Source organism: Uranotaenia lowii, chromosome 1 (genome assembly GCF_029784155.1).
Source record: "Uranotaenia lowii strain MFRU-FL chromosome 1, ASM2978415v1, whole genome shotgun sequence".
NCBI lineage: Eukaryota > Metazoa > Arthropoda > Insecta > Diptera > Culicidae > Uranotaenia > Uranotaenia lowii.
Genome location: NC_073691.1, coordinates 49,112,145 through 49,184,233, shown reverse-complemented (window position 1 = coordinate 49,184,233; position 72,089 = coordinate 49,112,145). Strand labels below are relative to the sequence as shown.

General features: G+C 33.0%; 1 protein-coding gene across 1 annotated transcript; it reads left to right on the top strand.

The window, feature by feature from the left end:
- Window positions 1–40,952: 40,952 nt before the first annotated feature.
- LOC129756775 (forkhead box protein O-like) lies at window positions 40,953–50,435 on the top strand. The gene is made up of 2 exons (XM_055753786.1): window positions 40,953–42,058; window positions 50,111–50,435. Exons 1-2 carry the CDS (start codon window positions 41,614–41,616, stop codon window positions 50,182–50,184), a joined length of 519 nt encoding a protein of 172 aa, XP_055609761.1. The 5' UTR covers window positions 40,953–41,613; the 3' UTR covers window positions 50,185–50,435.
- Window positions 50,436–72,089: the final 21,654 nt, after the last annotated feature.

Sequence of the window (72,089 nt, the reverse complement as noted above, 5' to 3'; positions counted from 1 at the left end):
AGATTATCAAAAAGAAAAAAGTATGATAAAAACATAATTTTGTTGTTATTCTTGTGAAAAACTAAAATATCTAGAAAACACACCGCGGGGTAGAACACCAAAACAAGTGTACAGAACGCACCATATTAAAAGTATGGGTGGCGAGAAATGAACAATGATTATACGAAATGAAATAATTGAAACATTCAATTTATAATTACATGTTCGTCGTATTTTTGAAAACCAATTTTATTTTGGCAAAATATCATTTATAATTGCTAAACTCATCGAAAATTTCGCTTTTCAAATTACAGTTTTCTATATCCTTATAGGTAAAACGCCTTCAGGTAGGCAACAAAAATTAATTTCTTGACTGATATTGCGGCATATATGGCGGTGGATATCTTTTTCGAATTGAATATTGGTGCACCTTTTTGTTAGAATTATGCATTGTAATCGTAATTTGAGAGTCAACAAATAAAAAGAATGGCATTTTATTTTGATATTCGGGTTTTCTCAGAAGTTAAAATCATTTCAAATTTGAACTTAAAACACGTGGTCTTGGGGGCATTCTACCCCAATTTTGATATCATTGTTTTGAGGTAAAATTTGTGAGAAGTAAGTGGAATTCTGTACAGATTTCCCCTACGTAAAATGATTCTTTCAATATGATTCCAATGAAAAGAAATACAATCATTTCAAATGGGAACACATTTGACATTTTTTTCAATTTTTTTGGCATTCTTATTAGGGTTTTTCAGGACATGTACATTAGACTGCCCCAAATTTGTAGGGGAAATTTAACCCTTGTGAAATGTTATGTGCCGCAAGCTAAAATTGATTCTAGACCTTTCACAAAATCTTATGCCAAATTTGGACCAGATCGGATCACGGGAAGCGGTCGCTCAACGAGCCTAAAGTTTGTATGGGATTTTGAGACATTTTGTTCGGGAGGATCATGAAAAGCCAGTTCTTCATCACTAGTTCTGGTCCCCTTAGGCCGATTTCTTTCTATCCAATAATCTTTCGTTTGCTAACTGACTCAGATGGTGCAATGGGTAAGATATCAGACTGGCAAGCCGAACTGAGATGTTGCAATGAGTTCGATTCTCGCTGTATATTTAATTTTTGGGATGAACTACCCAATAGGATGGAAATCGCATAAAATATTTTCCTTGTTTCGCTTGAATGCAGTGATCATGCAAGATTTTGCTTGGGAGCTCGAGTTTTTCTGCCAGTAGTGGTTTAACAATTATGTCATCTTTGGTACAGAGCACTTTTCAGTGCATTTTCGGCACAGAGATGTGCTACATAGGCATTGGAGTTTTCAACCTCTTCTATGGGTGTACTAATATATTTGAATGAAATTTACACATGTGAAAAAAATATATGGAAAATAGCTTAACACAACAAGTTAAAAGCGTGTTTTCTTGAAATTCACCTTTATGCTCTTACACCTCTTTGTTTTAGTTTTGGTTTGCAAATTGTACAGAGTTAATCGTATGCAAAACAACAACGGAACAAACAAAGTTGGAAAATATTTCAAGAATAATATTATATTCGGATCGTTCTATCTGTTTTTAATAAATAAACTACATTGTCGTCGATTTCTGGAATGAAACAGTATTTTCATTTCATTTGATAAATGACGCCTTCTATATTTCAACCAGGGGAATTTCGGATTACTGAACCTATCCCGGACCATCCAGATCAGAACCAGCAAAAAGCTGCAAAAAGGCCAGCAGGCTACCGAATTGGAAGAAGCTCGTTTGCAGTCAGCCGGACAGGCAAGAAAAAAGATGAATTTATGATTCGTGCTGCTCCAACAGTCGTTAATTTGACCACATCGCTCCCGATTTGGAGGGAGAACATAAATGAACACACTCCCAAGAGACCTGATATGATGAAAGATCGTTAGAAAAATTTAAAAATTCCTAAAAAATTAAAAAAAAAAATTTACAGAAATTTTTTTTTATTATATGATTCTATATAGTTTTGAATCACAAGTTAGGTTTTCAAACTAAAAAAATAAAAACCAAAGTTCTCAAGAGGAGAATGAACAGACATTTAAAGCTTCTAGCAATAAATCAAACAAACAAAGTTTTTGAATTTTCAATATTTCAAAAGAAATAAAATTTCTAAATAAAAACGTCTACAACTCAAAAACAATAAATCTTGATCAAAGAAAAAGCGTAAGAAAAGATAAGTTTTTGAAACCGTCTTCGAATGATTAGACCCGGAAAAGCGAGAGACATTTTAATTCTCAACCCTTGGAGAAAGAGGCTCTGCTGCAAATCCAATTACTTGCTTGGCTTAGAATCCGTTTTCCATTCGCCCGAGCTGCTGACCCGGGGGCTCATTCATTTCGAAGACAGCAAAAATCAGTCAACGGAGCACTAGCACTTCATTAATAAAGATTAATTCTAGTCTAACATTTTAACCTCCCGGCATTTTCCGAACCGAAGAGCTGGGTCACCCCAAACTGAACATGATGTTTATAGATTTCGTCTTTCTTCGGTCCGAGCAGCACAACGGCTCTAAGTCGTTCCGGCAACCTGCCCTCGACAGGCTTTTTCTCGGTAGTGACATTTATTTACTTGACATCGTTTGCCACTTCCCCCCTAATCTTCGGTGGTTAATTTTTCCCTTTCATGTTTCATGTGTTCCGTTGCCTCAGTGGGCCTTTTTCCGAAAACCGGGCCCGGGAAAAAGGTAATTGAAATGATTTATTCGGCGAACTCGAAATATAAATGTTTGTGTTAAATCAATTACGGTTAGTCGGATAGTCGAGGAAGGAGCGATTTCGTTCCTTTTCTCTGGGACCGGTAAAAACGGAACGAACGCTTTTTTTTCCCGGACAGAAGTCCTCCTTGGTGGTATGACTTATTGCAGTTCACCTTTTGGCTTTCCCGCCATCAACATCATCGGGATGTGGCAAAAACGCACTTGGAAGCACACCGTATCGTCTCGTAAGAGGGCAAAGGGAAAAACAAATGATGATCCAGTCTGGGAGGTTAATGGCGTTTTCAGGATTTTCGGCTTGTTTTCGAATTTGTGCGTCGCTGTCGCCGGGACACTTTTGATTAATTGATTTCCAGTATAGTTTGGTACAAGTTAATCCCTAAGTCTTAGTAAGGGCGCGGACTTATTATGCTAATGTTTGCTTCCAATTCTTTAAGGAGAAACGAGGATTTGAATTTTAAGTTGCATTATTCTACACTTCTTAAAAAGACAAAATATTAACATACATTAGATTGCACCTAAATTTACATTCTGTTAGTATTTACATCAAAAGTAAATATTTTTTCTTCCCTTGCCCTTAAAAAAAGTTGAGGAGATAAAATGAATTAAACTATAGATACAGGAGTTTTTCACGATTTTATTCCAAAGTGTTTTACAGTGAACGAAACAATAATATTACCACTATGTGTTTTGATTGTTGAAATAGAAATGATTGAAAAAAAAATATTTTCAATTTGTTTTAAATTGCGCATAAGGATATTGACTTTACTTTTTAGCCCTCATTCGTCCCTGAAATTTGTACCCGTGACACTTCCTGGAGTATCAATTTGACACTCCTGAATAAAACCACTATATCTCTTTTATTTCTCTATCGATTTTTACTCAAAGTATAGTTTTGGAATCCTTGTTATGAAATATGTTTCTCAGACATTATTCAGCACTTCAGTTTTCCGTTATTTAATGTAAAAAAAAAACGAAAAATCCTGATTCAGAAAAAATACTGTGAAACAGCTACTTAATGCTTAAGAACAATTTCAATTGGTCTCCAAAAAACTGAACTTAAAAGCTATACGTAGCACATATGGATTTTTTTTTTTTTTTGAAATTTTTGAAAATCACCACCACAAAAATGTTAAAAAGTGGTGTTAAAACTTACTGCTAAATCAACTGATCTTCAATATTTTTAAAGTCACATCAGATGAATCAAGAAAAGAAGATTTAAAAGTTGTAGTAAAAGTAATATTGCACAATTTATCATTTTTTAGATTATCAAAATATGAAACACAGAATTTTCGACGCATTTTCAACGTTGGCTCTTTTTTGAACCTTTTTCTTAATTTGCCATCTTTTATTTTGAGTATATATTAAGATTTCCGTAATAAATTTATATTCACCAGAAAGGTAGTTTCATACCGATTCTAGTGGTGTAATTACCTAAGCGCTGCAATACTTCATGAAATATGATACGAAAAAATGATTTTTTTTTGTTAAACATCGCTACATAGAAGAAAGGTTCGTTTTTTTATTTTTTTTTTTTTTTGACTTAATACGTTTCTGGTGATTTTTGAAAAAAAAAATAGTTTTCTCATTCAAATTCCTGTAAAGAATTTATTTTGGTTGCCCTAGATCAGGACTGAATAAAGCGCATTAATATTTACAGTTTTCCACAAAACATTTTGTATAAGCACGCAAGATCGTGCAAAAGGAGTGTCGTATGATGGGACATTGAACGTTAGAAGAGGTTGCAAAAATCCAATGCCTATTCAGCAAATCTCTGTGCCAAAAATGCACTGAAAAGTTTAATGAACCAAAGATGGAATGATTGGAAACGCACTAAAGGGCGAACACGAAATTATTGCGACACATTCAACATTTTTACCGTTGGGTTAAAATCGACCAAATTTTACACACTTTTTCATTGTTGTGTATTGTTTACATGCTGTCAAACTCGAAGTCGTGTTTTTTGATTCAACGAAAATGGAGGTAAAACAACGCGAGTCGAGAGTACAAATTCTTTCCAAACACCTGACCAGTCGCACTGACAGTTGGAAAAAATATTTAAAATTTATTATTCAACCGTCTCCAGAGGGTTAAAGCGGTTGCAGGAGCAGTTGAAGTTGAACCACGACAAAGGAGCTGAAAGCAAACCGGGATAGGAGAACAAAAAGACGGAGGGAACCGGATGATTAAAGCAAATCCCAACGTTTCAACCCGTGATTTGGCTAAAAAGAACGGCATGTCGCCGGGCTACGTCCAAAGAAGAGAGCTGAACTACATACATACAAGGTACAAAACTTCCCAAACCGCAATGAGTGGCAACATCGACGGCTAAAACTCGGGCACGGAAGCTCTACGTGAAGATGCTTTCAAAATATGACTGCTGTGTGATGGACGACGAAACGTATATAAAAGCCGATTTTTACCAAATCCAGAGTTGGAGTTTTCCACCGGCAAGAGCAAGTTCGATGTGGACGACAAATTAAGAAAGAAGAAAATGTCGAAGAAGACGAAAATCCTTTCGGGACAAAGGGCACAGGAAATGGCGAGATCTACAAATCTGAGTGCCTTGAGGAGCGCCTTTTGCCATTCATGCAGCAACACGGCAAAGCTCCGCTATTTTGGCCAGATTTGACATCATGCCACTATTCCGGAAGTGTCCTGGAGTGGTATGAGGCCAATTCTGTCCATTTTATTCCAAAGGACATGAACCCGCCAAAATGACAGGAAAAGTACTGCCAGGTGGAGCAGTACTGGACAATAATAAAGCGGGAACTTCGGAAGAGCAAGAAGACAGCCAAAGACGAGAAGAACTATTAAGAAAATAGGAAAAAAATGAATAACTACATAGTACCGGATGACACTGTGAACACTTTGATAGAGAGCATCAAGAGAAAATGCGTTCAATTTTGCACTCAAGGCTACATCGATTAACTTTTCTTTTGTTTTTGTTTTTTTAAGTTAAACTACCCTTAAATTTTGGTTTGTTTCTAAACATTATTACAAAATTGGCGTGACCTTTTAGCTGTCGCAATAATTTCGTGTTCGCCCTATAAATAATGGCATAAAGACTGGAGCTTCCAAGCAATATATTTCATGACCGCTACATTCAAGCAAAACAAGAAAAATGTTTTAAAGGATTTTCATCCTATTGGATAATTAATCCCCAAAAATATATAGTGAGAATCGAACTCACTGCAACATCTCATCTCGGCTTGCCACTCCGATATCTTACCCAGTGCACCATCTGAGTCGGTAAGCAAACAAAAGTTTACTGTCATAGTCTTTCTGGCACCGCCGATTATAAGAGAAAACGGATTGCATTGAAGATTTTTAACCTTTTTTGTCTTTGATGGGAAAGGGATGAGAATAGGAGGGGAATGAAGTGGGAAAGGGAAACAGCAATCATTTTTGTAGCTATATTCTTAAACTGATTTGAAAAAAGTTCCATATGCATTATAGAATGATCGTATGAAAGTTGAAAAAACCTCATTCACCTACTTAAGTAAAGGCAATATTCATACGTAAATTTCGTTTCTTTCTAAAGCGACGAAAACTACACCTATTGGGCGCTATCCAACACCTAATTCGTACCAATCGGAAAAATTCCAGAGAGTGCAAGATTTTGCTCACATAGCCTTGAAATTGTTGCCAGCGACAATATTTTACAGTTCCTCATTGGTCAATGTTACAACATTCTCATCTGAGTTTTTGCCATCTGGAAGCAATGCTGGTTGCAGAGAGAACATGACAATGATTTTTTCACTTGCAGTCTAAGCGGGAGCAAAATCATTTCGAAATTTACAAATATGGCGGACTTTCTATCATATCCAATTCAAACTGAACTCAGACGACATTTCATACGATCTTTTCACTATGCAGTTGAAATTGCGATTCGCAACACCATTGTAAACGACTTGATAGTTTATGCCGTCGCTCGATTGGAAACAAAGATTATTTTTCTAATGCCATTTTACATACACACACAGTGCTCGCTACATTATTCGACAATATTCTTGCTGGCTAATTGTTTCAATTCTGCTTTGACTTGTGATAGGATATGCCTAACCTATCCCATGGGATATGTTTTTATTGATTTCCTACAGACATATGCAATCCAGTAGCGCCGGAGGAACAATGCCAGTTTTTAGAAAGTTTGTAAATGCCGATCTGGTATAGAATCTTATACCGATAATTCCACTGCCAAGGAAGTTCATTATTCGAGTAGGGTCTGATTTGTTGGTGTAGGGACCATTTTCGGCGATACCGTTTTCGGCTTGGAGGTACTATCCAAACCCCATCGCAGAATCTTTCAAAAGATCCACGGTGATCATCATAGTTGTACGGGGATAAATAAGGACAAAATCCTACCGATGATGGTAAGCCGGCAAAAGAGTTGCGTGAACCCTACCCCCCAATTTTTCTTCGTTTCATTTGCACCCTCGCATGAAACACTGAATAAAACTCTTTGGAGATGCTTTCAAATTCATCCGCGCGATACCCAAGATTTGTGTTGTCGATCATAAAGCCGAATAAAATTAGCCTTAAATATTGATCGTTACTGGACCCCATTTACCTACAAATACCCCTTTTCAAGAGCTACGACTTCGCGAGAGCAAGTAGGAAAAAGGGCTTTTGGTCACGTGAACCTTTCGGAAAACATTGTGTATGATCAAATTGAGGTTTGTTCCATTTTTTTTTTCGATTCACTGAAAATAAAAAGACAGAGAAAAAGACTCAACGAGGAGACACAGGAGCAACAGTAGATGGAGGAGTAACGAAAAAAAAAAATCCGTCAGAGACCTCAACTTATGGGATGAAGATAACGACTCCGAAAAACGACGAAGATATAAATTACGATTTTTTGTTGCCTATATTCTGTTGGAGTTTCATTTTCTTGGCTCAGGTGTGCTTACTTTTGAGTGTGCTTGTTTCTGTTCTTTTCAGCTTCACTTCTCCCGGTTGTTTTGTTGGGTTTTTTTCTGTTGTTAAGTTTTGCTTATTTTACCCGAGAGTTATATGGCAGGAAGATTGCGTCTGGAAGTTTACTCGGTTGATTTTGTTTTATGTTTTGCTCGGATTTTTTTCCTCTCGGATTCAGGTTCGGAAACGACGAACCTTCCGATTACGGGTCGAACGTAGGATGGATATGAACTGAGGAATAGGGAAGAGGTCGCTGACGAAGAGGAGTCGAAACGGTTAGTTGATTATCTGGTCAGATATGTTTGGTCGTGCTTTGGGCTACTGGTCTTGAGACCGTCTGTGATTTTCGTTCGTTTTTTATTTTTGCTTCTCGAGTTTGGCCGATCAAGGATCAGGTTTCTATTTGAGCGTTTCTGTTTTTTTATGCATTTAGTTTTGAGCTGATTGCTGCGGCAGTATCATCATGAATATTGATTTATGGTCCTGAATACGGTAGCTGAAAATGATAACCGACTGTATATTTTTTATCGATATTCAAATGTTAGTTTTATGATAATCCTGTTTCCAAAAATTTTATTTTATTTATGTTTTCTTCGGTGCTGATCTGATTCGGGATGCAAATCAGCTCATCAATTTCATTTATTCAGATAAAATATTTTAAAAAAACTTGGATCAACTGATACCATCGAAAGAAGTTAACTTTCTTCATGTTCGAAAAAAAATAAAAAATGTGTGCAATCAGACCTAGATGAACATTACAAAGAACTGTTGTTTGAACAATTCCAAACATTACTCCCCTACGTGACACTTCCCCTCTAATGACCGTGTTGATCATCGCCCAGTGAAATGCAACTCGTGACATTTTTCACACTTACCAAATTTGTCTAAAAGTAACCTCACAATAACATTCCCAGATGTTCGGGAGCATCTTTTGGCAAATGTTGACTTCATCTCAACTTTTAAAAAAATAAACTTCCCTCCTGTCATGCAGAAGCTGCGAAGATTTATCAACATCGAGATAGCACCAAATAAGAGCAACAAAAAACGGTTGATCTCAAGAAATTTTAAAAAAATATCAACAATAAACCATCAGAAGTAAGGCGCACTTGTGCCATAATTTCTGTTTTTTTGTTCGTTTTTTTCCTAATTTCATTTGACTTTCAATTTGAAACAGTCCCCGGCTGTAGGTTTGGTGGTTGTTCAGTAAATGGAAATGAGTGAAATAAAAAAAAACGATCCCTATTATCCAAACCAAGATGAGATGCATAATCATGCCCGGGGACACTTGGAACTAAGACAGGGATTTTCCGAAGGCTGACGTTTCGGAGACGAGGAAAATCTGACAACAAAATAAACAGCAGCAGCCAGCATCTTTGAGTAAAACAGTATTTAGATATATGCGTACGCGCGTCGGATCACCAAAACAAGTGACCGATGCTCCGGCAAAGATTGGGATCAACTCGAAATGGGGACGGTGTTTCAATTGTTAGATTTTTTTAAAGGCAAAGGAACTAGCAAAGAAACTATCGCAGGAATGGAAAAATCATAGCAATTAAAACTCGTGAAATCTTGAAACGTTTGCCAAAAATAAGACCATTTGTTTCATTTTCAAACATTTTTAGCAGTCAACATGTTTCTTGAAGTTTTGGAACGACACGTATTTGTCGAAAGTCAAACCGCCGACCTTGGCCTAGAGGATAGCGTTCAAGTCTTCTAAGCCAGAGGTAATGAGATCAAGTCTTGGTCACGGCAAACATAGTAATCTTTCTGTGGATTGGTGGTGTGAGCATTAGTAAAATGCTAGCCATTATATCCTTGAAAGATGTACGCTTTGTCTTAAGAAGAATTTAGATCTCTTCAAAGAAACATGAAGTTTCACTGAGATCCTATATGTGTGTGTTCGTTTTTAAATTAGGGGGTTGGCACGATACTTGTATTATTATTCATAATTTAAAGTAAGAAATGGAATCTCAGAAAATTTAGAAAAGATTTATGCGTCCACTAGGCATGCTTTCCAACTAAAAAAATCCATCGGGAAGTCTAAACCTTTTTTTTAAACTGTTCTATTTAGAGTAAGGTTGTCAGAGTTTTTAAACACATATCCAAGACGGATATATCCGACAATTTTAAATAAAAACTTGGCAAAATTTTGGCAAATTCCGGAAATATCTAAACTAAAAGGAAGAAGGAAAGAAAGGAAAAAATTGCAAAAAAAAACATTTTCATCAAAATTCATCGACAGCATTTTTATCGCATTTAAGGATTTTAAAAATCCTTCTATGGTTAATTCTGCAGAACATGCTCAAAATATTTAAAATTGGAAGCATCAATAAAAAATTGCGCAGTGTAGAGTAAGGTGGGGCAAAAGTACGAGTCGGGTAAAAGTACGTTCTGGGATTATCACAAACCGAGAATAGTAAAATTCAAAACTCTGGCGTGGATTGATAGTGATTTGAGCTGCCAACAACCAGCCATAATTTTTTTTCGTAGAAGTTGAAAATACCCCGAAAAATGAGGTAATGTAGCTATTTTGCTTGAATGATGTAATATTTCAAAAAACGGCAAACATGTTTATGTAATCAAAAGTCTGGCTTTCAATGAAAGTTTTAATGTGTCTTTTTAGTTGTTTTTAATCACTATCAAATGCCGAAGAAAGAATTTAATTACTATTTCTCTATTCGTCACAATAAACTGTGAATCATAAAAAACCTTGAAGGGGCAAAAGTACGAACTGCAAATGGGGCAAAAGTACGAAGGGTCTTCTGAAGTAAATCTGAACGGGAAATTTTAACTTCTTTTTTAAATGCTCTGGAAACATCAGCGCATATTTTTGTTTCTTCAAGACTTGCTCGCGAGAAAAATTGCTCAAATACGATGAGAACTGGATTTCGAAAATCTGCTGAATGTGGACAGTTTGTGAAGAACTTCAAATTCGCACAGGTTATTTTCCCATGTATAGGATTTGTATCAGAAGCGAACAAAGATGCTGCTGCTGTAAGCAGTGACTAATACAAAATAATTTTCCTGATGACTTCATGCGGAATTGTGGAATTTTGAATGGTCGTACTTTTACCCCACATCCATGCGCGGTCCTATGGGGGGGGGGGGTGATCGGGGTGATCACCCCCCCCCAAGCGGCAAAAAACCGTTATAAAATACCCGAAAAAGCTCGAATGTTTATAAAAAGTTGGAACTTTTCTTAGTTGATGTGTTTTTAAATTTTCAAAATTTTCCACTCCGTGGGGTGTTTATTCAACAAAAAAGTTAATTTATCACTTGAAAGGCTGAATATTGGGAAAAGTCGGTCCACCAAACTCAAGTAGCTGTAACTTGTGATTCCCTGTACTGAATTATACCAAATAACTTTTGTTGATAAGTAACTCAACAAAAGTATGTTGTTGAGAGTTTATTTTGAATGTGCTTTTAATGAAATGTAGGGACAACTTTTTTAAAATTGTCACCAATTTCCTTCATATGCCTAAATTAACACGAGCAAATCGTAATAAATTTTATATTTGCTTCGAATTCGGAGCTTCTAAATTCTTGATTTTGTTTTGAATTTTAATGAAATAACAAATTTGAAAAAGTCATATAGGGGGGTGAATATGGTTATGACACTGAAATAATGGAAATATTTGTTCTGTTGTCATCATACATTTATTGCCTTCAATATACAATTTCTTTTTTATTTGCTCAGATTTAAAGAAAACAATAGAAAAAAATCATTAAACTATAAACGTACGGATTCATGTGATTGTCAATTTTCTTTATTTTTAGAAATTTCTACCATGTTTAATGGATTTACAGATCTTGGTCGTTCTAAGAAGTAAAAAAAAAAACCTTTGGTCTTCAAGTGTTAAATTACCTTCATTGTAAGAAATTTGAATTTAAGTCAAATTATCCATCGGAGTGATCAGTTTTCCAGTAGGGGTTTAAGAAACGACCATCTAACTATCTAATCTTTCTTTTTGTCTTTTAGTCACCAATATTTAAAATTCAATCGTAATAAACAACAAGTATTGATGCCACATTAAATTCATTTTTGATGAAGTTTTGAGCAGCGAAAGGCTTACCATTTGTTTTGTTTTTAATTATCAATTCAGAATCAGGAAAAATCATTCTAATAAAACTTTTTTTTGAAGAATAAAAAGCTAATACATATCTGAAATTAAAATACAAATTTGAATTTAAAATTTAGTTTTTTTCTTTTGTTTACAGCTGATTTATTGAGAATTTTCAAACTTTATAAGGTCATATCAGATGTCTAATGTTAACCTCTAGACCTTCTAGACTTATTGCAAAATAAGAATTCAGATTCTGAATCACAGTAAAGATTCTCTTTGGCGATTTTTTCCACCCTCAATTTTCCACCATTGAAGTATGAATTATAAAATAAAAATGATTAACCTACATTATGAAATTAAAAAACAAAAATTTAAATTTCAGATCTGATTTTATTTAATCCTGTTTGAAATGTTTCACATCAAACATTCATATTATGGATGACCATGAAAAAAATTCAAGTACTGAAAAAAAAATTGGATATAAAATATTCGTAATAAAAGTTTAAATTTTAAAAAATTTTCTCAAGAGATTTCAGCAACAATAAATCGAAAAAAAAGAACACGTGTTATCACTCACGTGCGTTCCCAATGAGTTTTTAGAGGCAAAAAAAACAAAAATGTATTTATAAAATCTGTTTCAATATGAAGGAATTGGTTTTGGCGATAGAGATTCAAATTCATCTCCAGAACCCAAAATCTGCATTCAAAACTATAACGCAAGGAAACAAATCCCATATTTTCCGAAGTGCAAAGAACTTGAAAACTGATTTTGACATATTTAGGAGCACAAAATGCAAATTTGTATTTTAAATCAGCTCTTGATTCTGGTATAAATTTTGAAAATACAAGGTTCATTGAAAAAAATTTTGCACTTTTTAGCAAAAGTGTAAAATATCAAAAAGATTTAGAAAAAAAGATTTTAACTTAATGATTAATTTTAATGAAGACTGTGAGTAATTTACCATGAGAAAAAATAAAAGATGTATGTAAGTATCTGTTCCCATTTTGTAAAATAAGATAATTATCTAGACGAAATATGTATTATTTTTTTCGGTTATTTGTTACTTTTTGGCATTCATCCCTCTAATCTGTATTGTTGAATGAATAATGGATAATGAAAAGATTTTAAATATTTTTTGTTGTTCATGTAGGTCTACTGCTATGTTTTAAAATTAATGAATGCCAGAGAGTAAGAAGGGAGAAAAAAAATCTGACAAAAAAATCGAGTTTGAGACGAAAAAATCTTCCAAATTCAGTTTGCATGCGCTTAATTTTTCCCTTGTCAATTAAAACTATCCCCTTATCATTTCACTATTTTTTCGGCAACAAGGCAATTCATCATGCTAAACAGTCAGAAGATCTTTTAGTGCTTTCAGCTTATCTACACAATAATATTGAAATTTTAAATTAAAATTTAGCTTAAGGTTTGATATTCTGAATTCGAAAGCTTGGCCATTTCAATTGCAAATAATTGAGACTCTTCACTAAAAAAAAAGTATAACATTCGGAATAAACCCTTCGTTTCATCATTTTTTTATAGCAGAAAATTATTATCAAATGAAGAATTATGTGAAGGTATGTACCTACATGAACAATTAAAAAGATTAATCACTTTTTTTTATAATGTGTTTTCATAATCGGTTTATTCTACTAAATTTATATTGAAAGTGTTTATTTTATATATTTTGTTTCCAAATATGAAAATAATAATACTATATTTCCAAATCACGATTCAGTAAAATACCCCAATTAAAAATTTAATGCCCGTTAGTCATGCTTGTTAATTAGTTTTTCGGCCTTATTGGCGAAAAATAAAATACTTCCAAAAAATTATAAAATATGAAAGCGCCAATATTTAGAAGCTCAGGAAAAAAAATGAAGATAGCTTGAATGTTTTTTTCTACATTTTCATCTCTCAACAACGTGTGTATTATTTTCATTGAAAAAATTACATTCATAACGAGAAAATGTTCACAGAGCTCTTGAAGTGACAATTTTCAAACACCAGATATACTTACAAATTAAAAAAAAAATAGCAACATATTTTCGCGGTGGATATTTTAGATTCGCTGGTTGTTAAATAAAAGGATGTGTAAGTTGTACAGACGAATATTGAAATGAGTAAATTGATAAAGTTTTCATTATTCATTTCTTGTTTCATACTTTTTAAATACATGTTGTTCAGTGAAATTCATGAGGGAAAAAGGAGCATTGCGCCGCTTAGACTGTAGACTCATTTGCAACCATAACTCCCCCCCCCCCCCCAATCCCTCCCCGCTCCTTCCGCTCACTCAAATAATTGTTTTTTCACTAGATATTAACGTTCCTTTATATTGACTGATTTTTGAAAATAGGAAAATCACCCCCCCCAAGAGCCAGCGCTAGGACCGCGCCTGCCCACATCATTGGAACTTTTGCCCCAGAGGTGAAGTAAGAGTACGTTTCGATAGCCGTTAGACATTTTCACTACTGCTATCAAATGCGTCGATCGATTATCTTCGTATTTTTGTAGAAGAGAGATAAAAGTCTAAAGAATCAAATACTGTTCTTGTTTTTTTGGAAAACAACCGGCAAAGTTTTCTAAAAAATAGGATAGCACTAAGGTCGTACTTTTACCCCACCATACTCTAGTGAATAAATTTTGGCAAAATCCAGGCAACCAGGCTGGGCCGGACTGTTCCAAAATTTTATAATCAATATCTGGGCAAACCGGAATAAAACCGAGAAATCTGGCAACCTTAAATTTAGGGAATAGGGGGAATGCTAGCCACACGGGTAAGTTGGACACTTTAAGTTTTGGCAAAACTTAGTGTTTTTGAGACTTTTTTTTCGAAACACACAAGCTTTAGAGTAAGGTTGCCGGATTTTTTTTCCGCATTGGGGCTGAGGAAAATCCAGGCAATTGGTTCAAAACTTTGTGTTGAATACAAAATCCGGAAAAAAAATCCGGGAAAATTTGGTCAAAGCTCAAAACTTTTGTATAACAAAAATCAAGAAGAAAAACACTTGACACATTTTTTTTCTCATCGAAATACATCACAAGATTTTGAATCATAGGTATTTCTCGTATATAAGGCTTTCAAAAATCATGAATGATTATTTTGATAAATCTCGATCAAATAATTTTATTTTTTGATGCAAAAAAAACTTAATCAATTCTTTATAATTATCTAATTGTTTAATTTTCCGAATAAAGTGAAGAAATCTGGGCAAAATTCAGCCAACCGGGCCGGACTGAACCTTTCCTAAATTCTTTAAGACATGTTTCGGGAAAGTTTGGGTAAAATCGGGCAAACAGCCAGCTTATTTAGGGGGCTCAATCTTTTTTTTCCGTATAAAACAGCTTTCCAAATTCTACCTAGCCAAATTTGGGCATAAGATTCAAAAATATGCAACTCGAAAACGGGGCAATATCCGGGATAATCAAAGTAAATTTCATAAAAACTAAAAAGAAAAGTTGAAAGAAAAAATTATGAAAAATTATTCTATATCGCGAAACATCTATCGCGTTCAAATCTAGTTTAACAATTTAAAAAAAAGGTGTGTGAGTCTATTTCGATGAAACAAGTTAAAATAACTGTAATTTGAAACAAAAATTATAATTACAAAAGTTAACTTAGTTCGAGTTTTTGGGTTGGACTGTGTTATCAGTACGGATGAATGCGGGTAAAATCTGGGCAACCAGTCCGAATTTTTTCTTAGTCAATAAACTTGGGGTTTTATTTGGAAATGCATAGTCAAAAAATGCATTTTCATATATCATTTACTTAAATTTCGATTGAATCGTTTGATTTCAATGTTATTCCAAATAAGCACTCTCAAAAATATAAACGAATTCCTTTTTTTTATTCTACCACTACTTCTTAACATTTCTAGTACTCACACCTTGTACTACAGTATAACCCATAAAAAATGCAAAAATCTAAAAACACTTTTCTTGATATTATCTTGATTTAAAAACTTTTTTATTCATTTAGGCATGTAGATAACATATTTATAAACAATAACTCGATGTGTCCACTTTCGTTCTCAACTACTCTGTTCGGGCAAGAACAGATGCCTCAGAGATGAAAACTTTCAGAGAATCGACACTTAAGGGAGAAGACCCACAGGCCTCCGCTTTAACATACGCTCATATAAAAAAGTAAATATTTTCCTCCAGCCAGGTTTGAGTCCGTTTCGAGGTATGACATGGCCTCCAACTTGTTGTAGAACATAATTCTCGGGTTCACCAAAGTTTGTCCAAACCCAAGGAAGCACCTGGTTCTTCAAAGTATCCATGTAGACTTCAGAATTATCAAGTACTCAAGCTTTTATGAACACAGGAGAAATCTTCAATCCGTTCGAAGCCACCCAGCAAACATTTTTGTAGGTATATTTCTCAACAACTTTATTACACGTCTCATATACATTATGGAATGATCGTATGAAACTCGAAAAAACAGCATTTACCCACCAAAGTGGAGGCAATATACATACATATTTTCAATTTCTGGCTAAAGCGATAAGAGTATACGATTTGGTCGATATCCGACACCATATTCATACATACTGAAAGAATGCAAGAGATCACAAGTTTTTTTTTCTCTCAACGCATGCGAACCGTTGCCAGCAACAATATTTGCTGCCTCTGTCATAGGGCAATTCTTGCAAATACACCATCTGATTTTTAGTCATCCGGTTGCAATGCTGGTCGCAGAGAGAACAACAAACCTGTTCTCTCACTTAATCCACGCGGGAGAAAGCAAAGGAACGAAATCGTCTTCAGAATCTGCAAACATGGCGGACTTTTTATCATATCCGATTTAAGCCATATAATCCGACTTCGAGTAACGATTTTTACGACCTTTTACTTGCGTTAGTTGGAATAACGATTCGCAGTAACGTTTTTAATGACTTGAGTTATCATTTTTAATGCGATTTCATGTTTGCTGGGCAAAGCTCTAAATACCATGACTCCTGACAACTTGAATTTCACATTCCCTGAAACATCCTTAGCCTTCAGGGGAACTGGACACCGGATCAGTCGAAAAAGTTTCTCGTCTGAGAATACGACTATCACTGTTCACTACGACTGCTTCTTCTTCAACTTAGATTGAAATCGCTTCGAGCGCTCAAGTCACAGTCCTTGTTCTTTCCCTCAATGATGCCTTTAAATAATCTTTGACCAGAAGATGTATGGTAGATTTCGAGATTCTTCCTCAACCGGCCTCTGGATTGATCATACTGGATTCCGCTTTACTGTCGTCTTGACCTGGTTTTACTCCTTTTACAGTGCGTGCAGACCGTGGTCTTCCATACCCGGCTTCCGTGGACATTGTCTATCAAGGAGAGAACGTTTCACGTGCTAAAGAGTCGTTAGATGGCTTTGTGTACATCTTGCCGTTATAGAGTGTACACGCTCCTTTTCTCAAACTCAAAATTAAGTTTGATCGAGGTTCAAAACATAGTTCAAGTATATGAACTTAATGTTAAGTTTCCTTTTTCCTCCTTGCAATGGTTCAAAACAGAGTTCGTTCTGCTATTAGTTGCACACACTTCAACTCATATGCTGATCACTTCTTTGGTTTGAAGCGTTGTATAAGATTTTTCAATACACATCTTATTATTTTTCCTCCGTGCGATCATGATCCTCCAATAACAACAGAAAAAAAACAGCTAAAAATGGAGGAAACACGCGCGCGTAACTCAGAAGCCAGCACATGTACTCGAAACAAAATCATCCCAGGGCAGAGCACAAATGGCAATATCCCCATATGTACCGTAAACTGGGGGAACTTTGATCACTTTTTTCATTCATTTTTGAATATTTCGGAAGGGGTTGCTTTTTCGTAATACCTAAAAGCATTAAAACACTTACTGAGGTGAGGAGTATTAAACATGATTATTGATTGCAGTTAATTGAAACGACATTGGTGGTGATAATTAAATGTTTGTTACAATACCCGACTTCGTGTTTCGGGGTAACTTTGATCACTATGGTTTTTACGTATCTCAACATCTTCAAATTTATTGTTTTGATACCATTTAGCAAAGAAGGCTCAAAACATCGATAACCGTAATTTTTTGTTGGGACTCAATTGAATTTTTCAACCTTTTTTTTCAAAAATAAATATACTCAAAAGATGGGCAATGTTGCTGCATACATTAAGGGGCAAAAATTATAAACATTTTTCAATATTTTTTGGCCTAAAAAACAAATCAAATTTTACCTTCATGCAATTCCCTAAGTCCTCGAATTGTTCTCATGTTCTTGTTTCCTTCAAACTTAACCATTTGATAGGGTTTATAGCCATTTTTCTATACGGGCTTTTTCATGGAAAATGACTGTTTTTTTTTCATCATCCAAAAATTATCATCAAATGACCATAAAAATAACACTTAAATTAAACTTAAACTGAGAAAAAAGTTGAAATTTCACATTAAACAACCCATTTGCTCCTAAATGCTTAAATTTGATCAGGAAAGATGATTGTTTGTGAGCCTTCAAAGAACCAGATATTTAAAGACTTTAAAATTACATTTTAAGTAACATTAAAAATCTTCTAATAAAAACCAAATTTAGCGTATTTGTAACTCAATTTATAGGCTTTCAAACGTAGTAAACAGTTTTCAGATATTTTAACTTTATAGTTAGTTTATGATGATTATCTGCAAAAATTTCATGTTGATCAAAGTTACCCCGCTGATCAAAGTTCCCCCAGTTTACGGTACGTACATTCAAATGCCGCGGTAGTAGGAGCACCAAACCAAGAATCTACGCTGAGAGAAGCGTGATCTCTGGTATGTTTTTTGATCGTTTTGGACAAACTGTGTGCTTACTACGTACATTTGTTCAAGAGAAATGTCAAGAACCAAAAAACGAAACAAAAAAAAATATTAACAAAATTACCCAGGCACTATTGGTGACCGAGTGCGGTAAAACCGATCTTTCTCGCTGTGTATTCCCCACCCTCGTCCCGTATCTGAGGGATCAGAAACCTGAAGAGGATGGCCAAACGGCGAGGAATGGAAGAGTAGGTAACCAGCCTGGGCCATTACTTCCACACAGACTGGGGTGCTGCTTCCTCGGATGTGCAGCATTTGCATGCATGATCTTCAAGTTGTTATTTTGTTTCGTGTTTTTTTTTCTGTTGTTTTTTCGTTTTCATGAAGCTGCTGCTCGTTTTAGAATCTCTGCAGGAGGTCAACAAAAATGAGTTTCTCCTGTTGCTTTCACGGGTTCTTGGTAGGGATCGAGAATTGTGTTGTTATTATTTGGTTTTATTACTAAACCTACATACGGGGATACTTTACGTAACGCTGAGCAAATCCATCTGGAAGCGCCCGATTGGCCGGTGTCGATGAAGGTTAGTTCAAGTCGAAGCGATTTCTTAATAGTTTGAAAGTGATTTCAATGGGAAATTTATTTTGATAGTTCGATAAATTAAAACCATTTTTTCTATTCATTATAGTCATTTTACCACGGCTGTGGCTTTTGTGTCTCCTTAACACCCATTACTGCATGAACTAAGAATCTGTTGAGATAACTTTTTTTGTTTGTTTTTTGTCAGTGGTAATAACTTAATTTACCTCTAAGAAATTTATGAGAAAATAACTGCTTTTTTTCAACAGGTTTAATCTTTGAAATAGTGTTAGGAGTGGGATAAAAACTAATTCATTTTTTTTAAGTTTATATGATTGAAATCTTATTGAACTTTTAAGACATCAAACTTGTTTGAAATCATTTACAGTACAGCTAAAAGATGCGAGAAATTTTTTTTTCAAAGATACAGTGGGCGAAATAAGAATAGTTTATTATGGTGCGCTGAATGATTTTGATCAAGATTTCGCACTCTTTTTTTCATATTTTTCAACGCCAATTGCTTCATCCAAAAAAAGTAAACTTATGCTTGATTTATCCGTTGAACAGTTTAAAACAAACTGTAGATGAAAATTTAGATGATTTTGAATCATTCATTTATTTTTATAAGAAAAACTCATAGTGTTGAGTTTATCTTAAAAAAAAAATTAATGATTCAAAATCATCTAAATTTTCTTCTACAGTTTGTTTTAAACTGTTCAACGGATAAATCAAGCATAAGTTTAGTTTTTTTGGATGAAGCAATTGGCGTTGAGGACCAAAAATATGAAAATAAGAGTGCGAAATCTTGATCAAAATCATCCAGCACACCATAATAAATCCCGAATTCCGATTAACAGTAAGATAGAGCTGCCATCTACGACTTAAAACTGGAAATATAGTGTTTGACTGATAAAAATATTAATTATTTTTGAATGAGAAGCCTTTTTTTTGGATCCAAATTCAACCTAGAATCTTTGTTTTATCATTTCACGAAGAAATTAAGCAGTTTGATAAAGTAACATAACTCAAATGTCGAATGCATTAGCGCTGGAGGAGAATTTCTTAAAACGTTCTATTATTTTTTTTTCCTTTTATACAGGAATTTAACTCATTAAAGTCACTCTTTCTCGAAAATTCCTTCATATAAAATTTGGCATGTGAAGCAATCTTGAAGAAAAATTTGCTTTAACCATTACAATTCATTTCAATTCGCTGTTACAAAAACAAGAAAAATATACCAATAGAATAAGACATTCAATGCTGTAAATTATTATCACAAACAAAATTGACTATCTTGCTTCAAAATTGTTTAAGTTTGGTTATATATAAATATGAAAATTTTTTAAGAGCAAGTTCACTCGTATTGGGAAAAAGTGGTAGGAATTTTGACACTTGTAGCACGTTTCGAAAATTTTACAATGCAAAAATGATTTTAAGATCTTTGGGCGTTGAATTTATATACCATTTTCTATTTAAAGAAGGATTGAATATATTCTTTTAGAGAAGATGGGGGTATCAATGCCGTGAATTAAAGTGGAGCACCCTTAATATCTCAGATGTGTGTTGATAAAAAAAATCTTAATTTAACTTTCGTCGTCGTGTGAGCATATATTTTCATATGTGTATTACTTATGTACGCATCATATACTTCTTTTATTGAAGAAGTAAAAAAAGATCTTATATAATTAAAAAGCACTCGCAAATTACATAAGTGGGCAACCTAAACTTCAAAATAAAAACAAGACCATACGCTGATGTTCTTTGTTAAATATTGCGCTTTCACATGAGAAAAACATTTTTCATGAAATATTTATACTGTAGAGATGAGATGAAGGATGTGCAGTAGATTAATCAAATAAAAAAAAAAGTAATGGTTGTACTCGGCATCACTGAAGATTTATAAAATAAAATTAATTTCTTTGGCAACATTTGTTGTTTTGGCAACACTAGGCAAAACAAACAAAACAAAGCCCTTCATTGATCTATTCTTGTGAGCAACAGACGTGTCTAAGTGAATCTCTGAATTGAGATCCGTGAAATCACGACAGTGGCGTGGTTGGTAGAACAGGCCCAAATAGCGCAGATATTGAAGGCTGCTGCTGCTAATTGTTTCTGTTTGGCCATCCGATGGAAAAAAGATGAAACTGGCTTCAGAAGCGCAGATTTTTAAGGCTACTGCAGCTGATTGTTTTGATTTGGCGTTCCGGTGAAACAAGACGGAATTGGCTTAGGGAGCGCAGATTTTTAAGGCTGCTGCTGTTGCTGATTATTTGTTTGAACTTGGGCTTACGGTGGAATCATACGGATTGGCTGGAGAAGCGCAGATTTTCAAAACTGCTGCTGCTGATTGTTTTGGTTTGGCCTTCCGGTGGAAAAAGACGTAGTTGGCTTTAGAAGCGCAGATTTTTAAGGTTGCTGTTGCTGATTGTTTCGATTTGGCCTTCCGATGGAAAAAGACGGATTTGCTTTAGAAGCGCTGATTTTTAAGGCTGCTGATTGTTCTGGTTTGGCCTTCCAGTGGAAAAAGACGGAATTTGCTTATTAAGCGTAGAGTTTTAAGGCTGCTGTTGCTGATTGTTTTGAGTTGGCCTTCCGGTGGAAAAAGACGGATTGGCTTTAGAAGCGCAAATTTTTAAGGCTGTTTATGATTGTTTCGACTTCGCCTTCCAGTGGAAAAAGACGGATAGGCTTTAGAAGCGCAGATTCTTAAGGCTGCTGCTGTTAGTGTTTTTTTTTTGGCTTTCCGGAGGAAAAAAATTGGCTTTGGAAGCGCAGATTTCGAAGAGATGAGATGAAGGATATGCAGAAAATAAAAAAAAATCTTATAGATTTGAAAAGCCTGTCTAAAAATGGATTGTAGAATTTAGGGGAAGGATAATTGGAAAATTAAACATCAGGTTTTGCTTAGAATGGAGTATTGAATAAAGATGATGGATAACTGGCAAACAAAATCTTGTTGAAATAAACAAAAGCCGTTTAGTACAAAATTTTAATTGAGAATAGAGGTGAGAAGGAATGTAGAGATGAGATGAAGGATATGCAGAAATGCAAGATATATTCATTTCTTGCATTTCTGCATATCCTTCATCTCATCTTATCATTGAAGATATATAAAATAAAAACAATTTCTATGGCAACATTTATTATTTTGGCAACCCTAGGCAAAACAAACAGAACCAAGTTAGTCATTGATCTATTCTTGTGAGCGACAGACGTGTCTAAGTGAATCTCGGAATTGAGATTCGTAAAATTCCGACAAATAAGTCACGAAACCCCAATAAATTTGTGAGGAACCATGGGCCACATAATGTGCGTTATCTTGGGCCACCTTTGTGTTTTTGTTTTTAAACACGTTCAGCACTTAAAAATATATTTTTCCTATCTTTAAAGTTTGGTATTGCAGAACGAAGAGTTATGAAAAATATCTTGTCATTTGTATTGAATGCGATATTTGAACATAATTTATATATAAGGAATATTGCCGTTTGCAGGCCTGGTTTTTTAAACAATTCGATCATATACAACTCTCTTTTCTATTTCCTCGCCTAAAGTTGCTTTGAAATAACTTAATGAATTATGAAAAAAAAGTTTTTGGTCAGTTTGTAAATTTTGCATATTATTTGGTCATTTAGAGTTGGCTGGCCCACCGTTTTTTTCCAAAATAAACCGCTTAATTACCCTCAACCGCAGACACCAGATACCCAGACTGATCAGTGGCGGTTGAGCCCATACAACTACAAATCGCCCAGAATCATACGCCATCTGGCGGGGCATCGTGAAACCATTGTGCCTCATCAAGAAAAGAAAATACACTTGATAATTTACAAGCCAAATGAGAACTGTTTTGATTGAATCACCTATTAGTATTTGGAATTCTATCTAAAATATTTTCTTTTTGGTTTTTGTCTTCAATGTTAAATTGTTTACTCTTTTTTCTGTATCATAATAAGAGATGAATATTGTTCAAACAATGATTGTTGATTGATTTAGATGAAAAAATACAAACGCTAGTGTTCATTCCATATTCATTCATGGAATATTTAATTTAATTTTTTTTTCGTAAATATTATATTAATCCATTATTCATTACAGCTAGGTTATACCGGTCCTTAGTTGAGAGGCAATTTTTAGTATTAAGTTTTTATTTCGAAATTTATCCGGCAGAGTGACAGTATGAAAATTATAATGTACATAATAAATAACTAATCGAATTCTGAATTGTTCGTCTTAATCTGAATGGTTGATTTATAATTTACTATGACAAAAAAAATCAACTACATATAACTTCTTAAAAACTTGAATTCCAATTTATCTTAACTGTTTTTAGCTCATACCTGTAGATAGATTTGAGGAGTGAAATAACTTATTGACATTATCATTGGATTGATTAGAACTTGTTTAGACAATTTCAGAAAAAAAAAAAGACAGAATAATAAATGTGAAAAATGTATTGATAAGCTATCTAATTATATTTGCCGCTGGAAGTGCTCGTGATAGAGTACTGATTGTTTCACTAAAAAATATAAATTTACGGAAAAATAATCTTAGAAACGACCGTGTTTGTCGCCCGGTTATTTTTTCCTGCTCATTTGTACACACCCAACAAGTGTGCGTGAGAAATGTCAAAAACAACAGTAATGGCCTTTTTGGCATTATTCTGGACTTGGAGAAAATTAACTTAAAAGCGAACTTTTTTTTTTTGACTATTTTTCCATCTAAATCCGCACACGAGAGCAAGTGTGCGTGAGAAACGTCAACTTGAATATCTTTAATTCTGAAAAAAAAATTGTTGTAAAACAAGGGCAAATATCCATTGAATTTGGAACATTTATTTGATTCAAAGTTTTGTTAATACCACAGACTGAAATTAATTAGTTTACAAAATGAATCCATTCTTCAAAATACTATAATTTTGAATAAGGTTTCTTAACCGCTACCCAGCAAATAGCAATAATTTCGCTGTAACTAAACTTATTTATCGAATTCAATGCTTTTCCACATCACCAAAACGAATTTTGAATGGTAAAAGAACATTACTATCTTGATGCAAACGAAGGTCATTTTTATTTTCTTGTCGTTGCATGGAATGTCAAATATCGTATGGCTGTGTGAGTGAATTCATTTAATGTTTTGATTCTAATGTGACGAATTCACGATCATTTTTTTATACCCATTGATAAAACCAATTACACATGCGATATTCAAAAATGAAAATGGTTCGAAATTTAACTAAAAAGAAAAATAACTGAACAACAGATCAGGAAAAGCTAAGCTGTTCTCATTAAACAGACTCGGATGGTTGAGATTGTTTGTCAATATTCATCATATTTCAACCAACGCACTTTGTTAAAAATTGTACTAAATTTGCGGGAAAATGTTCACAAGATGCATCATCTCGGAGTCCAAATATTGTTTCAAAAACGCCTCGTCCAGAGGGCGGTAAAAGGGCTCATTTGATATCCAAAATTAGTTCGATATTTTGAAAAGCAGACATTTCTCGAATGTGACTAAGTTTTTCATCGAAAGGAAAGTTTCAGGATTTATTCGAGAAAAAATTGAATAAAAATCTGACAGCGATTTTTCGTTGTAGATGGTGACTGGATAACATATTTCGTAGTTGCGTTTTTCATTAGTTTTTTTCTGTAAACTACACATTGCTTTTCAAATTTTGTAAACATCACCTTTACTTTTGTTTTATTTATTTGCAATATACAATCAGTGGATTTTTTTTGTGTCGTTACAATATTTATTGGGATACTTGAATTTACTCTTGACGGAGGTTCCGAGGGTTAACGAAATCTTGCAGATGAAAGTGATCTTCACCAATTAAGCAATTGTTAGGCAGCTTTTTATTTCCGCAGTTCTTCTCGTGAATCGAGAATGTGTGATTTTCCACCACATCGGAGATTTCAGAAAATGATTATTTTTCAACCACAACGAAATAAGGAAGTGTAGCGGACAATCATCAATACTCATCCAACTTAAATCGTTGAAAAAGCATCATTTTAGTCGTAAATGAAGGCAACTCCTAGAAGTTTACTGATGAACTCAAACATCAAAAAAAGCGTCGAACAATATATTGCAAGTGTTAATTGAATTTATATTAATTGAGCGATATTGAGTTATGAATTTCTTTACACGTCGTTTCAAGTGAGCTTCCTAATATCAAACCACCAATTCATCATATATTTCGGAAGAAATTCAAACGTTTCGTTAAGATGTAAGAACGTCTATGGTTGAATTCTAACCACATTTGGTTATGCGCTCTAATTCATAAATGGTTCTTTTTTCTATCAAAAGTAGGTAACCAAAAACGACCGTGTTCATCGCTAGATGTAAAGAAAACAAACAGCACAATGCAAATGTGTGTGTGATATATCAAGGGCGTTTCAATATGCACACAAAATAAGTTATGTTTGTGTAAGATTTTTCCGTTTGTGTATGTGGCCGATAGTTTCACGATAACCCGTAGATAGCGCTGCGGAACAAGCGCCAAAATCAGCCTTCAGTGGTCAGTCTGGGTATCTGGTGTCTGCGCCTCAACCCATCGAAATTTTTTTTTTTTCGAAAAATAAATGTTATTTTCTACATAAGAAATGTAGAAACCATACCATTTATCTTTTTCATTCTATATTTTATATAAAAAAAATGGGACAAAGAAAAAAAAGTTGAGAAAGTTGCCTCCCCTATAAATTTTTGTTCTGTATTCACTAAAGATGTTGCTTTAAAACGAATGTATATGTGCATTTTTTAAGCATCCGCAAATCACATCAGTTTCAAAGTTTAAAATCAAAATACTCTTATATAGTTTGAACACAGGTTTGCCTTACTCTTACATATGAAAAAGGAATTGACATATCGACAAGTCAATCGAACGCAACCAAATTGAAACCACAGTATAGAGGAATCATGGATTACTTAATGTGAGGTATCATGGGCCAACTACATTTTAGTGGTTTGATATCCAATTATGATTCAAAATACATTTTTTTTTATAATTTGTGAAATGCCAAACGGTTTGATTTGGGATCTCTTAATTTGGTGGCCCACAATTTCCCAGACTTCATAAAATTACAAAAAAAAAACTTTTTTTTATAAACAACCAGGATTTTAAGAAATTATTAAAAAAAAAATATTTTGTCAAATGGAATTTAGAAAACGTGAATATTAGTTTTTTTTTTATTTTATTCCTTTTCTATAGAAGTTATGGAGAAAAAAGGCAAAATACTATAAACTACCCTATTATTCAATGAGTCAAACGTCTTGAAAAAATCAAATCCTTCGTGATCTTTAAGAATTTGGAAAAGGTAAAAAAAACATAAATAGAATTGAGAGAGCAATCAAGATATCATCCACAAGCTTAATATTGATGTAATTTTGCTATACCAACACTGTTGGTGTAATTTTTTTTCCGAAAATCATTTAATAATTCAGTTACCTGTCTGGGGCAAGATGAAACAAAATGCAAATCAATGTGACACTTTGTAAATCTCGTTTCCATAGGATTAAATATGATTGTTTTGTATCACGCGTTTTTTAACAGAAATATTTCACCCATCAAAACATATATATTTATGGTTTTAGCAAGTAGAATGTTTTTAAGTATGTATTTTTAACATCGTTATGTAAATGCAGCATGCATTTTGTTTTTCTTATAATTTTTTTTTATTATATCTCAAAATCCTGAAATATCTATGTTTTCGAAGGCTCGCAAACAAATACCTTTTCTGATGAAGTTAAAGCGTTTAGAAGCAACAAGTCAATTTACGTGAGAGTTCAACTTTATTCTTTAGTAAATGTATAGTTTTGGTGAAGTTTTTGTTGTTATTTGAGGTAAATGTTTGATATTTAAAAGAAACCCTATCAAATGGCAAAGTTGGAAGGAAAAATTTACAGGAGGATAGGGCGAGAGTCTAGGAGATTGATTGAAGGCATTGTTTTGTAGTTAAAATTTTATAAGCCTAATGTTAACAATTTTAGCCACTTTTGAATGATGTAGATATTGAATCAAGAAGTTAGATCCTTCAAATAAATTCCAAATCCTTAAAGTTTTAACAATTCGATTGATTTTTGAAGGGCTGCACCCTTCGAAATACATTGATTTAGATAGTTATAAATGAATGAATGAAAAAGAAAGTCTGAAACCTTCAAGAAAATAGCTCTCTTGCATATTTCGAGAAGGTTTTTAATTATGAAAGGAGCTAGAGGATTTTCAATTTCAGGTTTCGTTTTGAAATTATGCTAAATTTCCAGTTTCAAGACTCTTGAATGTTTGGAAACATTTTTACCAAAGTGTACCATGTACTACACCCACAAATCAGACTCTACTCCAATAATGAACTTCCTTGGAGGTTAAATTAGTGGTATAAGATTCAATGCCATTCCGGCATTAGCAAGCTTTCTAATAACTGCACCCATAGAAAAGGTTGTTAACACTAAACGTACCGGAGGCGGTCAAATGACGGTTTTTGAACTTTAAACGATGATTACGCCTTATATAATTGTTTTTTCGCAAATTTAACGACAGGACTAATTTTGTTTTTGAAATGTAAGTATTTTTGTGTTTTTAAATTTTTTTTAAGTGTTACGGTTTTCGAATAACGCATGTGGTATACCTATTCATACCGCGAGCGGTCAAATGACAGCAAACACCATTTTCGCTAATACTCTCTTGTTTCTAATTCGATTTTTACAAAATTTATAGTTTTGAAAAGCTTATAACGTGACTCAAATATGCTTCTCAGACAATTTTCAGCTACAATCAATAACTTTAAAGTTATTTACAGTACAAGAAAAATTTTATGAAAAAACATGCTTCAGGAAAAAGGCTGTAAATCAGTTATTAAGTGCTCGAAAAAAATTTCACTTAGCGCCTAAAAAAGCTGAAGTTAGAAGCTATATGTTGCACATATGGAACATTTTTTTCAAATTTTTTTAAGATCATGGCCACAAAAAATGTAAAAAAGTTGTGTAAAACCCTTACTTTTCAATCAATCAACCGCCAAAGCTGTTCCTGTTGCAGTAGAAAAATTTTAAAAAGTAGATTGGAAAGTTGACGTAATTTGTCACATTTTGGCATCTTTAGATTTTCAAAATAAGAAATACATAATTTATGACGACTTTTCAAAGGTAGCTGTTTTTTGAACTTTTTATGAACCTGGAGTTTCTGAGACAATCCCTACACCAAAATTCAGCTTTGCAGTGGATTTTGAGTATGTTAATCTTAGGTTTTGGCAATAAAACTATATGCAAAAGAAAGCAAATTTCATACCGATTCTAGTGATGTAACTGTATTGGCGGTGCAATGCTTTAGAAAAATATGATAAATAAAACAGTGAAGTAGTTTCTGAATTTTGAAAAGTCAGCACAAATTCTTGCTTGGCAGACGGGCGCAGTTGGTGGTAATATCTCAAAGCTATTTTGCACACGAAGACGGGTGAAAGGAAACGAAAAAACAAACAAGCATTAGCTCAAATTTTCTAGTTTTACTTTCAGAAATATATTTATTATATTTTTGTAAAGCATTGCACCGCCAATGCAATTACATCACTAGAACCGGCATGAAATTTGCTTTCTTTTGCATATAGTTTTATTGCCTAAACTATACGTTAACGTACTCAAAATCCAGTGCAAAGCTGAATTTGGGTGTAGGGATTGTCTCAGAAAATCCAGATTCATAGTTCGCAAGTTCGCAAAACAACTACCTTTGAAAAGCCGTCAAAAATTATGTATTTAGTATTTTAAAAATCTAAAGATGCCAAAATGTGACAAATTACGTCTACTTTTCAATTCACTTTTTCAAAATTTTCTACTGTAACAGGAACAGCTTTGGCAGTTGATTGATTGAAAAGTACGGGTTTTACACAACTTTTTTACATTTTTTGTGGCCATGATCTTAGAAAATTTTTAAAAAATTTTTCCATATGCGCAACATATAGCTTCTAACTTCAGCTTTCTCAGGCACTAAGTGAAATTTTTTTCGAGCGCTTAATAACTGATTTACAGCCTTTTTCCTGAAGCATGTTTTTTCATAAAATTTTTCTTGTACTGTAAATAACTTTAAAGTTATTGATTGTAGCTGAAAATTGTCTGAGAAGCATATTTGAGTCACGTTATAAGCTTTTCAAAACTATAAATTTTGTAGAAATCGGATGAGAAACAAGAGAGTATTAGTGAAAATGGTGTTTGCCGTCATTTGACCGCTCGCGGTATGAATAGGTATATACAAAGTATCGGTATGTTTAGTGTTAAAATCCAATGCCAATTTAGGCGGCATCCATGAATTATGTAACGCAAAAATGCACTTTTTTTACCCTAGCATGTCATAAATCGCAACGCTGCGACGCACCCTCCTCAGAAACCACGTAACGTTGATAAATAACAATAACGATGATATGTTTGAAAAAGCACTACTGACATAAGAACTCGAACTCCCAAGCAAAATAATTCATAACCACTAAATCAAAGCTTTTCAAATCATATCATCTTGGGTACAGTACACTTTTCAGGGCATTTTCGGCACAGAGAATTGGAAAAAAGGCATTGGACTCTTGCAACCTCTTCTATGGGTGTAGGCATAAAAAAAGTACGTTACAAGCATCACTCACAAAAGATTGTAATTTTGGCACAATTATCTTAAGGATTAAAGTTGATGTTTTACTCTGACCGGTTGAGTAGCTAGTTCAGTTTTATAGCTGGCCAACCCCTGAAGATTGATCATTTAACAAGAATATTGCATTTGGACAATTTGTCAGGTTGAAACTGTTTACAAATTGTTTGAACAAAACTGTATGTGAATGTTTTTTTCTATCAATGTTGTTGATTGAAATTCAAAGTTGATGTTTGATTACAAAGCCACGAAAAGTTCACATATATCCACCAATCTTATTGGTTAAGTTTTGGATAAAATATAAAATATTATCTCCAGATGATTTAAGAACGGTAAATTCACTTCGGGAGCTGTCAGATGTCTTTTGCTTTATAATTTCAAAGGGAACACGTGCTTAAATTTTTTTTTGCTGCTCATCTTCTCTGAAATACCCCGGATAAAAAGGAAGCAAAATTCTTGCTTGTACCGGCAAATATAAGAACACAGTTTATGGGCATCAGGATTACGACATCGAAACGATGCACAAAAATGGGGACTCCTACTTGACATATGTATGTATGTTATAAAGAGGCAAAGGGTCGCTAAAAATAGTGGCGAAATGTGTCTTCTGTTATTTACCTATGCGGCCGCGAAAAACGAAACAACAACTGGCAAGGAAGAGGGAGAAATTCCACTTCAAGAACACTTTCTTTAGAATCCCGACACCAACACGATTTGTAAGGCGTGGATGCGTGGTTTCGGAAAAATGGTCCCGAAAGAAGGGAGCTGCACTTTTCGGTTTATTTGCCGTTTTTTTTCCTCCATCTTTTTATTCCGCGGTTGATGGGAGTTTTGCTGTTGGCAGCGCTAATTAACATGCAAATAGTCGTTTATCAAGTGGAAAATGCATGCGTACATCAACTCTCAAGCTATCTCTCGTTGCCGTGCGTCGCCATCTCCATTCGGGTTTCAAGTGTGCATAAATTAAACTTTGTCAATTCATAACATGTGCTACGTGTGTGTTTACAGAAGGCAGCTTCCAGAACTCGATTAAGAGCATGCCTGTTTGTGAAAGGAGCTCAAATTAGCCTGAACTGTAATGGTTGATAATTAAATGATAAAACAATGGCATTGCTATTATTATAAATCAGAATTTACACAGCCTCTTTAAAAAAAATCACAAGATACATATGCAATTTTTTTAAACAAGAACTCAAATTTTTTTTTTTTGTAGCTCCTCAATTTAAACCAAAAAATAGTTGCTTCAATCGAAACAGTTCAAATTATCTAAAACCTGCAAAGCAGTCAACAACGCATTAACACAGGTCGATCACCCGATCTCTTAGTCCTACCTCATTATGAAATAATGACTTTCGATCTTTTCGAAGAGCACGAAAAAAAGTCGTTAAAACTAGATAGTTGTTGAGTAAGTCTCGCCACCAGATCTTCCGACAACGATCTTGTTTCTTGCCATGTTAATTTGATGTTTGATTATATGGTACAGCACGCTCTTAGAGCCCATTTCCGATACCTACCCCGCTTGGTTCTAGTTCTGGTAAAGTTCTGCGCTGCACTGCTTCTAAATTGGTGGTCGTGTTAATGACTCCGATTGTGCGTTTCCGGAAGGGATGGAAAGTACGGCGGCGACCGTTTTCTTGATGAAGAAAAATGGTTAATTACTGTTTTTGTGAGCCGTTTATTGTCCAGTTCAGGTGAAAATCGAAACACAACTCGTGTTGAAAGCCGTGCGTTTCCGTATAAATTGAAAAAAAAAATTGGTTTGAATTGTAGATGGATCTGTCTAGGATCAATAACTATCGAATTAAGCTAGTGCCTTATGCATCTCAGGACATATAAGATTATTTACAATTAGCGTATTTACAAATTTTATTATGTAAATTTAACAAAACTTTGTTATTTATGTGTGTCCATGTTTTTTTTTTGCATGTGTGTATTTTCATATATTTTTACGTGTTTTTTTGTAGCTAAATCCTGGATGAAACTGGAAAAATGGGGAAATTAACTTTGATTAGCTAATCGCAGTAGATTTTCGGGAAAACCGTTCAAAACTTTAAATGTTACAGGTTGGGGGCTTTTCAAGTTTCATAATGGCTGAATTATGATTTCCGATGGAAATTGCCATCTATTTCACACCCTTGAATTTAACTACTTTGAAATATATTTTGGAATCGCACATGAGAAAATGATACGGATTTAAATACGATTAACGTAGATGTAAACAATGTGTTTTTTCATGAATTTCACACATTTCCCATCGACTTTGTTTTGAAACTTATAAGCGTTTAGCTCAAGCAACCAAAAGTTCGGATATCACTTAACGAACTAACTCATAAGTTCACTCTAGCTGTACAATAGTTCTGTGGAACTTTTTTGCTGTTATAAATGCTGTTTCGAGGTCCACGGGACTTCATTCTTTATCAAGTTAAAAAAAAGCTTTAGTGTACTGTTTTGGTTTCTGTTTCTACTTTTAAGGAACTTTAAAGTTGAAAAAAAAAACAATTTACTTTTAATGTACTTCTACTGTGCTGCTTATAAAAGTGCTTTTTGAAGCTGGTTAGAAATTGTTTAGCAATTTATGCGAACTTTTTATCAACATTTAAATTTGTTTACACAGCAAAAATTATTTCCTGTAAAATTACGTACAGGAACAAAAAGAAGCAGGACATTTACTGGAATTTTACAGGTCGAAAACATGATTACGTGACATTTAATTTTTAGTTTACAACTTTTTTACAGGACATTTGCTGTAATAATAAATAAATCTTCATTAACTTTCAAGGAAAACAATTTAAAATTACAGGTTTTGTTAATTACAGGTGATTTATTTTAAAGGTTGCAGTTTTCAGTGACACTTAATAGTCATAATATTTTTTTGTGTAGCTACTAAGAAATTTCCCAGCTCAATTGCCGTGTATGGAAAATACGCAAAACTCATAAAACGTATGCTTGTTTTGTTCAGATGTGAGCGCGTGGAGACAAATGCCGCCAACACCAATTTGTTGCAATTAGTACAAGCTTTAATGTGGTTTATTAGTTTAAAAAATCCACTTGCACGTTTTTGCTTGTGAAACTGTGATAAATTAAATTTTAAAGTTGCAATAAATTCTCTTGAAAACGTCGTAGAATGTTTAAATCTTGAACATAGAACAAAGAACATCTCATTCATGTAAATCCTCATCAGACTACATTTAAGTTTAAAAAACTAACTAATAAATCACTTTCAAAATAAAACCTTCATAACTCTGCTCTGAAAAGAGATAAAGATTTGATGTATTTAACAAAGTTTCATATTTCCACGTATTCTACAACTTTGTAGTATAAAGTAAAGCTCTCTCTATTGAAATAAAAAAAGTTAGAATTTTCAATTCAATTTTATAGTGCACTTTGACTAACTTTAAGTTATGAAAAGCATTTAAGTTATGAAACATGTTTGAAGAAGCAAATGTTCTGAAGACATTTAAGAGATAAGATGAAAACAGAGGCGCTACGAAAAATGTTGCATTTTTAGCCCATTCTGAGCACTGCACAGTGGTTTAAAACTCGAAAAACGTGATCATGGGCTGTTTGAAAGCTTGAATGTCAAAATAGCTTTATGATATGATCTACAAAGTTTCATTGTTTTTGAATGCGCATATTTCATTGTAATTTTTTTCCTGATAAATTCACCTATAAGTGAGATATATTTTAAATTTTTTGTATTTATCATTTTACCATTATGACGTATGTATGTATGTATGTTGGTAATCCACCATGGGTGCACGGATTCACCGCAGTTTCTGCCAAAGTATGGGTTCACATGCATTCTTTAGATTATTAGGTTCGACAAATCTCCAATGAAGCGCGCCACCATACCCGGACCCCATGGCTTCGTATGAACTGTTATGTGGTGAATGTATTGCGTGTGTTGATGTAGGTATATTTAGGAAGAACGAATCAATCAGGTGGGCTAGTTTACTTACAGGTATTCCGGCATCCGTGTATATACCTGGCCAGCTGGCAACTGATTGAACATTCCAATTATATAGTCAGTTATATAATGAAACACATCTTACCTGTAGGCCCGCTTATGGGATTCGAACCCAAAAGTTTTTCTTGCCGATACCGGGAATCGAACCCAGTACGCCTGGCGTACCAATACCAGACTCGCGCCAGCCTATCCACTAGACCACATCGGCGCTATCATTTTACCATTATGACGTCTTCAAAAAAAAATTTAGATCATCAAATTTAAAGAAACTTCTGTTCAGGATTATCCCTGATGGAAATTAAAGATATCATCAGATTTTCTCATGCCAATTCAAAACACTATCACACATTCGATCGACAACTACTGGACTGTATTTAATTATAATCTATTACAAACTATGGCCACTCCGGCCTCTGACATGCCCATTCCGGGCTTCTTACACTGGTCATCTGGCCGCTTACTTTAGAACCTTTCTCTAAGGCGGTTAATCGGGAAAAGAGGTCGAGTCCAGACCGAACGTTGTGTCGATCCTTCCAGCATTCGTCCTCGGCGCCGACATTAGCTGAAGGGTTTTGCCGTTAGCCGTTAATTTTAGAAGCATGGCGATTCATTTACTGGGCCTTTTAATCACACTGGGTTTCCAGGAACAACATGTTCATTCCTAAACAACTTCGTTGAAGACGTCAAGGCTCTATCATTTGAAACAACATGTTTAAAGGATTTTTTTAAAAACTAACCTCAAAAACGAAAAACTCGTATAACTTATTTCGAAGCGAATTTTGAGTCAAACTTTGTATGAGAGAGTTGTAACAATTGTAAAACTACACAACTTCATAAAAGGTGTCAAGTCACTATTTCCAAGTAACCATTAGCATCAAGATAATCAGCATTAAATCAACATTTCTAATGCAAGTTAGCATTATATCAACATTCATAATGCTTTTAATTTTAAATCAGCATTATTGGTGCATAGAAGCAATGAAAAAATCGGTGTGACCTAAACAGTACTTGAAGTTTAGATTTCTTAGCCCACCTCATCAGCAACAAGAGTGGTCGAAAAGGTAAAGGCGCAAGGAAAGATAAAGGCTGCTGCGGGATCCTCGGTTCGAGACTCAACAAATGTTATTCATAATTCAATTATAATCACTTCTCATTTCATAGAACCCTCATCAAGCAGGTATAACCCTTCATTCAGCAGGTTGATTGATGTTGTAGATAAAGATTTTATTTTTTGAATTTCCGTTTCTCATCAATCACGATCAATCAATTAAAAAATTAAAAGGCGTTCTAAGTATGCATTGTAAAAGCTTTTATACGGCTAGCGAAAAATGACGTTTTGATAATGCTCTAATTCAGCATCAGCAGCATAGCGGGCTGAATAAATGCTATCACAACATAGCCTTTGATAAGCATTACATCAAAGGCTATGTTGTGATAGCATTTATTCAGCCCGCTATTTCGTTTTTTTAGCATTGAATCTGCACTATATACGCATAAGTGCAAAACAAGAATTAATTCAGAGTTATATATGGGAGCATAGTGATGCTTAAAGTCTATGTTTAAGTGCTTATGGTTACTTGGGTTTTGAAGTTTAATGGTACTTTTTGGGAGATTTCTTTAAAAAATGGCATGTTTTTATTGTTCAATAACTCTAAAAATTGCAAACATATCAAAACAAAAATATAAACATTAGAAAGTTCAATCTTTCAACTTTCATGGACATATACATAGTTTCAATTGTATGTATGAGGTTTTACTACTGAAATAACTAACTTAAAGATGGTAGATTGGTAAATTTCAGCATTTTTTCACACACTAACATAAGTTCTCACTTTAACGCGAAAGTGGCATAGTTGGCTGATCGAGGAATTGTTGAATCGGCTATGCTAAAACTTTAAAACTGGCATCTTTCATTGAAATAAGCCCGGGCTTTGTCTAGATTTATTAACTTTATTTGGCAAATAAAAACAAATTGTGTTTTATTTTTTTTTTATTTATGCCTCAAAAACGAAATTTTGCGAGTAATTTAAGCAAAAAGTAAGGTTTTTTTGTATGATACGAAAAACAATTTCAAATCTGTGGATGAGTTTTGATGGATTTTTTCAGTTTTTTTGTTCTCGATTTTTATTGAGTAATTCATGGGTTTTTAAAAAAATTGCCAGAATATTGGCCAGATTTATGATCGCCATTCAGGAATAAAAAACCCGAAATTTTCCAGGATTTTAGATAACATTGCTAGGATTTGTCCAGCTCGTATTAAAGTGTCTATTTCCCGGCCATTTAAACGTTCCCGGGAATCGGGAAATCTGACGATCCGTTTCCCGGAAATTCTCGGGATCCCGGGAAAAATTGAAAATGAAGCTGCATGAAGTTCTTAACCATCCATTGCGTACAAATCCATATCGATATGGTATTTTTTTCAATTTTAGGTAGTAGTATTGCAAAACATTTTAAACTTTTTTAATGCCTCAAAAATTCTATAAGGGTCATTCCATGTCAAGGGTGCACAGCGAAAAAACAAATCTTATCGAAAATTCGCCAAACTTGACCGACAGACTTTCTGAGGCCTACAAAACATATCCTCAATTTTTGAGAATGATCTGCCCACCTCTCGTTCCAGGTCCTCTTTATTTCAAGATTTTGAAAATTTATCATTTTCAAAATACATTATCTCCGGACTTAAAAATCGTACCAAAATGATAAAATATGCGTTGTGTAGATTTTATTCAAATCTATCGATTGTTGTTATGAATTTTTTGAAATTGTGATGTTTCGAATGTCAAAACATAGCTCTGAAAATTGAAATCTATAAAAACAATATTTTTCTCTTTAAATCAGAAATTGAAAATGTTGCCCTGAACTTGTTGAAATTGATGGCTCTAAATGGGCTCTGAAAGCAAATTTTCATTTAGGAGAAAATTTAAAGAGCAGAAGGGTAAAGTTATTGTAAATTCGCTTCTTTTTAAATGAAGAAACATCAGAGCTTTGAAATTACTGGTAAAACAATATGTCAGCAACATACGCCTTTTTAAATTTTGAAAAAAAAAAACAAAGATATTCCGCGCCAAATAAACAAAAGAACAAACTGTCGGTCAGGCTAGAAAGGGGTTTTTAACAACTTTACAAGCCCACAAGTTTTGAAACAAACTTTTAACAGAAATAGAAAATCAATTTTCAATTCCATTGGCTGTTTCCTAAAAATAAAAATTAAAATATCTGAAAGCGCAAGTCCAATTGATTGCAGAGATGCCTTCTGATTGATCCGCCATATGAAAATTTGTTAAAATCTTTCAAAAAAGGTTTTTTTTTAATGAAATTAATTTGCGGCTTTATCGGTTAGGGCTAAATAGTTGTTAATGAGAAGTTTTTTTTTTTAAAGTTGTTTAAAGAACGAAAATTCAATCAATTATCACACAAACATAACACTAAGAACAAAAATCCGATCATTTTCTGTCTAATTTTGTCACCTATCCTCGTTATTACGAACCTTGCAATATTTGAAAAAAAGTTACATTTAGGAAAAATTTACCTGTTCAGCCCGATGAATCAACGAAATTGTATTTTTTTTCCTCGAAAGTTGGGTGGCACTTTTCAACTGGGATAGCATTTCATAAAAAGCGATCGATGTACACTCTGGAATCGCTATTGCGTACTGTTAAAAAAAATCATCCATCAATCAAAATCGAGTGTCCTGTCAGTATGGTCAGTGCTGCAATTTAAAATAAGGAAAAGATAACAAACAAAAAAAGTTACGTTAAAAAAAGAATCAAATTGCGCAGGGCGGCGCACAAACTCCCAACTTTGACGGGCTGAAATTTCTCTTGCAGATGATATTTTTTCATGAAACTTTCACTTAGTTTCAGTTAGTTAAACTGTAAAGAGTTTGAAATTCATCAAGTTTTGAACATTCTACGTGCACTAGGAAGAGAGGTACAGCTACTTTAGAAAAGTTAGAGATAATTGAGATTGTCTTACAAAATTAGTAGTAACTCCACGGGTTACTCTGTCAATTTCCGCGTTTTCATCTCAAAATTTGGTAAAAGTTACGTTATATTTGAATGAAGAAAAATCAGTTTGTTCTCAAATATTTAAGTGAGAATGGAGATACATGATCCCCTTTTTTTAAATTTTATCATATCTTTTTGGAAAAAATTGGAAACTCGCCCTCTTTTGCAATCTTTGACAGCGTGTAATTTCAAGTTCCTATGCTCTCAAAGGTGAAACGATAGCTCAACCCGTAGATGAACTAGAACCATTTAGATGAAAAATATACCTTTTTGAACTCAAGGGATCAATTGAACCCATAATGAACATTTAAGCTATCTTTGTCGGAAAAATTTCTTTGCAATGGTTGTTTTTTTTTCGTTTTTTCAGTGCGGTTAGAATATTTTCAAAGAATGCAGAAAAATATATAATTTAGATGACAATAGTGGTCGTTCCTAATCTGTCGTGTATTCTTTTTTTTTGGTTCAAAAATGTTAAGAGTGCACTACGATCAAAAACTTTGCAAGAGTGGAAGGGGATGAGAAAATGATTGTATACTATTGAATTAAATATTTCAAACCGTATGAAACTTGATATTTGTTTTGATAACTTTAGTGACATTAATAAGATACGCGTTCCAAAGGCCTTATATTATTTTTTGTAGATTGAGATTCATAACATTTTTATAATAAGAAATCAAATTCTGTTGACAAAAACATCATAAAAATAATTTTTTTCACTCTTCATATTGTTCTAAACTTCTGAGGACAGCAACTCCATGTTATTTCGTCTTCCGGAGTTTGTGGGTTTTTCATAATTTTTCCCAAAATTTTTTTGCAAATACAGTTTTTTATCTATATTGCCTATTTCGATGATATTAACATTTCCACAGCGTAATTGTTTTTAACCCTCTACAGCAATCGAACCCATTAAAATTTTTCATAACATTTTTAAGCTTAGATAATAAATGCTAAACATTTTGGATTTTGGTGATATGAAGTCCATTCTGTCGCCAGAGCGAATTCAGAAGATTCCCTATCGGCCTGAGGAAAACAACCTCATGTTCCAGTGAGAGATGTGTTAGCTGCGATGGACCTGACTATATGTGCGAGATTTATCTTTTCCTAAAAGCTATCGATCTTGATCTATAATGTTTGTTATATTTTTTTTTCCTCGACAATATTGTAAAGTAGACATAACTAATCTAAGTAAAACAAACAAAAACAGATTGTGGCTTATTAAAACCGTTTCAAATAAATTAATTGCAAAAATAAAATAACATGTTTGGAATATTTCAATTCATCCAAAATTCAATTTCTTAAATTATTTCATGAGTTCAAACTAAAAAAAAACTTTTCCAAAAAGTTTTTTTTCATGAATCTCTAAGGCAGTGATGAACATATAGAGATATTATCAAAGGAAAAAAAAATACTTTTTTAATTCATTTAGTAGAACGTGAACATTTATCATCCATACCGTCAACTGGGGCAACATGCAACAATTTTCAAATTCAATGGCTTCTAAAAAACTTATGTTTACAGTTAATCGTATCCTTTATGCATCAAAAGTTTTAAGGATGCTGGGGCATCAAATTGACGTAGTTAAAAAAATTTCTGGTTTCTTCAGTTATTTTCAATTTTCTAAAAACATGCGATTTTCACCCTCCTTAGAAAATGGGGTAACTTGCAACAAACTTTGTTTTTAATGAAAAATCTTATGAACACGTACGAAAATTCATAGTTTTTAATATATTTGCGATGCCTTAAAGGTCAATACGCATGAAAACACCATTTGCAGTAGTTTTTGGGTCTGTAAAAACAAATTTGCACATTTTTTCTGAAAATAAGTATGCTGCATACATTTAGGGGTTAAATAATACTACGAAAAATTCTACAAGCTGAAATCATAAAAATAAATGTTCGAATGAATGAAATTTAAATGTTAACAAACGCGTGATGCAAAACATTCATATTCCAACACATGGAAACGAGATTTACAAGGTATTTCTTTGATTTGCATTTTGTTGCATTTAACCCCAGACACCTAACTGAATTTAAAAAATATTCATTAAAAAAAATTGGGTGATTGTTCGAAAAATATTTTTACACCAACAATGTTGGTATAACATGAGGAAACCTGTAAAAAGTTTGTAGGTAATTTTATCAAGACGATCCGTCATACTGGGTAAAGTTTTTTTCGGCATCAAAAAATATTAAAATTTGTACATTTATTGCTCGATTTTTCAAATTTTACATAAAAATAAAAAACTTAAGACATCTAGCTTAAGATGCAAGAAATTATGTCATCATCATTTTGTTATCATTAAAAGATAACTTTATTACAATACATAAAATTAAAAATTGATTCAATGTAGTGTCATGTAAATGTTGCATCGAACCCCGCTGTTGCATGATGCCCCGTTTGACGGTAATGTTTTTTGGAGAACCAATAAACTACTAGCAGTTATTGGAAGATGTTGTACAAAAACCCTATTGGAAGTTCGATTTGCTTCGTTAGAGTCTATTCATCGTTATTCATCGTTTTATTACTTAAATTAAATATGCTAAAAGTGTGCTATAGTATTTATCGTCTCCCCGAAAAATAAACAAACTGTATAAAATACAAAAATCCAATCAAAACTTCCAAAATGGCTGCCATCGAAAGTTTAATCTTCCGATGAATCATCTTTAGGTGGAATCCTGCCCTCTTCAACACACCCACATCATCCTCCGGGCCAGGATAAAACATCGTAAAACACTCCTCTTCCAGTGCCTTCCAGTTTCCGACCTTTTACCCGTTCCTCGTTTTCCTCGAACTAGTAAGACACTCCTCCTAAACCAGGAAACGTCTCACACCACCGATCCTAGAAACAGGCAGACAGGCAGAGCAACGTCGCAAGGATTCACCACAACCCCAACCCAACTGAACCCCGTGGTAAAGAACCTCCTATTTTCCTGGAATAGGACTATACACGACGAGCCAGTGAAACTGTTTTTCCTTTCCCGAAAGAAAACCGGGAATGTTGCACTCCAGAACGTGACATTGCGTCTGTTGCAGTTGATGTTGCGTGACTTTTCCACGAAAATGTCGCACGGTGGAGGGGGTGTGACGCAACTTTGAAGGTTCTGTAGCGTGATTTGAGGATTTTGTCGCGCTGTTGCGCGACTTTCGACTGCAACACTGCAACGTTGCAACCCATACAAAGACGGTTTTTTGGTAGTGTTAGAAGAACTTCGGCTTTCACGATTCAAACTGTTGAATCGGGTGCTACCGAAGGTTTGTTTTTTGGGCCGAATGGAGTGAGGTAATTCAGATCCTTTGCTCGGGCTGCCATCGTTAGTCGTTGATCGGCAGTCAGTCCGTGCGGATGCATTTGTTCTGTTCTGGAAAAGTCAACCAGTGAAGGAATCGTTTCGTGCTTGCGTGTGTTTACACTGCTTCGAGTGGTTTGCTTTGTTTACGTCGTGTTTTTCATTTCGCTTGTGGTCCTTAGAGCCAGATAAAATAGACTCGCTCTCCCGCTTGCTCTCCGTGTTTGGGAGGCTCAGTTTGGTTTGTGATTAAATTTTCTCCAGCTCCTTTGGGGCCTCTCCCTTGCAGTTGGAAGAATCAAATCGGCCTAACCCAACGCCAGCCAGGCCTTCGAACCGGGTGTGTGTTGTTTTGTGCAAAGCCTTCGGAAGACACGGAACAGGTTTTTGTTTTGGGCCGTTTCGCTTTGCGTCCGTTGGAAGAACTCACAGAGAACAACATAGCATTTCTCCACCGACTGCGGTGCGGTGAACAACGGAAGAAAACATTTCTAAGTGCCTTCGATTATTATTATTGAAAGGTTGTGTTCTTTACGCTGCTCAAAAATAAGAAGAAAAACTCTAAATGGATTTACTACAAACATTCGATCCGGAGTGAGAACCGAGAACGTTTTGTGTGTTCGCAGTCGAGTGTTGTCGAAGAACGTTTTAAGTATAAAAACTTGTAACATCAATAAAAACCAAACACCAAAATGGCAATCGCTTTCTACTGCGAGGAGGAAGATCCTAAAGAAGTGCTCTACGTCAGTGGCCAGCAGAGCTTCTACTATGGATACAGTCAGTTCAACCATCATCAACAACAACAACAACAGCAAACAGCTACCGCAGGTCCTCCAGGTGCGATCAGTTTGCACCAACAGCAGCAGCAGCAACAACAACAGCAAGAGCAACCTCAACTGCTCAACACCGGTAGCTGTTGTGCGTTTCACGGTGCAGCAAGTGGCGAAAGTCAAAGTGCGGCGACGACGACGATGACGACGTCGATGGAGACAGAGACGGTGTCGGGCAGCTCTGCTGGCAACAGCAAAAACAGCAATAGCAGCAATAATGATGATGTTATTGCCAGTCAGCGGCAGCAGCACCATCGGCAGTTGATGCGAGTCCTGCACCAGGTGCTATATCGATACACCCTGGAAGGTGAGTCTGAGAGCAAGAGTTTTTTTTCTCGTAGAAAGGTGCCTTTCGTTTTATTACGGCCTCTTTTTTGTGATGTTTTTGTTTTATTTTTATTTTCAAAAACAAAGTGCGGGGGAATGTTGCGTGTAGCTTCCTTAGTGAAATGAGATAGAGTTAAATTATGTGATGCAATGTGTGGCAATTTTTCGAAAAATCTTGGAAAAGAAAATTTGTACAGTAGTTTTACGATATTATCACTGTTCGATTTTCTTCATCACTCGCCAAATTCACGCTCGATTTTATCACGATTAGTGTTTCGATCTTATCACTCTTTTTTAGAAACCATTTTCAGCACATTAATTCAAAAGCGTAGAGCGTCTTTGTTCATGTTTTTTATGGTCAATGTTATGGTATATAAGCATTCAATAATATTTTAGATGGTAAAACGACTATAATCGAAACAAAAAAAAAACATTCAATAATATGGAATAGTCATTGAACTGAGCTTACTTTAGCTGTTCCTATAGTGAAAATCGTCATTGGAATTTTTAAAAAATTAGTAATTATCGACATAGGTATTCCAATATCAAGCTGTTGCTAGTGTTGTTATTTGTGCTTGGTAGACGTTCTTAAATAGTATACTTTGTTGGTTATCCCGTTTCAGCAGCCTTAAGTGTTGTCTGAAAATGTTTTTTTTTCTTTTGAAGATAAAATTCTTCTAGTTTTGCCTTAATAAACGAAGAAGGTGTAGGAAATAAGGTTAACAATAGTGAGATGAATGACTGATCTCCTTTAAATTATCAACAATTTGAAATTAATTATTTGAAACATACTTGGAGACTCTCATTCCGTAAATGGGTTAATTCCTGTATCGTAAACAATTAGTTTACTCATCGCAAACAATAATTTTACTCAAATGTTATCAGAATAGCGTGAGCGTGTAAGACACAAGAGAAGATTCTGTAAAGTAATATTGTGAAAGATAGTCGCGTTCGTTCTATGGTGTAAAAAAAATGTGATTTTTGTGAATCGTGATTTCGGATGTTTGCTACCCTACACGGAGTCACTACAGAAGGGACTCAGATTTTTTTCTGAAAAATATGACAGAGAAAAGATTATCTAGATCATAGAAGAAATTTCTAGAAACGCACTTCGCAAGTCTAAGTTGTGCAAGTAACAAAATATCATTCAGAAAGATTAATTTTTCAGTTATTCAAAGATGTTAAGATTAAAATATTTAAATACCAAATTTGCAGAAGATAATTTCTTAAGGCAGTTTCCTATGAAATCTTATTTTAAATCAACATAAGAGATAAGGACTGTAAAGTTCCCATTAAAACTAAATACAGACCCCGTTCGATTTTGGCAACACGCTCGTACATTTTGTGTTGCCAAAATCGAATGTTGCCAAAATCGAACGGTTTTTTTTCTCCACTTTTTATCAGTCATTTTTACAAAATAACTAATATTATTATCAAAAACGTTATTTTTAGTCAATTTCCGACCATTTCTAGTAATTTTTGATTTTTTTTTCATCATGTTTTTGATGCATTTTGCACTTATCTTGTTTTGTTTATAATGTTTGTGTTCATTTGTCATATTTGCTGTTTTTTTCGTTCTTCATCATTTTTTAGTTGTTTTTAGTCATTTTCAGTCTTTTGTTTGAATTTGTTTTTTAACTTTTTGAATTTTTCAAATTTTTGCCATTTTTTAGTACTTAATACATTTTTTTTTAACTTTTGTTTTTCTTGTTGCATTTTATCCTATTTCAGAACACAAAATCGTATTAGTGGTATTTGTCTAATTTAAATTTGTCCTGTTATAACGAAAACTAAATTGTAATGTTGTTTCTAAAAACCGTTCGATTTTGGCACATGTGCCAAAATCGGATGTTGCCAAAATCGAATGTTGCCAAAATCGAATGTTGCCAAAAACGAACGGGGTCTGTAATTCAATTTAATTGGATGAACACTATAAAATTGATAAAACAAAATTTTCCTTCAAGAAAAATCTGAAAATTATTATATAGAAGAATAATTTGAACTGCAATCGATCCTTTGTGTTTAGTAAATTTTGATAAATACATCAAATTTTTTGATTGATACAAAACTCTCCACTACCACAGACATTATAATTAATCATTAAGGACGAAAAAAATACATTTTTCTACTATAATTTTAAGTTTCGCATAATTCACGGTTTTGCCATTTTCAAGGTGCCATTTTTTTTTTGAACATAATAAAATCGAAAACCTACTGTTATGTGAGGTGCAAAATAATTTAAAAAATACCGATAAATTGGAACAAACTGCACGAAAGCTTTTATGCAACAATACTATATCATTGCACTAAACTTGTAAATCAAGTTTTTTTAGCGAAAAATTCGATCAAATCAAGGATTCAAATGGTGATAAAATCCCATCTTTCACAATTTGGTTTTTGCTATTGTAATCTTTCAAATATTTGATAAAATTTTCAAAAAATTCATTAAACTTTTTTTATTTTCTCCCTAATGTTTTTTGGAAATTTCGAGGTGGGGGGGGGGGGGGGTGTGAAAAAAGAACAAATTGATATTTGTTCCGGCCTTGCGGATCATGAAAACTCAAAAATGTAAACAGTCATTTGGTAGATTTTAATTCTGTATGTATGTACATCAGGATGGTAGCCAAATGGGAATTCCTCAAAACAATGATATAGACTTTGAAGAGATAAATCACCGTAATTCATGTTTGTTTCTTTAATTTTATTGGCCTTATCGGTGGAATGATGTCCCTTTTAGTAAGAACATCATAAGATTATTAAATTTTATAGACGGATAGAGAGTAAGAAGAAATTAAAGATGGTTAAAATAAGCGGGTAGAAATGTCATCACATTCCAAATTTTTGTTCAGCATTTTGCAGATTGGCCTGAAAAACTACCTGTGCAAAATTTCAGCTCAATCGAACTTGCTTCAGGGGTGCCTCGAAGTACTAAAAGTTGCGGTTTTGACTCTCAAAAATTACAATAGGTTGAAAATTTCAATATCGATGCCAAATGATTAAAAAATAGATAAAACGTCGAAATCTGGTCTTGTCTCGAATAATTTTAAATTGGTAAAACATCGTCTTTAGGATCTTAAAAATCACGCAAGGGGTTACAAAAAGAAATCCGGAAAATCAAAATTATAATTTTGATGCGAAATGACTTAGAAATGTTTCAATTTTTTTTTACATCCATTGTCACCCTTATGTATATACTAAGTCTTAGAATCGGTTCGAAAGAAGGTTTTAGTTATATATCTGTGTTTGGTGCTCAAAGCTAAATTTAAAATCTCGACCAAAAATTACACATACATACACTTTTAAAAAAAACTAAAGCAATCGGGTCCACAGACTTCACTCGGATGTACTTTGTTAATTTTCGTAAGAATATCTTACTTCGTGATTGTTTTTTTTTTTAAACATTATTTATTGCGAAATTGTAACGATGGAGTTTTAATTAATTTTTTTTTTCAATTTTGTCAAGAAAATTTTTGAAGTCGAATGGTGTCTGAAAATTAAAAATAGTCATATCTAGTACAATAAAATTCAGTTCAAATACTTGTGAAAATTCCTAATTTTATTTAATTAAGAGATTAATCACCGTTATTTATGTTTGTTACTTTATTTATCGGCCTTATCGATGAAAAGTGACTTCTTTTTTGGTGAGGACATCTTAAGAGAACGATTTTTTTTAAAGACGAATAAAAAGTTTGAAAGAATGAAAGATTGTGAAAATGAGTGTTTCGAATTTATTCAGAAGCATTAAAATCACGTATGTATCTACCACTTCATTAAAGTTGGACCGTACCGAACAAAAATTTGATATGTGATGATTATGCTTATAAATAAATCCGATCCACTCTTTTCACCATCTTTTATTTCTTCTAACTTTCTATCCGTCTTCAAAAAAATAAATAACAATTTCATCTCAAGATTTCTTTACTAAAAAAGACATCACTTTTCATCGATAAGGCAGATAAATTTATAAATATGCTGCAAAATTTTAAAATAAAATAAAAATTAATGAATTCCGAATTAAAATACTGATGTTATTCTTAGAACCACTCTAAAAAAAGCTCTGGTATTTCTTTAACCCTTCTGAAAGTCAAACTTTTTTCGATAGCTTTTTTTTGAATTTTATAGAACGTTTATTGGAACTGCTTAAAATTTCACCTACATACAAAAAAACAGTGAACTACCACTTTGATGTTTTGAAGTTCTCTTTACTAGCATGTCTATTTTAAATTTTTTTTAAGGTGATGATTTGAGAATAGACTTTCATGATTTTTATATTTGTTGTATTTGATTAATTTGAATAAGCTTCCCCATCCTCTGATAATCCATAAAAAATTGTATGGTGATACTAGCTGACCCAGTAAACTTCGTTTTACCTTCTTATGTAATCGTAATAAATGTTTGATTTCATCTACCCGTCCTTAACTTCATCGTGTTCGCGAATCGATTCTTATGGAAATCGTAACAAATAAAGTTGAATTTGTATTGGGACCACCTTCCATAAAAAGTGAGATTATTGAAACTATTATACAAACCATCTCTGACCCAAAAAACCCTCGGATACCAAATTTCACTTCATTCCGACCGACCATTCATACGTGATGTTGTTACAAAGAAAACGCCTCCATTTATAAGATAGTTAGAAGAATTACTTCCTTTTCCTCATGGAGGCTCATTTTCATAATATTTTTTTCGAGACCCTTATTCAAAGCTGGTGTTGCAATGTAAACTACATAAATATTACTTAGAAATTAGTTGAAAAATTGATGAAAAAAATATTAACTCCGAAAGATTATTTATTTAAATTATTGATAGGTATGTAGAGTGATTTCTTTTCAAGCAAAGATAAACGGAAGTCGCTGATGGGGTTCATAAAATTGTATCTAAAGGTTTTTCAAAGCTTTTTTTATTCTTAAGCATCTAACAAAAAAGCAAAAAACTACGAAAAGAAGTTCAAAAGATATTAAAATACAAAGGTAGCAGTCAATCCAAATATTATAAACTAGTTGTTTTTTTTGGAACAAAACTTCGTTTAAAAAAACGCATTTTTCTATGACTCAAGGCAAATTTCTTTTCATAAATATAAAATACAAATTTTTAACTGAAATATTATTTTTAATGTAGTGAACTAACTTCTTCTCGAACATTCTTCGAATCTTTTTATAGATAGCGGTTTACCTCACAAAAATATGTTAAATTTTTATGATCATTTATTTTGTTGCTAGAACATTTGCATTTATCATAGAGTTCGTTGAAAACTTTTTTTTCCTAAAAAAATCCGGTTGCCTGGAAAAATCTTCCTGATTCAGATAAGCAAAACTTTTCTGTCCGTTTGAATATGAAAACAGAGAATCTCCATGTTTGCGTTTCAAATCCACATTTAAAACTTGAAGATATCGTGTGAACTTTCAAATTAGCAACAAAAAATCTTCATACTGTTTTATCAACAATGTCTATGTTTGATATCATGTTGAATTTGTTAGTAAGCTTTAGGGTTGCAATAGATTTGTGGTTAAAACTTACATACAGAATTAAGAAAACCGACTATGAACATACCTTTAGTTTGATTGCAGAAAAATTACTCCTTTAAGTAAAAATTTTGAAGCTTTTTATTCTGGATAACGAATATCTCTGTTAAGCAAAAAATCATGACCTTTTATAATGAGAAAATAAAAACTCGAATATTGGCTTTGCCAATGCAGTTTTTGTTTAATCCGGGAGCTCATTTTAGCATAATAGCAAAAAAAGATAAATTATTTGTTTTAAAAGCAATACAAAATCAGAAACAAATTAAAAAAAAAATTAACAATATTAAATAAATAATCAATAGATAAGTTGGTCCCAAACTGTATAAAAAAATAAAAATATAAATAACAAAAATAACTAATATTTGAGTAATAAAATATGCAATTTTAATTTCTATTTTTTGGGTTATTTTGATCAAATTTTAATTTGAGTATATTTTATTGTTTTTGTATTTCTTGCATTTATTGTCATTTTTTGTCATTTTTTGTCATTTTTTGTCAATTTCGGCAATTTTGTCAATTTCTGCATTTTTGTCATTTTTGTTATTTTTGTCATTTTTGTCATTTTTGTCATTTTTGTCATTTTTGTCATTTTTGTCATTTTTGTCATTTTTGTCATTTTTGTCATTTTTGTCATTTTTGTCATTTTTGTCATTTTTGTCATTTTTGTCATTTTTATAATTTTTGTCATTTTTGTCATTTTTGTCGTTTTTGTCATTTTTGTCATTTTTGTCATTTTTGTCATTTTTGTCATTTTTGTCATTTTTGTCATTTTTGTCATTTTTGTCATTTTTGTCATTTTTGTCATTTTTGTCATTTTTGTCATTTTTGTCATTTTTGTCAATTTCGGCAATTTTGTCATTTTTGTCATTTTTGTCATTTTTGTCATTTTTGTCATTTTTGTCTTTTTTGTCATTTTTGTCATTTTTGTCATTTTCGTCATTTTTGTCATTTTTGTCATTTTTGTCATTTTTGTAATTTTTGTCATTTTTGTCATTTTTGTCATTTTTGTCATTTTTGTCATTTTTGTCATTTTTGTCATTTTTGTCATTTTTGTCATTTTTGTCATTTTTGTCATTTTTGTCATTTTTGTCATTTTTGTCATTTTTGTCATTTTTGTCATTTTTGTCATTTTTGTCATTTTTGTCATTTTTGTCATTTTTGTCATTTTTGTCATTTTTGTCATTTTTGTCATTTTTGTCATTTTTGTCATTTTTGTCATTTTTGTCATTTTTGTCATTTTTGTCATTTTTGTCATTTTTGTCATTTTTGTCATTTTTGTCATTTTTGTCATTTTTGTCATTTTTGTCATTTTTGTCATTTTTTTCATTTTTGTCATTTTTGTCATTTTTGTCATTTTTGTAATTTTTGTAATTTTTGATATTTTTGTAATTTTTGTAATTTTTGTAATTTTTGTAATTTTTGTAATTTTTGTAATTTTTGTAATTTTTGTTATTTTTGTAATTTTTGTAATTTTTGTAATTTTTGTCATTTTTGTAATTTTTGTAATTTTTGTAATTTTTGTAATTTTTGTTATTTTTGTTATTTTTGTATTTTTTGTTATTTTTGTAATTTTTGTAATTTTTGTAATTTTTGTAATTTTTGTAATTTTTGTAATTTTTGTAATTTTTGTAATTTTTGTAATTTTTGTAATTTTTGTAATTTTTGTAATTTTTGTAATTTTTGTTATTATTGTCGTTTTTGTCATTTTTGTCATTTAAGTCTTTTTTATCATTTTTGTCATTTTTGTCATTTTTGTCGTTTTTGTCATTTTTGTCATTTTTGTCATTTTTATCATTTCTGTCATGTTTGTCATTTTTGTCAATTTTGTCATTTATGTCATTTTTGTCATTTTTGTCATTTTTGTCATTTTTGTCATTTTTGTCATTTTCGCCATTTTTGTCATTTTTGTCATTTTTGTCATTTTTGTCATTTTTGTCATTTTTGTCATTTTTGTCATTTTTGTCATTTTTGTCATTTTTGTCATTTTTGTCATTTTTGTCATTTTTGTCATTTTTGTCATTTTTGTCATTTTTGTCATTTTTGTCATTTTTGTCATTTTTGTCATTTTTGTCATTTTTGTCATTTTTGTCATTTTTGTCATTTTTGTCATTTTTGTCATTTTTGTCATTTTTGTCATTTTTGTCATTTTTGTCATTTTGATAATTCCTCTATTTTACTGTTTTAAAAGTTCTTTTGTCCACCAGTGTATGGACTAAAAATCTTTTGAGAAAAGAAATTGTTTTCGGAAATAACTTATTTTTAGAATTAACTTTTTTGACACTAGGCAAATTTTGCCAAAAAATAGACAAAACTGATTTTTCAAAACTATTGAAAAATTGTTTAAAGGTGTTTGAAATGAGATAAAAACTTAAAAAAAATGGGTTTAGTAACTGTTATGAATTTCTGATGCCTTGAATGTATGGAAATTAAAAGGTTTTTTTTTAAATAAATGTAGAGATATTTTTAAAAATTAACTTTTTTTTAACATTTTCCCTCTCTTCTTTTTCCAGGTGCCCTGAGTCCTGCCCACACTTCATGTGTGTTTTGCAACAAGATTTACTTCTTGTTCCAACTTCTCTACTGACACCGACGGCATCGGATTGCCGCCTACCATCATTATCATCATCACCATAATCGAAGGTTATGACGCTGCTGATTGTTGCGTTAAGAATTTGCAATTACATAAAACACAGAAAAAAAAACCTATTTTGTTTAACAGAAAGATAAAAAAAAAAACATTAAAAACTAAAAAGACACAAAAACTTAAATCATCAAAGCTGAATAAACCGTCGCACCAACACAATCGTGGGCTGCAGTTTCGCTGAACTCAAAGAGGTTAGATTTTTTCTCAATTCATTCAGATGACTCATTGCTAAAACTTTTCTTATTTTCCGTTTATTTTACAGACAAAAAACACTGCAAAGCAGAGGATTTTGACGACTCTCAGCCGAGAAGAAGCTTCAGCAGAAAGAAAAAAAAAGCTCACCAATAATGTTGGCATCCCGTCGGTTTCCTGTGATGAAAGAGAGCAATTGGGATTGGTTCTTTTCGATAAATGGTTTCGAATTTTAAGGCAGGGAGCCACAAATTCTTACATCAATCCCGAAATCTGGAGATATACCTTTTAAACGTTTAGGTTAAGACAAACTGAAGTTCGGTGTCAATCACGACTTTGAATAGCGCATTGTCGATATTAGAGTCAGGATTTTTTTTAGGTTGTATAACTTTTTATTTAATATTTTTAATTTTAACATTTCAGCTCAGAAATTAACGTTAATTAGGACAAAATTCATCAGGTTCTCAAACAGCTTTTAAAAAAATTTGATAGACAAATGAGTTAAGAGAAAAAAATACAACTAAGGTTTCAAGAACATAAAAGACTTTTGCTAACCGAAAACCTCCCTCAAGGGGTTTCCGGAAAGCGAAACGAAAATCAGCCACTTCCGTTCGATGCCAAGGAAGATTGATCTCAGTGCTAGATTCTAAAGCGAGATGTACGTACATGTGTAGGGTCTCGGTTGAGTTTAGCAGCATTTTCCCTCTCTGTCGTTTACATTATTTCTCATTTCATTTGTAAGTTAGTTTTACGGTTTATCATTCATTATTTCGATTTTCTAGGTTTAAATTGGAAGAATTAGCTCGTGAACTTATGATTTCAGTCAGTAAACAGAAAAGAATGAACAATCAGGAATTTTATCGTTGTAAATAGGACCTAACTTTCGCGAAATATAAATGTAAAATGCTTTTAAGAAATGATTTATTTTCAATGAAAGAAACCCCACCTCATGTGTATATACTAGGAAACTTGATCCCTGGGGATACTTGAATCTAAGCTATATCTCGAAACTGGAATGTCTCACATAGATCAAATGTTCTAGAAAAAAACTGCACAAATAGACAAAACAACAAACCTGTTATCTCAAAACAAAAAAGATTATTTTTAGTTATTGCTTTTTTTTGAAAAATTCAAAAAATGTGACTTAAAGATCTTTTTTGATCATAATTAATTAAATAATTAATAATAAAAATATATAATCAAATATTATGAAAATATATATTTCATAAGTCAAGAGAATAATATGAACAGATTAATACCATATTTTCAAAGCTAAAGAAAACCCCTAAATTTGTTTAAGAAAAGTTTTCCAAAATGTAAATTATGGGTTCACTTGGTTCCTTGAGTCCTTGAAGATATAATTTTCTTCTGAATGGATGTTGATCATTGCTAAGCGCGAAATTTTTAATACTTATTTAATTCCTTATATTTATCCAATAACTATATAAAAACGACTCAAAAAAAACCAATTATCTGAAAAAATTGAAAAAAACACGCCTTAAAGTAAACAGTGAATGTAGGGTTATAGACAAACTTTTAGAATTCTTTTTCTGACATTTATAAGCTGTGAAATGAAAACTACCTAATATGACAAAAAATCAATGGAACTTTTATCTTTAGATTTTGCATGATTTTTGTCAAAGCTTAGGGCACCCGGATTAAAGGATCAAGACTCCTAAAACTTTCAAAATACCACTTTTTTTTATCCACACGAAACGATTCTAGCTCATCTACGGGTTCATGTATCGATCTAACTTTTGTAGCATGTAAACTTGAAATTACACGCTGTTAGAAAATGCAAAAGACGGCAATCTGACAAAAACTACAAAAAAGATATTATGAAAATAAAAAAAGGGATCTAGTATCCCCATTCTCCCCATGGCAGTGAACCTGAAAGGCAAATTTTCTACGACCTCAGTTCAAGACAACAGCATTTCTTGCTCTCAACAGTTAAATTTTATTCATCAAAAACAGACAACTTTCACCCTACTAAGAAAAAGGGGTAAGTTTCAACAAACTTAGTTTTTGTTGTGAAATATCAAATGAAAACGTTTGAAAGTTTATAGTTCTCGATATATTCTTGGTGTCATACCTAGTGGTAAATTCCTGGCAAAAAAATATAATGCCCTAATCGCAGTGATTTTTGGTTTTGTTCGAATTAAATTTCACATTTTTTTTTGTCAAAAATGATTTTAAAGAAAAAGAATAAAGATGCTGCATACATTTAGGGATAAAAAAAAACCTAAATAAAATTCTACTAACTGATATAAAGATTTATTTTTTTGTTTGAATGGATGAAATTTTGAAATAATAAAACGCGTGATGCAATACACTCATATTAAAGCATATGGAAACGATATTTAAAAAGTGAATTTTTGACTTGCATTTTGATGCATTTTAGCCTAGACTAGTAACTGAACTATAAAATATGTTAATTTAATAAAAAAAAATGGTAAAATTCCGAAACTATTTGCACTCCAACATTATAATTAAAGGCTATAAGCAATATTAAGTTTGAAGTTGACATCATTTATCCAATCCGTCATACTGGGTAAAGTTTTCAAAGGCATCGAAAAATGAAAAAAATGTAAATTTATTGCTTAATTTTCCAATTTGTCTATGAGAATAAAACAAACTATAAAAAACAATCTCACGATGAGCGAAACTATGGCAGGATCATACTGTAATCTTTCAATAGAAACTTTATTAATTAACATAAATGCCAAAATATTCAAAATTGACAAAAATTACAAAAGTGCCAAAAATGGCAAAAATGACAAAAATGACAAAAATGACAAAAATGACAAAAATGACAAAAATGACAAAAATGACAAAAATGACAAAAATGACAAAAATGACAAAAATGACAAAAATGACAAAAATGACAAAAATGACAGAAATGACAAAAATGACAAAAATGACAAAAATGACAAAAATGACAAAAATGACAAAAATTACAAAAATGACAAAAATTACAAAAATTACAAAAATTACAAAAATGACAAAAATGACAAAAATGACAAAAATGACAAAAATTACAAAAATTACAAAAATTACAAAAATTACAAAAATTTCAAAAATTACAAAAATGACAAAAATGACAAAAATGACAAAAATGACAAAAATGACAAAAATGACAAAAAAGACAAAAATGACAAAAATGACAAAAATGACAAAAAATGACAAAAATGACAAAAATTACAAAAATGGCAAAAATAACAACAATGTCGAAAATGAAGAAAAAGACAAAAATAAAAAAAAATAAAAATTACAAAAGTAACCGATATTACAAAATTGACAAATGAAGTTAAACCGACAAAAAGAGAAAAACTACCTATTTTTTTAACACAACTGCAAATAGGCATTGTCACAAAAATTGACAAAACACAGATACTTTTGTCGATTTCTTCAGTTTTGTCTATTTTGTCAAGTGACCAGGTTTGTCTATTTCGAAGATTTTTTTAATTAAGTAAAATTGAAAAAAATTGTCAATTTTTAAATTGGTCAGTTAAAAAACCTTTGTCTTTTTCAGAAATTTCGAAAGTTTCGTCGATTTGGCATTCATGTTAGTTTCAATTTTGTCAATTTTGTCAATTTTGTCAATTTTGTCAATTTTGTCAATTTTGTCAATTTTGTCAATTTTGTCAATTTTGTCAATTTTGTCAATTTTGTCAATTTTGTCAATTTTGTCAATTTTGTCAATTTTGTCAATTTTGTCTATTTTGTCAATTTTGTCCATTTTGTCAATTTTGTAAATTTTGTCAATTTTGTCAATTTTGTCAATTTTGTCAATTTTGTCAATTTTGTCAATTTTGTCAATTTTGTCAATTTTGTCAATTTTGTCAATCTTGTCAATTTTGTCAATTTTGTCAATTTTGTCAATTTTGTCAATTTTGTCAATTTTGTCAATTTTGTCAATTTTGTCAATTTTGTCAATTTTGTCAATTTTGTCAATTTTGTCAATTTTGTCAATTTTGTCAATTTTGTCAATTTTGTCAATTTTGTCAATTTTGTCAATTTTGTCAATTTTGTCAATTTTGTCAATTTTGTCAATTTTGTCAATTTTGTCAATTTTGTCAATTTTGTCAATTTTGTCAATTTTGTCAATTTTGTCAATTTTGTAAATTTTGTCAATTTTGTCAATTTTGTCAATTTTGTCAATTTTGTAAATTTTGTCAATTTTGTCAATTTTGTCAATTTTGTCAATTTTGTCAATTTTGTCAATTTTGTCAATTTTGTCAATTTTGTCAATTTTGTCAATTTTGTCAATTTTGTCAATTTTGTCAATTTTGTCAATTTTGTCAATTTTGTCAATTTTGTCAATTTTGTCAATTTTGTCAATTTTGTCAATTTTGTCAATTTTGTCAATTTTGTCAATTTTGTCAATTTTGTCAATTTTGTCAATTTTGTCAATTTTGTCAATTTTGTCAATTTTGTCAATTTTGTCAATTTTGTCAATTTCGTCAATTTTGTCAATTTTGTCAATTTTTGTCAATTTTGTCAATTTTGTCAATTTTGTCAATTTTGTCAATTTTGTCAATTTTGTCAATTTTGTCAATTTTGTCAATTTTGTTAATTTTGTCAATTTTGTCAATTTTGTCAATTTTGTCAATTTTGTCAATTTTGTCAATTTTGTCAATTTTGTCAATTTTGTCAATTTTGTCAATTTTGTCAATTTTGTCAATTTTGTCAATTTTGTCAATTTTGTCAATTTTGTCAATTTTGTCAATTTTGTCAATTTTGTCAATTTTGTCAATTTTGTCAATTTTGTCAATTTGTCAATTTTGTCAATTTTGTCAATTTTGTCAATTTTGTCAATTTTGTCAATTTTGTCAATTTTGTCAATTTTGTCAATTTTGTCAATTTTGTCAATTTTGTCAATTTTGTCAATTTTGTCAATTTTGTCAATTTTGTCAATTTTGTCAATTTTGTCAATTTTGTCAATTTTGTCAATTTTGTCAATTTTGTCAATTTTGTCAATTTTGTCAATTTTGTCAATTTTGTCAATTTTGTCAATTTTGTCAATTTTGTCAATTTTGTCAATTTTGTCAATTTTGTCAATTTTGTCAATTTTGTCAATTTTGTCAATTTTGTCAATTTTGTCAATTTTGTCAATTTTGTCAATTTTGTCAATTTTGTCAATTTTGTCAATTTTGTCAATTTTGTCAATTTTGTAAATTTTGTCAATTTTGTCAATTTTGTCAATTTTGTCAATTTTGTCAATTTTGTCAATTTTGTCAATTTTGTCAATTTTGTCAATTTTGTCAATTTTGTCAATTTTGTCAATTTTGTCAATTTTGTCAATTTTGTCAATTTTGTCAATTTTGTCAATTTTGTCAATTTTGTCAATTTTGTCAATTTTGTCAATTTTGTCAATTTTGTCAATTTTGTCAATTTTGTCAATTTTGTCAATTTTGTCAATTTTGTCAATTTTGTCAATTTTGTCAATTTCGTCAATTTTGTCAATTTTGTCAATTTATGTCAATTTTGTCAATTTTGTCAATTTTGTCAATTTTGTCAATTTTGTCAATTTTGTCAATTTTGTCAATTTTGTCAATTTTGTCAATTTTGTTAATTTTGTCAATTTTGTCAATTTTGTCAATTTTGTCAATTTTGTCAATTTTGTCAATTTTGTCAATTTTGTCAATTTTGTCAATTTTGTCAATTTTGTCAATTTTGTCAATTTTGTCAATTTTGTCAATTTTGTCAATTTTGTCAATTTTGTCAATTTTGTCAATTTTGTCAATTTGTCAATTTTGTCAATTTTGTCAATTTTGTCAATTTTGTCAATTTTGTCAATTTTGTCAATTTTGTCAATTTTGTCAATTTTGTCAATTTTGTCAATTTTGTCAATTTTGTCAATTTTGTCAATTTTGTCAATTTTGTCAATTTTGTCAATTTTGTCAATTTTGTCAATTTTGTCAATTTTGTCAATTTTGTCAATTTTGTCAATTTTGTCAATTTTGTCAATTTTGTCAATTTTGTCAATTTTGTCAATTTTGTCAATTTTGTCAATTTTGTCAATTTTGTCAATTTTGTCAATTTTGTCAATTTTGTCAATTTTGTCAATTTTGTCAATTTTGTCAATTTTGTCAATTTTGTCAATTTTGTCAATTTTGTCAATTTTGTCAATTTTGTCAATTTTGTCAATTTTGTCAATTTTGTCAATTTTGTCAATTTTGTCGATTTTGTCAATTTTGTCAATTTTGTCAATTTTGTCAATTTTGTCAATTTTGTCAATTTTGTCAATATTTTTAATTTTGTTAATTTTGTCAATTTTGTCAATTTTGTCAATTTTTTCAGTTTTGTCGATTTTGTCAATTTTGTCAATATTGTCATTTTTGGCATTTTTGTCAATTTTGTCAATTTTGTCAATTTTGTCAATTTTGTCAATTTTGTCAATTTTGTCAATTTTGTCAATTTTGTCAATTTTGTCAATTTTGTCAATTTTGTCAATTTTGTCAATTTTGTCAATTTTGTCAATTTTGTCAATTTTGTCAATTTTGTCAATTTTGTCAATTTTGTCAATTTTGTCCATTTTGTCAATTTTGTCAATTTTGTCAATTTTGTCAATTTTGTCAATTTTGTCAATTTTGTCAATTTTGTCAATTTTGTCAATTTTGTCAATTTTGTCAATTTTGTCAATTTTGTCAATTTTGTCAATTTTGTCAATTTTGTCGATTTTGTCAATTTTGTCAATTTTGTCAATTTTGTCAATTTTGTCAATTTTGTCAATTTTGTCAATTTTGTCAATTTTGTCAATTTTGTCAATTTTGTCAATCTTGTAAATTTTGTAAATTTTGTAAATTTTGTCAATTTTGTCAATTTTGTCAATTTTGTCAATTTTGTCAATTTTGTCAATTTTGTCAATTTTGTCAATTTTGTCAATTTTGTCAATTTTGTCAATTTTGTCAATTTTGTCAATTTTGTCAATTTTGTCAATTTTGTCAATTTTGTCAATTTTGTCAATTTTGTCAATTTTGTTAATTTTGTCAATTTTGTCAATTTTGTCAATTTTGTCAATTTTGTCAATTTTGTCAATTTTGTCAATTTTGTCAATTTTGTCAATTTTGTCAATTTTGTCAATTTTGTCAATTTTGTCAATTTTGTCAATTTTGTCAATTTTGTCAATTTTGTCAATTTTGTCAATTTTGTCAATTTTGTCAATTTTGTCAATTTTGTCAATTTTGTCAATTTTGTCAATTTTGTCAATTTTGTCAATTTTGTCAATTTTGTCAATTTTGTCAATTTTGTCAATTTTGTCAATTTTGTCAATTTTGTTAATTTTGTCAATTTTGTCAATTTTGTCAATTTCGTCAATTTTGTCAATTTTGTCAATTTTGTCAATTTTGTCAATTTTGTCAATTTTGTCAATTTTGTCAATTTTGTCAATTTTGTCAATTTTGTCAATTTTGTCAATTTTGTCAATTTTGTCAACTTTGTCAATTTTGTCAATTTTGTCAATTTTGTCAATTTTGTCAATTTTGTGAATTTTGTCAATTTTGTCAATTTTGTCAATTTTGTCAATTTTGTCAATTTTGTCAATTTTGTCAATTTTGTCAATTTTGTCAATTTTGTCAATTTTGTCAATTTTGTCAATTTTGTCAATTTTGTCAATTTTGTCAATTTTGTCAATTTTGTCAATTTTGTCAATTTTGTCAATTTTGTCAATTTTGTCAATTTTGTCAATTTTGTCAATTTTGTCAATTTTGTCAATTTTGTCAATTTTGTCAATTTTGTCAATTTTGTCAATTTTGTGAATTTTGTGAATTTTGTCAATTTTGTCAATTTTGTCAATTTTGTCTATTTTGTCAATTTTGTTAATTTTGTTAATTTTGTCAATTTTGTTAATTTTGTCAATTTTTTCAGTTTTGTCAATTTTGTCAATTTTGTCAATTTCGTCAATTTCGTCAATTTTGTCAATTTTGTCAATTTTGTCAATTTTGTCAATTTTGTCAATTTTGTCAATTTTGTCAATTTTGTCAATTTTGTCAATTTTGTCAATTTTGTCAATTTTGTCAATTTTGTCAATTTTGTCAATTTTGTCAATTTTGTCAATTTTGTCAATTTTGTCAATTTTGTCAATTTTGTCAATTTTTTCAATTTTGTCAATTTTGTCAATTTTGTCAATTTTTTCAATTTTGTCAATTTTGTCAATTTTGTCAATTTTGTCAATTTTGTCAATTTTGTCAATTTTGTCAATTTTGTCAATTTTGTCAATTTTGTCAATTTTGTCAATTTTGTCAATTTTGTCAATTTTGTCAATTTTGTCAATTTTGTCAATTTTGTCAATTTTGTCAATTTTGTCAATTTTGTCAATTTTGTCAATTTTGTGAATTTTGTGAATTTTGTGAATTTTGTGAATTTTGTCAATTTGGTCAATTTTGTCAATTTTGTCTATTTTGTCAATTTTGTTAATTTTGTTAATTTTGTTAATTTTGTCAATTTTGTAAATTTTGTCAATTTTTTCAGTTTTGTCAATTTTGTCAATTTTGTCAATTTTGTCAATTTCGTCAATTTTTTCAATTTTGTCAATTTTGTCAATTTTGTCAATTTTGTCAATTTTGTCAATTTTGTCAATTTTGTCAATTTTTTCAATTTTGTCATTTTTGTCATTTTTGTCAATTTTGTCAATTTTGTCAATTTTGTCAATTTTGTCAATTTTGTCAATTTTGTCAATTTTGTCAATTTTGTCAATTTTGTCAATTTTGTCAATTTTGTCAATTTTGTCAATTTTGTCAATTTTGTCAATTTTGTCAATTTTGTCCATTTTGTCAATTTTGTCAATTTTGTCAATTTTGTCAATTTTGTCAATTTCGTCAATTTTGTCAATTTTGTCAATTTTGTCAATTTTGTCAATTTTGTCAATTTTGTAAATTTTGTAAATTTTGTCAATTTTGTCAATTTTGTCAATTTTGTCAATTTTGTCAATTTTGTCAATTTTGTCAATTTTGTCAATTTTGTCAATTTTGTCAATTTTGTCAATTTTGTCAATTTTGTCAATTTTGTCAATTTTGTCAATTTTGTCAATTTTGTCAATTTTGTCAATTTTGTCAATTTTGTCAATTTTGTCAATTTTGTCAATTTTGTCAATTTTGTCAATTTTGTCAATTTTGTCAATTTTGTCAATTCTGTCAATTCTGTCAATTTTGTCAATTTTCTCAATTTTGTCAATTCTATCAATTCTGGCAATTTTGTCAATTTTGTCAATTTTGTCAATTTTGTCAATTTTGTCAATTTTGTCAAATGTGTCAAATTTGTCAATTTTGTCTATTTTGTCAATTTTGTCAATTTCGTTAGTTTTGTCATTTATATTTAATTTTCCAATTTTATCAAGTAACCTTTGTGCAAATTTTGTTGTTTTATCGATTTTTGCTAGTTTTGTAAATGTTCGTTTTGTTAAATTTTATCAAATTTGCCAAAGAAATTCAAAACTTGAATACAACAAAATTTGGAAATTAAAAGAAAGTTGTTGAATTCAAGCTGAGCCAACAAACTAAAAGTTAATTGAGAAAATATTTTGAAATAATTGTCGGAAAAATTATGTACATATATATTTTTGTTATCTCATTCTCCCTTTTGAGCATATCTTGAATAAAAAATTCTTCTAATTAAGTGTTTCAATAGTAGTAAATTGTTTATTATTAAATAACATTCCAAATCATTGCTAAAAATCAATGCCGTCGACCAAATAATAATGATTTTGAATCATGAAAAAAACTTACCTTCTATTCGAATAAAGATTTTTTTCGGTATTTTTAGTAATTATTTTAATATTTTTCTAATATTTTTCTAATATTATATTGCACTCCTAAAAGTGGTTCATAAGACGTATCTTATGAATATCGTGATAAGAATTTGTCTGAGTGTAGTATTTTCTACATACTTTAAAAAAAAAGGATAAAATTATTTCTAACGGTTTCGAAGGAATTTTCGAATTTTTCCTGAAACACGGCGTTTTCGTGCAAATTTGTCAGCAAAACAAATTAAAACTTGGCTGGAACATTCCCCCGAGTTGTTGCCAAGTAAAATTTTTAACCTGGGATTTTCCTGAGGTCAGCCTTGACGTAGGTTTCATCGTCCATCTGAACACATGCGCCGGACTTGGCCGAATAGCTTCCGAGCGCGGATTTTGGGCACACCATTCTGTTTTATGGTCCGATTTGGCGTTTTCCTAGCTCGAGACGACTTGATTCCTTCCCGGAGTCGAATTTTTCTCACGGTACAATGGGCAGCACAGGTTTTTCTGGCCAAATCACGGTCCGACAGATTGGAATTCCTCCTTATCGTCTTCAAAATCACACCACGCAGTTTCCGGTCGACAGTTCTACTCCGACGATTGGCTTGAGGCTTCCGAATCGTCGTCAATGTTTCCTTATACTTATACACACTCATCTGGCGCGACCCCTTATAGTGTAGTTTTGATGCGTTATCGGATAAGACTGGGTCAACTCCTTTTTGATGTAAAGCCCTTGTACCCTTTATGGTGTAGGTACATAGGCTTTTCTTTGACATCGGGTCAAAATTACACATTATTTCCGAAGCGGCGCTCTTTAGAGATGTGAGCAGTAAGTGGTATGATATGTAATGTTGCATGCAAGGAAAACAAAAATGAAAGCAAGTCAAATTTATCAATTCATAAATAATTTATTGAACGAATTTTGAATATTCAAAGACTTTCAATGCACTCTATTATCACTTTTTCCTACATGCAGCGGAAGGTTAACGGCACAATCAACAAGATGTTGTTATCTGGAAGAAATTTATATCAATTAGTGTCGATTGATTTTTTTCGGGAAATATTAAATTTGAAAATATTAATTTGTCTCCTTGACTATAGTTGGACTATTTCATGATGTATTCATTAAAATTTACCTTTATCAGTGGAAGGTGGCAGCAGTTGGTGCTGCATCGATCATCCTTTTCCTTCTCGATCCGTGTCCACAGCTTTCCAACAAAAAACCTCCGAAATTCGAAGTCGCATATTAATTTCCGTAGGGGAGATGAGGGCATAACGAGCACCCGAGGCATAATGAGAACTACGCTTTTCTACGAAAGTGCGTATTTTCTTAAATAAATTTTCATGACGATTTGTTTCGTACTTCCTATAGTATTAATTTTTCATAAAAAAAGGAATCTCCTTATCATCTTTACAGAGATATTTAAAAAAAACTAGCTTGTTTCTCAAGTTACGAAAATATTATAATTTTTGAGCACCACGAAATAAGCCCTTATGATCTTAAAATAACCTTGATCTATAATGTACGCACTGCAACATGATGTACACATTGTTTCTCAACTTTTACCATAATAAAATTTTTGATTTTTCACTTTTATCAATTTTAAAACACGTTTTTACTTAAATTTGTTGACTAGGGGCATATAGAGCACCATATTATCGAGGCATAATGAGCATTTTCTGCCGTAGAATCTAGCAGCGAATTAAAATTGATTTATAGCGCCACACCTTGACTCGTTTTCATCCGACAATTTAGCCTATTGGTAAGGTGTCGGAGAGGTAATCGAAAGACTAGAGTTAGATTTCTGTTCGAGGTGATTTTTTTCCATTCACAATTCATGATCGATTTTTTTATTGTTACATTATACGGCTAGTAGCATCATCCTCCGAACAAAGCACTTAATGTATGAGCGTGCGTGAATTGTTTGTATTCTACAAACAGACCTAGATTATTTTGTTATTGCTTTGTTTGATGAATCTACGACTCACCTGACTTCATCGAATTGAATTCGCTGCTAGATTCCCCGGCAAAAACGCACATCTTGCTCTGATTAATGGTGCTCATACTGCCTCAGGGGGGGTTCTCATTATGCCTCCACAGTGGTCGGTTTTCAGCTTTTGGCAAAATTTTTTAAAATGCATTTTGTAACGTTTTCATCTAGTTTTTCACGTTTCAGCCCGTTAGGGAATAGGCTTTTCAAGTGTTTGAACACGAAACAATAATGTAACCTCCATATTATAGCTATTTTCTATGGTTAAATAACCGTTTTCCTTAAGGTGGCCATTATGCCCCCATCTCCCCTACCTGTCTTACAACAATTAACGTCATACGTCAATTCATGAATTTTTCACTAGAAAAAAATCAAATAATGTAATGATTATTATGAATGTAAATAACATTGACACACTTAATTGAAATCTGTTGACTATTTTTGCACCAACTGCGTTTGGCTCCTTGGATGACCGCCGAAATTTTGGCAAGACCTAAAACTACACCTTTTGGAGCGTAATCGGGCTTTTTTAAAAACATGTGTAATATTGACACGGCAAAATGACCCGTTTTTTGACAGATGACGGCGGTTCGTGATAATGGGTCAATTTTACAAATTTGATGTGTTCCGCCAAATGAGTGTGTACGCCATACGGTATTTCTGGGCAATTTCAGCTGTTTAGCTAGCCTAGTTGCAAACCACGATGGATTTACCAAATAACTGTGCACTTGATTATCCCTTTTTTCGGCTTACATGTTGATTGTTTACTGTGTGAACGGATAAAACCAACATCGCGGCATTCGTCTTCAGCGTGCAGGAAGTCAATCAGTCAGTCGGCGATCAAGAGAGCGAGTCAATCAGTGTGTGTATTCCCCTGGTAGTTCGTGACCCAGCGGTTCACCGGTTTTGCGTCTGAGCTTAGGAGCTCCGGACAGGTCTGCACATTTGGCGACCGTGACAGGTAATTCCTCGTAATCTTAGTTAAACGAGAAATTATAGAGAAAATCGAAACGAAAAAGGGAAACAAACGGTTCACGTTGAGAAAATGATAATCAAATTTGCTTAGAAATCAAACACTTTTATAATTACCCATTACGCAAAAACAGAGTAAAATGAGTAATTGAAATACATCTAAAGCGAGAAGTAGTTGAAGTAAAAATGTAGTGCCATATGTGATAAATAACAGGATTTTTTATTGGAAAATGAGCGGCTTATGAAATAATGCCGAAATAAGAATAAAATTGAAATCTAAAGCGAGTCGTAAGGACAGCTTGATCACTTTCACAATTTCAAGCGAGTTGAGAGACAGCTCGAAATTGGAAGGCGAATTGAGAGGACAGCCAGAACATTTTAGAAGCAAATATGCGAGTTGGCAGGACAGCATAAAATTTGAAGGCGAGTTGAGAGAACAGCCTGAGTTATTAATTAGAAACCAAGCGAGTTGAGAGGACAGCTTGAAATCGAAAGGCGAGTTGAGAGGACAGCCTAAGTTATTGATGAAAAAACAAGCGAGTTGAGAGGACAGCTTGACATCGAAAGGCGAGTTGAGAGAACAGCCTGATAACGTTCACAATTTCAAGCGAGTTTAGAGGACAGCGTTAAATTGAAAGGCGAATTGAGAGGACAGCTTGGACGTATTAAAAACAATTTTGCGATTTGAGAGGACAGCATAAAATTTGAAGGCGAGTTGAGAAGACAGCCAGAGTTATCGATTAGAAATCAAGCGAGTAGAGAGGACAGCTTGAAATCGAAAGGCGAGTTGAGAGGACAGCCTGAGTTATTGATGAAAAACAAGCGAATCGAGAGGACTGCTTAAAATCGAAAAGTGAATTCAGAGGAGACAGCCTGAGTTACAAATAAGAATAAGAACGTGCGGTGATTAAAACTTAACTACAAATGAGAATCGCAAGCGAATTAAAAGGAAAGCTTAAAATTTAAAGGCGAGTTCAGAGGATAGCCTAAGTTAATTACCAAATTGGAAATGAGGTGGATTGAAAGATCAGCTTGAGAAAAGTACTGCAATCTTTGAATCATTGAGAGAAGAGAGTTGGAATGAATTGTTCATAATTCAAGTGAGTCCAAAAGAAAACTTGTAATTTTAAAGTGTTTTGAGAAAGCAGCTCTTGTAATTAATCATCGGGCTTGTTGAGAGAAAGTTGGAGATAAGAGAGTACAAAAAGAGTACAACATAGGCAAGATAGGATAGCTCTCAGCTCTCAAGCATCTCATCGACTTAACCATGAGAGTTGAAAAAACAGCTTTAGAATAAAATGAATTGCAAAGCACTTTGAGATTATACAACGATTTAGATGAGCATTTACAAGTCTAAATGGGAATGAATCATGAATTTCCTGCTATTAAGTTTTGGAGCTTCGTGACCAAAGAGATTGAACTGAAGATTTTATGTCAAGACATAGGGTTCATCGAAATATTTTAGATGATTCTGTTCAACGGCGGTTGAAAAAAGGCGCTTTAGATATGTAAGCATCGGCCACGCATTGTAGCGTAAGTTCTCCATACCTACTGCAAATCAGTTCATTAATAGTATTCATGGCCAAGTATGCGATTTTTTTAAAAACAAAAACGAACTTGTTTGAAATTCAATCAGTATTTTATTGTTGTAATAGTTAGTGTTTCATTTAGTAAGTCAGCATATTTATCTATGTAAAACGCATAATTTGTGTTCTATGGCGTCTCCCTGTGTCCTTTATTTTTTTCTTAAAAACTCGAGAGAAAGAAAGGATTTTAAAACAGTTATACTAACATTGTTTTGTTTAGGAAAGGAGGGGGATGTGTGAACGGATAAAACCGATATCGCGGCATTCGTCTTCAGCGTGTAGGAAGTCAATTAGTCAGTCGGCGATCAAGCGAACGAGTCAATCAGTGTGTGGTAGTTCGTGATTCGGCGGTTCACCGGTTTTGCGTCTTAGCTTCGGAGCTCCGGACAGGTCTGCACATTTTCAAAGACTGTGATTTGCGGAGTGTCAAAAATACATACGTGAAGCTAACAAAATTCCCAACTCGTGGGTGCCAAGAACTTCCACATCCGTCCACCAGGAGCACCACAATATGAGCAAAAGTTTGTTCCAATTCTAAATGAAGCAAGCTTTAAATGGTTTTTCTGACGAAACAAGCAAACACTGTCAAAAACTACGTATTTTACCCTAGTCGATTATCCATCTTTATGGCATTCGCAACTTTATACCAACGTTGCAGTTGGCGGACAGTTATTAAAAAACTTATCCAGTACAACTGTAATCGATGTTAACTCTTGGGTTCGAACTCACAAGCCCCAGGCGGAGGAAGTATTGGTCATGCAAAATTTCATGAAACGGGTCGTTAAATCACCCAGTTAAGTACAAATGCAAAAGTTAGTTCACGGTATGACCTTGTTCAGGGAAACAAGATACAGCAATATTTCACTAACTGGTGACATTTTTCTTCAACCTTTTTTGTCTCAAATTCTTTCTGGTCTCTTAACGTTTTGTGTTAGCAAACCCATCAAGCCACCAACCACCGAGCAAAATCATGCCCATCGAATCGGAAAACCTTCACCAAAACGCATACAGCATTCGCATCATCATCCTTGGAAGTGTTGATCTATTTTCAAAATTAGTCTAAGGATGCATCCATCGTCAGGAAGCTATCATCCCAGTACCTAACAACAATTGACCCTCATCGAAGCGTGAAATTTCGTGACGTTTTTTCCCTCCTAAACCTTCTAGTTGAACCCTGGCGGCCCTTCCAGGCCGGCCAGTTTCCGAAAAAAAGGGACAACCCCTACCGAGTGGCTTTTCTCCGCTTTTGGAACTTGGTATCGAAGAACCCAAGTGATGATAGTATGTAGATTAATAAATATAAATTTCGCTTTTATATCCTGAAACAAATCGGGAAATGGTAATTTATCGATCGGATCGACACTGCTGCTGGGCCTGATTTCTGGTGCAACTTTTGATTGGCGTTTCACGTGTTCGATTGATGGAATCGGGCAACTTTTGACGAACCATCACCGATAGTGATATGTTAATTTTGGCCGTAATTTTGACACGGCTGACAGCCGATGCTTTTCGGCGGTTCCGGGAGGAAAATTTACGAGCTCCAGGATTGTCATATGAACAAAGTTCGAACAGATGTTTCGAATTCGGCACGGAATTGTATTTTGCATCTCTCCGGTGCTGCATGTCATTGCTTGGGCGCGTAATTTGTATTAATTTGCGGAGTTCGCCCCCAGGAAGTTTCACTGTTTCATTTTTGTTCGAGCACATGTGTGCATATTTTTCCTTTTGGTAAACGCTGCACTTCGCTGCCTTACCACGTGGAGTGTTGCGAAGTCATCGTAGATAATTGGTCCATGACGCTGCCAAACACCGGGAGCAGTCCTTAGTAACAACCTAATCCCGGAAGTGCAAACAGTTGACCGAATGTTTTTAAAACCGGAGTCAATTCCTGCATTAGGGACATCGGTTGAAGGCAAATGCCTCTTAGCTGGATTTGGATACTTATTTTTGCCGAATTCATCGCGCCTATATTCAGGACAAGTGTGTCCTCATCCTGGAGAAGATGACCCGGCAGTTGTCTGCCGGACTGTATCGAGGTAGATTATATTCCGAGATCTACAACTTCCCTCCGCCCTTCAGCTGGAAATGTTTTCACTCCCGAAAAATTCCGTAAAAATAGACATAAATCAAGCACGGCAGGAGCCAGAAAACCACAACTTGCTTCGCTAGATGTTTATTCATACGTGTATTTACCGATCCAACCCAATCGGCTTCATAAGAGCATGGAAGCTGTCGAGAGATAGAAAAAATAAATACTCGCCTCATAGGGAGGACATAAATCATACGCGTCGTGCCAGTCCGGATTCCGTTTTTCGGATTGTCACTGGGGGAGGATTTTCCCGGCCTAGCAGCATTATCAGGGGTACTTAACTATATCTATGCGGTGGACGACACATAATCCATTTATAATCGACACAAATTAGCATCCGAAGCGCACAGGCCGGGACAACAAATATGCGGGAGGATATTTGGCTTTTTTCGAAGACCGCGATTTCGATTCGCAATCAACTTGACAAAATAGTGATTTATTCAGATTTTCGGACATCCGGGATAGGGGTCCGGTATTCCGGCTATTGCAAGCTCATGAACCATTCCAACCCTTCAAAGATGTGGGTTTTGTTGTTTTTGTTTCACAATTATTAACGAACATTTTGCTTTTAAGCAATGTAAATATAATAGACTACGTCGCATTATAAGGAAGTTAATACTTGATATAATCACGGAAAGTTGGAGAAATTTCCTTCTCAATGCAAGTCCTAAAACAAACGCACCGCAAAACAAAACGTAGAAAATTATCTGATGGCTCATTTGGGTAACTTAAAGGGGTTGTGGCAATAAAATATTCTTCAAATTTAGTTTATTGAAACTAGATGCAATTCCAAACAAGTAATTTCATGACTGTAAAGTAAAAAGAAATGCTCGTGACGGCAAGCTTATTTCTAGGTCAGTAATTCAGATGAAATTATGTCCACTTTCAATTATATGCACACATTTTTAAAGCAGGGTCATAGAACGGAAAGTCGAAAATATGATGAGTTGAATTGCTGTTGGGCGAGAAGTATGTTAGAGTGAATGGATTCTGGGCTGAAAAGTTGCTAGGTCGACCGGACATTCTTTGACACAAGCCTATATGGATGTTCGGTCGAACGATCGTGGGCGAAAAATGATAGGCTACATGGTCGTTAGGTCAAATGGACGATAATCATTTTTCCTTAGTGATAGTGGCCCATTCAGTGTGGTAAACCATTCGGCATGGCGTTCATTTGGCCAAGAATCCGTTTGGCCTTGTGATTATTCAGTCCAACGTCAATCCGGCACAACGGCAATTCGGAAAAACGTCCATTCGATGCAGCATCCATGCCAACTTATGTCAAACAATGTACAATCGGCCTAGTGACCATTCAGCCTAACGTCCATCCGGCCTTTCACCCATTCGGCCTAGCATCGAAGATTGTCCATTCGGCCTATCGTACATTTGGCTTCACGTTTAGTCGGCTTAGCATTCGTTCTACCAAACCTCCATTTAACCTATGGATCTATTGACATATGTACCATTTGGCCTATTGTCCAATTCTGCCCATTTGAACCCATTTGGACTAGCGGCTTTTGGCCTAACATCTTGAGGCAGAATTTAGAGGCCCTGAATTGTCTAATAGAGTATATTATTTCCAATTCACATTTAGCCAGTTCTAGAAACAAAAATTGATTCTACCCTGTGACAAAATTGAGATTGAAAACAAAAACGTTGTGTTTTTTTTTATTGATTTACTTCATATTATTACTGATGCTCTGTCGATAGTAAAATTGTCAGATTGTAAAATATAGTTTTGGCTTTTGGCCATTAACACCATGGAAAAAAGTCGATTCTCCGCTACTCATAAAACTGGTATTGCCATTCCTTGAGTGACCCTGAGCCGAATTTCATCAATAAGTTTTTGTTTTGAATTATCAAGAGTGTAAGGTTTGAATTTGTTGACCATTTATTTACTTATTCATTCCAGAAATTGAAACTACATGATAAACTGTAGAGGATTTTTTTTAACTGTTGCTAGATTGCTATCAGTGCATCATCTAAAGGATACGTAATAATAGCGGAGAGTAGAGTAACATGGACCTTGGGAAAACGTGGGGTTCTCTAAATATCTCAGATGTGTCTTGAGACAAAAATCTCATTCCAACTGTCATCGCCGTCGCTTTGCGTAAGCATATTTTTCTAAATGTTGTTGACTTAAATACGCATCATATGCTTCTTTCATTTATTAAGATAAAAACAAAATTAAAAAAATAACTTACATGATTAAACAAGCTCCCGCTTATTGTACCGATGGGAAATCTAAAGTTCATAACAAAAATATGCTCATACGGTTATGATCTTAGTTTAGTGATGTACTTTCATGTGGAAAAGAAATATTTGATAAAACATCAATAAGTCACACAAATGCAATCAATTTGCAAGTCATAATTTGTGAGGAATCGTGGCCACATTTTGCGGGGTATCTTGGGCCACCTACTATATTTTTATGTTTTTATGCACATTTAGAATTAAAATACTTTTTTTCCTTTCTTGTTAAGTTTCATTATGTCAAATGAAGAGTTATGGAAAATATGTTGTCCATCCTATATAAGGAATTTTGCCGAAACGTTCGCGAGCAAGGTTTTCAAAACTTTTCGATCATACACAACTCTCTTTTTATTTTCATCATCTGGAATTGCTTTAAAATAACTAAATGAATTATGAAATTTTAGTTTTTGGTCAACTCATAATCTTAGCAAGTTATATAGTCAAATTGGGTTTGGTGGCTCTCGTTTCCCTATAGTTTTTCAAAATAAAAAAAAAACTTTTTTTATACAGTCAAACCTCGGGAAATAAATATATTTAATAAATTAAAAAAATGCCTAATAATACCATAAAAATATAGAAAATCTTTCCATCAACTTTTATTTTAATCTTTTATAATAAAAAAAATATTAAGCAAAGAAAAACCCGCAGCTCGAAGCGCCAACTGTAAGTCCCATAAATGGCGTCAACTCGGAAGCGCCCTCGCTGGCTTAAATAGAAGCGGTAATCAAAAATTTGTCTGCACAAATGTTACACCGTCTTTTCGCTGACATCTGGGATACTGCAATTCTGCAACATTCCCAGCCGACTGGATGCAGGGTATCCTCGTAAAGGTCTCGAAGAAAGGTGACCTGACAGAGTTCGGTAACTGGCAAGACATAACGTTGATCTGTACAATCCTCAAAGTACTCTGCAAAGTGATCCTGAACAGGAAAAAATCGACGCTACCCTGCGACGGCAACAAGCTGGATTCCGATCCGAATGATCATGTGTGGACCAGATTACAACGCTATGAATTATACCGAAACAAATCAACGAATTCCAGGACTCTCTTCTGTTGATGTTCGATTACTTCGAAAAAGCATTCAAGCAAAAAGCAAAAAGCATGATGAAAACATCTGGACTGCTCTAAGACGACGAGGAGTCCCTGAGAAACTGGTCCATCTCATCGAAGCACAGTACGAGGCATTTTCGTGCAAAGTCCTGCACGACGGTGTCTTGTCCGATTCAATCCCGGTACCTGCTGGAGTGAGACAGGGATGTATCTTATTCCTGCTACTTTTTCTAATCGTAAAGGATGAGATTCTGATTGGATCGATCGACTGTGCACCCAACCGAAGATTACCGTGGAATCCTTCAACAATAGAGCAACTAAACGACCTTAACCTGGCTGACGATATTGTTTTGCTCGCCCAAACACAACCGGACATGCAGAGCAAATTCAACGACCTCACCGAAAGCTCCAAGGCAGCAGGTCTCATAGTCAATGTCGGAAAGACCAAGTCGATGGAGATCAACACAAGAAATCTCTCCAGTTTCATGGTAGCTAGGCAACAAGTTGAGAGAGAGGAGTGCTTCCAGTATCTTGGTAGCCAGAAAACGCCTAATGATGGTACAAGAATGTCATCGAAACCCGGATCAGAAAGGCCCGTTTTGCGTTTGCGAGTCTCCGAAACATCTGGCGGTCACGCCAGATCTCTCTACGAACGAAAATCCGAATCTTCAACTCAATCGTCAAATTCGTATTGCTGTACGGGTGCGAAACTTGGTGCACATATGCGGTAACGACGCAAAAACTGCAAGTATTTGTAAATCGCTGCCTGCGGAACATCATCCGCGTTTGGTGGCCTGGCAACTAAATCTCAAATGAGGAACTACATCGCCGGTGTTATCAAAGGGCGCTAGAAATCGACATTCGGGAATGTAAGTGAAAATGGATTGGGCACACGCTGCGAAGAGATGAGAACGAGATTTGCAGAGAGGCGCTAGAATGAAATCCAGAAGGTCATCGAAGAAGAGGCAGACCCAGAAACTCGTTGCGGCGAATCCTAGCTGTCGAAATCCGAACATTCGACGAGAATCTTGACTGGGACCGAGTGAAGACGCTCGCTCCGGATCGTTAACAGTGGAGGTCTTTTACCACGGCCCTATGCACCGGAGGATCGGCGCGGGAACATTAAGTAAGTAAGTAAGTAAGTAAGTGTCGAGATTGACCGCTTTTTCCGCCATCTTTCTTTCAACACTACACTTCACTTCTTTTTTTTTTTTAAGTATAACGCCCGACACTCACTCTAAGAACTTCGTCTGTAAACTGAATTGCTTTTTCCTGCCTTATTTCCTGCCTGGCCGTTTTTTTCTCGCTCAAGAGAAACTCTACACACATACTCTACACAATACCTACAAATTCTCCTTCCCCATTCAATAGGGCGAGAGGATATCATTATTCTCTCTCCCTTCATACCAATAACCGGAAAGCTCTTTTTAGTCGTTCCGGGGGGCCTTACAATAGTAATTGCTGAAGGATTTTTATATTTTCTTAAACCAAGACACTGTGACCATTATATTTTATTCAAAATCTGCATAATCTCCTATTTCTAATTTTATGTTTTATTATTATATTTTATTTATTTATACCTGCCTTTATTCCCTACAGTAAGTAAGTAAGTAAGTAAGTAAGCAAAGAAAAAAAGTGGCCCATGATTCCCCACTCTCCCCTACTAAACACATTCCACGTAGCTTTCATCCTCATTACACGTTGAACGCACCAAAAATTTATGCAAGTTGTTCGTGATGTTGATAGATCAAATTCCTATTAAGGGTTGTTTACTTATTCTATTTGTACGTCAAAATTGACGCGCTACATTGGAACTAACAAATAATTTGATCAAAACAAAAACTTTTCTTTCAAATTTAATACGATTTACATCAAAACAGATCATATTTTCAAAATCCATAGGCGCCTGTCATTTTTTTTGTTCTTGAGCTTAACCACTCGCTGCAGAAGCTCAAGGCACATATTCTAAAAA

Excerpts from the sequence above, each read along its gene's own strand:
- LOC129756775 (XM_055753786.1), top strand. The coding sequence starts at position 41,614 with ATGGCAATCGCTTTCTACTGCGAGGAGGAAGATCCTAAAGAAGTGCTC. Across the intron at positions 42,059-50,110 it reads ATATCGATACACCCTGGAAG|GTGCCCTGAGTCCTGCCCAC; the intron begins GTGAGTCTGAGA and ends TTCTTTTTCCAG.